At 39.4% G+C, this 72,089-nt stretch overlaps 1 long non-coding RNA gene across 1 annotated transcript; it reads right to left on the bottom strand.

Moving 5' to 3' along the window:
- Positions 1 to 40,540: 40,540 nt before the first annotated feature.
- Positions 40,541 to 54,263, bottom strand: LOC131721004 (uncharacterized). Its single transcript, XR_009319808.1, has 7 exons — positions 54,173 to 54,263; positions 49,185 to 49,524; positions 48,671 to 48,794; positions 48,123 to 48,224; positions 46,194 to 46,399; positions 44,396 to 44,518; positions 40,541 to 41,286 (listed from the first exon to the last, which is right to left on the bottom strand). It is a non-coding gene; the product is annotated as an uncharacterized LOC131721004 (long non-coding RNA).
- Between the last annotated feature and the right edge of the window lie 17,826 nt (positions 54,264 to 72,089).

Genomic DNA, 72,089 nt, shown 5'->3' with positions numbered 1-72,089 from the left:
GTTAAAGGGCTACATTTGTGTAAAAGAAACACATTCAATTGAAAAATATCAGCTTTTTGGATTGCATTTGTGTATAATAAACTATTGCAACAACTGAGTGTTTTTTGGGGAGCTGATGCAGTGGATCCTCCCTAGTTAATCAAGCTCTATCAATTAACCTCCCTTTTTAAGCCCTGGTCCGAACAATCATTCTCTATCTAGTTTTGGCACTTGTGTATTGTCACGCAGTGCTGCAGACCCCACTTGTCGTTTTAATTTCTGTCGTCTGTGCTTCTCTGTGAGTCGCCAGGCTTTTGCTCACATTATTACATTTTTCTGTGCTTTGGTTGTGAGGACATTTTATAGGAGCGGTTTGCCCTAGCTTGTTTTAATTTGTATGCATTTTGTTTGGTGGCCACTGTGCCCCTTATGCTCCATCGTACTTTGCGTTTTGTTGTGCTCTTACTTGTTTGTACAATCCCGAGGCTGCTGCCTCGGCCCCACTGACCCGTCCTGGCTCCAGAATTAATAGCAACACATTCATTCATACAAAAATATTTCATTACAGCAGTGCCCCTTACGCTCACGACTGTATAAATTAATTATGGAGTGGCAATTCTTTGTTACTCATGTCTCTGAGTAGGCTCCAATAATGGTGCCCATAGTGATATGAGCATTGAATCAATATTCTTTCTCTCTTTCAGCAGTAGTTTTGTTATTATCTTATAATGCTCCCAGGCAATTCATTCAGCAATATTCTTTCAACTCCCAACTGAAGCCATAAGCTACAAGCTCACTGTCACAAATCAAGCTCACTGTCACAAATCCAGCAGTTGCCAGTTTCTGCCGCTAGAGGTCTCCCTTGTCCTAAGAGTGAAATTCTCCAGTCATTACACATTTATTTTAACCCTTTGCAGTCCATTTATTAAGTGCGTGTCAGGCACGTCAGGTCCAATTTATTTTCACACGCGCATTTAATTTTAGATGCGCTGTTTAAAAGTATTTTTTCCACAGTCAAACAGGTTTAAAAGGCCCTGCATAACAACAAAGCACTCACTAGGCATCTCCAGCCCCGCCCCACCCTTTCGTTCGCTATAGCTTTCACCTATGTAAGAAATAAATAATAATAATAATAATAATAATAGTCGTACATACCGATCAATCATCTCCTAATAATTCGTTTTATCACCAAACTCCTCAATAATGCCATCCAAGTCGTTATTTTATTACTATAGCATCTCAAAAAAACTCTGCAAATGTCCGTGTTCTCTGTGCGCTGACTCACTATCAGCCAGCTTGTTTACTTATGACTGCCCCGTTATCTGATACCAGGGCCATGTATGACTATTCATGAGATACGCCTTTTTTTTTTTTTTTTTTTTGACTTGTCTCGGCTCCTCTCGCTCCCACTCGGCCATTGAATGGTTTTCTCGGCTTTTTCCGGAGAAATAACGACTAGAAACCCGTTTTTTGCGTTTCTATAATGATGTCGGACAGGGTCCGACAATGGACCTGATAGGAATAATTGCAATGTCGGACAAGGTCCGACAATGGACCGCAAAGGGTTAAATATATGTATGTATCTGTTCTTATTCAGTAATATCTGATATGTCCCCCATGGGGGGGGGAACATAAAGTAAATAATTTGTTCTTCACTTTCTGATATTTATTCACCCAACAGAATATTGCTAGTATGCCCAGAGTGGGGGCCATCTCTAGACTGGGACCACCAGAGGTTTTCTCCCAATCAAGGGTGGGTTTTCCTCTTCGCTGAGCAGGTGAGATTAGTCATTTTAATATTAAAAAAAGAAAAAATCCTATAGTATTGATTGTCACTAATTGACTAACCTACGTTTCTTTACTAACCTCTATTTTATTTATTTTTTGCATTGGTGGCACAGATGCAGGGAGCCGGGGGTCCTTTTTTGGGGGCAAGTGACGTTCACTTCCCAACCTTAGACCCAGCCGAGCTGGCCTTGACCTCCTAGAGGAAGGTTCTCTGAGAGCCAGAGTGGACCCCCAGCCAAATCAGTCCTAATAATCTCTCTATCATTTCAGGTTCCCCCTGGAGGCAGCATACATGCTCTCCAGCCTTGGAGCCCGATCGGTTCGGTCTCACCTCTGGGAGGGTGGTTCCCTGAGCCGGGGGAAACCCTGTATTCTTTACTAACAACTTGCTTTCATCATGCCAGTGTTACTCTCTGGCCCTTTTTTATTCCTCTCTCTTTCAGAATTCCTGTCGCTTGGCTCTGTCTCAGAGGTCCAGTTATGCCGATCTGCCAAAGCATAGGCGTTCCTTGTTAGTCGGGACACCTTCTAGTCTTCTCAAATGTATCCTCTATCCTTCTCTTCTTTTTCCCTTGGGGGGAAATAATGCTTGCTTCCCAGCCTTGGAGGCCGATCGGTTTGGTCTCACATCCGCGAGGGCGGCTCTCCGCGAGCCAAGGGGAAAACAATGTCATCTTCCAAAGCATATTATCTTCCTAAAGTCACAAGCACATAATTCCTATTTCAAGTCCCAGGGTTTACTCCTCACAGCCCTTGCTCTTGTTCTGTGAATTGATTTTATACATAGTTTACAAATATTTACTCAGTTGTGAGTGCCCATCATTTGTGTGTCAGTGGTTTAAATATACTGCAGAGCCCAAGTACTCCATAATTCTGTACTCAAAAATAAGCCTGTAGTCCTATCTTCACTGACCTAAAGTGGCTCCAAAAAGGGACACCCTTGTTAGTTTGTGGTGTTATTGTTGGGTTACCTGTTACCTAAGACTATTTACCTACTAAATATCTTGCCATCCCTGAATACATATATTGCCCCCTCAAAAATCTACAAATCTAATGATTTTAGTCAGCAATACGTCCCACAAATGCTGTGTCACCTCAAATGCTTTTGCTATGAATACAAAATGACTGGGTGGGGTACAGTATTAATTCTTCATTTTACCCCCCAAAGTGGGTTTCTGCAATAGTATTGTTACGCCAGTTATGTATAGGATACGTGTACTCCATGGGTAAGGTCCTATTAGGCCACATATTGTTGGTCCCTTGACTGGCATTAATAGTAAGGTTTTACAGAATGATGAAATATATAATGCTACTTCATTTGTTTTCAGCCTTTCTTAATTGAGTGCAGTGGTCATTCTCTCTGGCAGTATTGTATTTGGTATAACGTTTTGTTCTGGTATTATATTGTGCAACACTTCTCTTTGTTTTGGCCTCCAGCTCAGTCTGTACCTGATTCTATTTCTATCTTATGATCTCTCCCACAGTGCTAATAATAGAACACCAGTTCCATTGAACTTAACAGTTTTAAGTGAAGATCACCTTAATACATTTGCCTTATGAAAGGTGACATTTCCATATAAAAGCACAGCATGCTTTTGTCAGCCATTGGGTTTGTGAGTATGCCAGGAGCCTTATTGATGAATGTTATCATACCTGGCCAGTTAGCCTACCTCAGTCTTGTTTTCAAAGGTTATCAGATACAAGCAGCAGAAATCTATTTTATATACATTACAATGGGAGGCTTTGCTTAATGGGAATTGCTTGCTTTTTCCCATTAGAATAAATAAGACATTTGCAGTTATATTGAATTCATAAAAGCCAATGGCTATAGATTTTCTTACATTGAAAAAAAGAAAATAAAAATGTTCATACACATTCAATGAACTGTATCAGCAGGTTATTATGTGTTCTATAGTTAGAAAAAGTCCTTGTAATTTTTTTCTTAAATATTTAATAAAACTGTTTATTTTGTTGCCTTTTATCTTGTAATTTGATAATTATTATATTACATTTTGTGCTTTCCAACTCTCAAGCAGTTACACTACATCCCTGGATGAAGCTTGCATCATAATTGAATTAGACCCAATTTGAATATTATATTTAGTTCAAACACAGCACATCTTGGTTTTGTTATTAAACTTCCATACATGCAGTAGCACAGCATTCATCAATATGTGTTAATAGAAAAATCTTTCGTAAATACATTTGAATTAACATCTTCTGTAACACCGTCTGCTAAGAAGAAAAAGGCTCAATGATCGATTTATAAAGCTTCAAAGTGGTTTCACAATCGAAGCGTGTTCTACACGTAACAACAAGCTGCATAATTGACTCTGCCCGGCAGATGAACTGCACGCAGAGAGGCTAAACGCGGTTGAGCCCAGAGCAACAGCCGCGTTACCATCTGGTGAAGACTGGGGGGCCGCAATCCGCCCTGGCGATTGATATACGCCACTACTGTGGTGTTGTCAGACCGCACTAACACGTGCTTGTCTAGAAGCACTGGCAAGAAGTGCTGGAGGGCGAGGTCCACCGCTCTGAGCTCCAGAGCGTTGATGTGGGCTGACCTCCAGGGTCCTGACCACACTCCACGGGTCCCTGTCCCGTTCCAGACTGCTCCCCAACTGTGGTTGGAAGCGTCGGTCGTGATGACCTGCCTTCTGAAAATGGGACCCAAGCGTACGCCTTGGCGGAGGTTTGACGGAACTCTCCACCAGCGTAGCGCTTCCCAGCAGGCTTGGGATACCCTTAGCCTGCGGTGTTTGTCTCTCCGCGGATGCAACGCGAAGGCATTGAACCAGGCCTGCAGAGGTCTCTGGTGTAGTAAGCCCAAAGGAAGGGCTTGTGAGGCGGCAGCCATCAACCCCAGCATGCGCTGACACAGCTCCATGCTGACTGTTTGTCTCAACCTGAATAGGGAAAGACACCGCTCTATTGAGGCAACTCTTTGTGTTGACAGGGTCGCTTCCATGGACACTGAGTCCAGATGCAGACCCAAGAATTCGGTCTGTTGGCTCGGCACTAGGCGGCTCTTTTCTGAGTTGATCTTCAGACCTAGCCGCCGAAGATGGTCTGTAACCATCACCGTGTGCTGTGCCACCTGCTCCTTCGACTGCGCGCAGACGAGCCAGTCGTCCAGATAATTCAGCAGTCGGACACCTTGAGCCCGCAAGGGAGCTAGAATGGCATCCATACATTTCGAAAAGGTTCGAGGAGCTAGTGACAGGCCGAATTGAAGGACACAAAACTCGTATACCCTGCTCTGGAATGCGAAACGCAGATACTTCCTGTGACCCGGGCAGATGGGAACGTGAAAGTACGCATCTGTCAGGTCCACGGTGGTGAACCAGTCGCCGTGTCGGACTGACTGGATGATGTGCCTGTGCGTAAGCATCCTGAACGATAACACCCGCAGGTATTTGTTCAGTACTCGCAGATCTAAAATAGGACGGAGCCCGCCGTCCTTCTTGGGCACCAGGAAGTATTTGGAATAGAACCCCTGGTCGATCAGAGCAGGGTCTACTTGTTGAATGGCACGCTTGCTGAGCGCTGCGGTCTTGAAAAAGGAGGTTGACCGCGCGCTGCTGTGCCTGAGGGAGAGGTCTTAGTACCCCCTGGCCATGGCTGGTGCTGTGGTGGTGTTCTGCGCCACTGATGTTCCTGAGGCCGCTTCGGCTGGAACGACGGTTTTGGCCACATTTTCGCCATTTGCTGCGACGCCTCCCGCGCCAGCGTTGCACCGCTGGACCAAATGTGTGTCCCGGTGTAATTGGGGCATCCAGCAACGGGGCCTTATCAGGTTCCTGCACTCTCGCCTGTGAGAGCCAGAGCTGCCTTCTGGCCACCACCAGAGACGCGATGCTCCTGCCCTGAGCCCGCGCGTTGAGCTGGGCCAGCTTCACCAGCAGTTGACTGACGGTCCCCAACTCGCTTCTGAGGGCCGCCGAAGGGCACTCAGGCAGGTCTTTGATCAGTGCCGCTTGGTAGACCGTCAGCAAGCTGGCCACATTAGAGAGCTTGACCGCCTCTGTGGCCGCAGCGTACCCCTTCTTGAGGTGTACCTCAGTGGTCCTGCACTGCTTATTGGGGCATGCAGGATCTTTCGTCAGCCCCGATAATGTTGGCGTCTTCACCAACGCGGCGAACGCAGCGTCCACAGGTGGAAAGGACGCCAACCCAGCCTCACTTGCCCCTTGCATGTTAAAGGCCGAGGCCTTGCGAGAAGTCGCAGGGGCAGAGGCCGGAGCCCCCCAGGTGGACTGTACCTCCTTAATAAAGTCTGGGAATGCCGGAAGCATCCTGGACTGACTGGACTGGGCTGAAGGCGACTCAAACAAGGAGCGCCGAGGTGGTTCCGCCATCGGCCACTCGACGCCCAAGTGGCGGGTTGCCCTGTCCACCACAGACCACGTAGGGTCATTGGTGTCTAGCACGTGGAGCTCGTCCTCAGAGTGCTGGGAGGCTACCTCAGCCTCTGTACTGTCCCCCTCTAGGACGTCAGATGCGTCTCTAGACAGTGCATCGATATCCCACTCCCCTTGAGACTGCACTGGAAGAGCGACGACTGGTGCAGGTTGTGGAGGGGCCACTGGCTGACTAGCAATGGGCCCAGTCGGTTGTCCTGGGACTGGAGGCACCACATTTGCTAGGGACATGAGGATGGACTGCTGCCCCATCATAACCTCCATGAATTGAGACATTTTGGAGGTTAGCTCTGCCACCCCCGACCTGTCTCTGTATCGCCTGTCCCGACGAGGGGAACGAGAGCGTGCTCTCCGTCGAGGCGATCTGGAGTGCGACCTAGACTCCCGACGGGGGCGTACCCTACGAGGGGAGGGGCTGCGCTCCCGAGCGCGTCTGGTGGGGGACCTCTGACCAGCCGTTAGCTGGGAGGATGGGCTCCTGGAGAGCTGCAGCCGCCCTGGCGGCGTCGCCGTAGATGACGGCGGGGCAGAAATGGTGTGGGACGATCCCGAGGAAGGAGAGCGCCCACCCACTGCTTTCTTCGCCCTTTGGCGGAGGGTGCGTGTCTGGAAACCAGCACAAAGCTGGCAAAAAGCCCTATCCGCCAACGCGGATGCGGCGTGCTCTGGCCCCAGACACGCCACACAGTCCTCATGGGGATCGCTCGCTGGCAATTTTGCCTGGCAGGTGACGCAACGGTGGAACCCGGACATGGTTGCCGAAGCGTGGATGTGCACTGTCGTAAAGGCGTCGATGCGCCGAGCGTCGTGCACCGAGCGTCGAGCGTCGAGGTGCGTGCACCGAGCGTCGACGCGTCGAAGCACCGAGCATCGAGGTGCGTGCACCGAGCGTCAAGGCGTCGATGCGCCGAGCGTTGAAGCGTCGAGCGTCGAGGTGCGTGCACCGAGCGTCGAGCGTCGAGGTGCGTGCACCGAGCGTCGAGGCGTCGACGCGCCGAGCGTCGAGGCGTCGACGCGCCGAGCGTCGAGCGTCGAGGCGTCGACGCGCCGAGCGTCGAGCGCCGAAGCGTCGAGCGTCGAGGTGCGTGCACCAAGCGTCGATGCGCCGAAGTCCCCAAGCGCAGACGCGCTAGCACCAAGCGCTGATGCGCTGCACAAAGCGCCGAAGCGCTGCACCAAGTGGCAAAGTGCCGACACTAAGCGCCTAAGCGCAGCACGCCGGAGCGTGAGTACCGAGCGTAGAACGCTAGCACAGACGCCTAAGCGTCAGCTGACCCGCAGAGCGGAGACGCTATGTGCTGGTACAGTGTCTGATGCTGTGCACTACTTACCTGTTGGTGCTGGGGATTGAGGTTTAGTGGTCGTCTTCCTCTGTGTAGTGAATGGGATTTTTTTTTTTTTTTTTTTTTTTTTTTGCTGTAGCAGTACTGCTGGTGGTGATTATGTGACTGGGACACAGTATATGTGGGCACAGTACAACTACCACGCGGTTTTTTTTTTTTTTTTTTTTTTCACCGCAGGCAGTACGTGGGAGACAGCAGAGCAGGCTCCACACACACGCGGTCTAGCCAAGGCAAGACCGGGGCTGCAGACACGCGCGCGGCCAAGGCCAACGCAACGTGCGTCACAAATATATACAAATACACACAGAAAAATATATATTTTAATACAACCCAAAACACAACACAATAATCAAAATTAATTAATAAAGGAAAGACGGGAGACCACGAGACAACGCGATGCAAGCAAAGCGTGAAGGAAATATATAAAATATATAAAAATATACACAATATATAAAATCCTTAATAATAATAATAACGACTCCGAAGAGTGTAACTGAAATAAACTCCGAGAAGGGGCAAAAACCAGCTTCTCAAGCTTTAAGCTTATTGAGTACAGTCAGCTACGGGCTCTAATACCTACCGCCACCAATGCTGAAGACAAAAGAGGAAGTGAGTCTCTGCGCGCTGCGTATAGTAAGCTCCCAAGGGGGCGGGCTTACGTGGCAGCTCGCGCAGAGGACTATCGGCAGCTTTGCTATAAAAGCTCAGCCAATCGCTACTGCCTGACGGCAATATCCCATACCTTGATGGTTATTTTCGACTTGAAAGGGAACATTTTAAACACACCCCAAAATAATAAATTCTTCAGCAAGGCTCTTCTGCCCTGCCACACTAGGCTACTAAGCAGGACAAGTTAAAAATAATAATTAAAAAAACAAAACCAAGCCTATCTAATTTTTGTGCACGACACATGGCGAAACAAAAATAATAATTCAACTAAAAAGATTAAAACTACATCAGACTTCATGCACCAGGCCAATAGAGATACCTTTAATTATGATGTGCAGCATTTCAGTATCTTAGGTTTCAGTTTCATTGATTCATTACAGTGATTTTAAAGTGCATGCATTACCAGAGAGCACACTAAATAGCTTTACATAATCAAGAACGCTTACCGACTCAATAAATATATATATATTTATTGAGATCGAGAGCCAAGTTCAAATCAGCATGAAGTTTTAACATCTACTCTCGTGTAATGGAAATAATAATTATATATATATATATATATATATATATATATATATAGATAGATAGATAGATAGATAGATAGATAGATAGATAGATAGATATAGATATATATATAAATACACACACACACATATATATAGAGAGAGAGTGAAAACAAAGTATTACGGCAAGACTTCCTGTCCCTCACACAAATCCTGTTGTCCTGGGGGTCGGGCGATATGAATTGCACGGCCCTGTTATGTATTTTACAGATTCTTTCTAAGTAATAATTAATACGTTTGAGCTTTACTCTCTGTGGAAACGATTACTAGACTCAACAGCTCGCTGCTCGACATTGGGCAGTGTAAACGTAGCTCAAGGGTCCTGGTACAAATCGATTGGTTAGATGGGTTGGCTGAAAGGTTAGAGAGTGAATGACACCAGAACCAAAAGACTCATTTGGATGAATGTAATGGTGTCACACACCTGAACCGATTCCATTGACAAAATACATTTTGATGAATACTTCAATTTAGCCTGGTGACCAAAGAAATTCCGTTGACCATCTTAAGTCAGTCTGTCAATAAAATTAATTCCTATAATCTATTTTCTGGATAGACTCCAAGTAAAAGGATTGTCAACAAAATTGATTTTTTTTGTTGTTGTTACTGACCTAAATGCTGACCGAGCTTTAAAAACCTCAAAATAATGACATAAAATATATTTTAGACACAATCAATTATATTAAATGCAATAGAATTAGTAGAATGGTACCATGTTTTCATATTTATATACCAATGGTATCAAAATCAGTACCACCGTATTGCTATATCTGAAACACTTCACATGTGTTACAGATTCATTGTGTTGCCATTGCAGTTAAGGGTGTGGTTTGATAATGACTCTGCTAGGGTGTCTTTGTGGACATACAGTGGTTATGCAATGCTATCCTAATATAGTAGGACTCAAATTATGTGCAGTCATTGAGGGGTAGGCGCCTGCTAAGAAATAAAAAGAAAAGAAAAAAAATGCATGGTATTTGTTCTGCTGTTGGCTATCAAATCATATACTTCAAACTAAGATAGTCACTGCTCTGGACTAATGAATTATGCCCTGAGATATTCCTTGGAAGTTGAGTGCAGATGGTATTGTTAATGTGGTTTTGACCGTGTAATTCTAACCACGGCAATCATCTGAGATTGCACGCATTTCTGGTTGCTCAATCAGGTCTTTTATAATGAAAATGTTTCTCAGATAGCATATTGATTTACAAAATTGGGAATGTGTGGTTAATGCACTATTATGTACAAAAGGGATGTGGAAAACCTTACTGTAGTAACAATTCTTGAAACATTTCTGTAAGGGTGACCACTTTAAAATAGGTGCCTTTTATAATGAATTACTGTTGAAACGTGTATTTGAATAAGTGTATTGTGATATGTGCATTTGCTCAATCAATTGAAAATCAGCCATCAGTGCAATTATATGTCATTTCAGGTCTTGTAAGCAAGTGGCCTAAAAGGTAGCCCTGGAAACATCAAATCCCTCTCTGTAGTATGTATAGTACCTCTTTAGTTAGCAACTGATTGCAATGGTATTACAATCGCAGCCCCCCTGAAACTTTGAATGCATTTCTTCATACAAGTGGGTCTTATCAAGTACTGAGGGCTTCAATTCATACATTATTATACAGTATGTATTTTACTCACCGATACGTGCTACCAATAAGGCCGGCAGTGTGGAGTAGTGGTTAGGGCTCTGGACTCTTGACCGGAGGGTCGTGGATTCAATCCCAGGTGGAGGACACTACTGCTGTACCCTTGAGCAAGGTACTAGATTGCTCCAGTAAAAAAAAAAAAAAAAAAACCAACTGTATAAAGGGTTAATTGTATGTAAACAATAATGTGATATCTTGTAACAATTGTAAGTCGCCCTGGATAAGGGTGTCTGCTAAGAAATAGATAATAATAATAATAATAATAATAATAATAATAATAATAATACAGATTCAAAGATCAAGGCACATAACTGAAAGATGCAATATGGAATAGTTAAACATTTTTGGCCCAGAATCTCGCCTTCTGGACCAGCAATTTTCTATCTGGGGAACTTGATCTTTCCATAAGTTTTTTTTTTTATTTTGATTGTGGGAACCACGCCAAACTATGATGCTGTATAAAAGATGAGCATAAAACACAAATCTTCCAGCAACCCCCGTTTTCTGTTGGATAGATACTGTAGCTTTGTTACAATTGTTTCTATTGGTCACAACGGTCTTAAAAACAAAACATAAACTATGTTAAACCGTAGAATTAATTTTAATTAATGTGAAGAACATCTATTTTCCTCAATACTTTTCCAGAACAGAAATACAAATAGAGTACCGTAAAATTTCAAATAATTGTCAGGTCTCAAACAATCGCCTGTCTCCAATATGTGCCGGGTCTGCTGGCAAATATTGTAAATAAACACTGAGTCTCTGTCATTGCCATTGAAGCTGAGGAAGATGAGGAAGAGCTTGAACGTAATGAACTGCTAATAAGTGATAGCGATGAAAGTGACTCTCAGGATTAATAAATAATAATAATAATAATAATAATAATAATAATAATAATAATAATAATAATAGAAAATGTAATTTAAGATATGACTACATGTAATGCATATTTGTTTAATGCATTTATTACAGTATTAAAAGTTTTGATCATTTTAATTGTGCTGAAAGTAGGCCAGATACAAACCTCTTTTAACATGTTTTGTTGTATTAACAATGTACAAGTTTGAGATTAAACAATAAATTATTTTTGATAAATGACACTTATTGCTTTTATTGTTCATTTTTAAATATTATTATTATTATTATTATTATTATTATTATTATTATTATTATTATTATTATTATTAACAATGGTGTTTTTAATTATGTTTTTAAATACAAATTCATACTTCTGTTTGTTCGTTTTGCATACCGTATCCTTGTTAACCAGTGCATATAAAAAGACTTTCACTTTATACTTGAGGGTGTACAATACAATGTAATTTTTGTTATAAAACAAAACTGTTACTTAGTTCCCACTGACACACAACCTTTTAAGAAAGTTGCTGGAATGTTTAAATTGAGTTATGATGTTTCTATAAGGTTGTGTGTTAGCGGCTTCTCAATGACTGCATGAAGCATGTGAAGCTAGAGATCTAATATAAACGCCGGGTCTCAAATAATCGCCGGTCTCCAATACGCGCCGGGTCTGCTGGCAAATTTTGTAAATAAACGCCAATGGCATTTAATTGAAGTTTTACTGTATACTAATACCATTCTTATTGCCCATAGATTTTTCATAAAGATTTCATTTAGGTGGTGTCTCTAAATATCTTTCTTTTCAAGAATTTAATGGACTGTCTTTCTTTAGCCTTTATCGTATATCCCTTTACTTTTAAAAGCTCTTTCTCATCTTACTTTGAAATACATAAACCACTTTTTTCCATAGATTTAATCCCATTCCCAAAAGTGTAAAATAATCTCCTTTGCTTTAAATTGCTACTACATTACACTTACAGTTGAGAAATGCATGTTTTCCCAATACAAAAAATCACTACTAAGAGAAGTGCTCACTTGAAAGAGTCCTTACCAGTGCTTTATAATCAATGTATTACTTGTCATCCATAGTATTGACCCTTTATTATATCTGGATATCCCAAATCAAAGTATATAAAAAAGCTAAATTACAATAAAGAAACAAGATTTAGAACCATTCTTATAACTTATTTAAAGAGGAAATAAGCAAGGCTTACAAAACAGTTCCCTGACAATTTATCTGCTGAAGGCATTTTTCCTGATTCAACCCCTATGTGACAGGCTATAGGACACTGATGATTCCATTTGTGTCCTACCTTTGCTACACATGGAAAACAGTGTGTGGCGACAGGTACAGGGTTATTAACTGTAGCAAAGAATGTGAATGAGGAGAAGTAAAGAACTTGGTTTTGAAAAGCTGCTGTTTTAGTCATCACATCCTCTAAAAACACTTAGTGTGAAGCTCCGCAATGTCCCCGAAAGCGATTTCTAGCATGTCCTATCTTGGGACAGAGTGTTGTAGGGGGGCAGATTGATGGTTACACTCTGGTGTACCAGCTGTAAAAGACAGAATACATATTTAATAGCCCTTTTGAGGCCACAGGGCTGATAAACGTCCGAGTTTTAAAAAATCAAAAGGCTGTGATGACTGAAACAGAAAAAATATTTTTATTTTATTCTAAACAATCACTTGCTTTAACAACAGCATGTTAGTAAAGATAACTGTGATAATTCTTACCCATACCAAGTTAAATGCATATGACTAAGCATGTTAGCAAGTAATTTGAGCTGCATAAGAAGTTGGAAGAAATATGAAAGGTCTTCAGAAGATTCAAGGACATTGATATGAAAGAGAAGTAACTGGACAACTGAAGACCAGCTTTGAAACGTTTCATAGATTTCTCAAGGTGCTGACCCTGAAGATGCTTTTCCAAGGGTTAAGAAAATACACATTGAGGCTATTCAGCCTTGACAGCAAGGCTGTATGTTTTGTGGCATGTTGTACAAGAGATCACAGCTAATGTTTGCTTTGAAGGAGCTGCCATGTTTTCCTGAAATACAATGGACACACATGGAATGAATGTCTATTTTTCTGTTTGAAGTGAGAGTACTCTGGAGAAAAAAAATGTTGCACAGGCCAAGTCTTCCTTCATCATGGCCAATGTCACTTTTCTCTTACTTTTTTACTGTTATTGTGTGCCGGGAACATCTTTTCCTTATAGAATGTGTGACGGGGTACACCCCGCCCCTGTATTATTTGTATGTGTTGTATTATTATTATTATTATTATTATTATTATTATTATTATTATTATTATTATTTTTATTATTATTATATTTGTATTGAGGACGGTGGGAAAGACGTGTTTTTATTGTTTGTTTTTAATTTAAAAACCTGTGAGAATGTGGCTGGAGCCTCAACAAGGTAATTGTTTTATTGATAATTAATTAAGGCTCCAGCCACAGCTTAAAAGAACCAGCTCCAGGCTAATCGGGGCATTTTCCTTTGAGCCAGAGACGGGAGTACTATAGAGCGAGAGAATACACCCGAAGCAACTGCTACCGCTATACCACACGGTATTTGTTTGTTAGTTTATTTTGGCCATTGAGCCCTTTTGTTTTGTGTAAGTGTTTTGTTTATTATTTGATTTAAAAGCTGAGTGCAAACACGTCTTGTTCCCGTACCCACCTTTGCTGCCTTTGTTTTTGTGTTGCTCCTTCCTGGTCCATGACGTTACTGCAACCACTCTGCCACAAATGCTAGACACATTTATGTATTTGGTGTATTTTATTTATCAAATATGGTCAACCCTCCCATTAAACAATATATTTTGGAGAGGGTGGACTACGTCAAGAAACAATTGGATGCTTTCGCTAATATTCGCGGGAGGGATTATTGAATGATTCCTCTCCATCTTTCTAGGATTATTGAATAATTGCTCATTAGATCATTCCTATATAAATCTCAGGTAAACTCACCTGGGCATTGCCGTCGCAATCCTAGTTGTAATCTACAACTGCGCTGCCAATTCAAAATACAGACAGCACTTTTTTTTTTTTTTTCCTGCAGTCTGCGCTTCCCAGTGCGGCAGGCTTTTGTTTACAGCAGGATTGTTACTGCATTGTTATACTTTCTGTGCTTGGCCGTGAGCGTTTTGCCTTGGTTTGTGGTCTATGTGTGTTTGTTTGGGGCGTGTTGTTTGGGGGGCTCGTTTTGCCGCTTTCAGCTTCCAGTGCCCGCCTGTCCTCCGCCGTGCTCCGTGTTTTGTTATGCTTTTGCTTATTTGTACAGTCCTGTGCCTGTCGCCTCGCCTGCTGACCAACATTGAAAATACTGTTTATTTTTTACCAGTGAACCATTCATTCTACTAAGGTTCCATGCCACCACCATTACACTCACGTCTGAGTTTGTTTCTGTCTGCATTAATTAGGGCTGTGCTGTTTGTTCTATGCTTGAATACACATTAGGACTTCACTACCTAAACCCTTGATAAATACACATTAAAACACTGTGGTCACTTTCCAAATAATAATAAAAAAAAAATCTGTACCACAAATGAATTGGGCTTTCTAATAATACATCTGAGTGAGTTAATAATACATAGTTTAATACACTACTTCAAAGTGCCATTTCAGAAGACCATTATTAGCTAAAACGGATCACTCTGGTGCTAGTTTCACATTGAGTTATTACCACAACCATCCGTAGTCTTACTGCCAATGTGTGGGAGCAACGCCTTTCCTGGTTACTTGATGATCAAATGTGCGTTTAACCTCTAAATTAGGTTTAGATGATTTATTGAATGTGTTTAGATGCAGGAATTTAGAAAAAAAAGGGCTCCATCAATCATCACCGTCGCAAGTCGTACAGTTGCTGGCTTCTGCCGCTAGGGATCTCCCTCTTCCCAAGAGTGAGATTCTTCAATCATGTACAGGTTCTTGCAGTTTGGTGGTCTATATATATATATATATGTGTGTATATTTTAGTTAGTTGCTCTATTGGGGTAATTTGTTTTGATGCTCTGCTAAACATTGTTTCTTATGCTGCCATTTATAATAATTTATAATCAGTGATACCCTCAGCAGCGGTCATTACCTGAGTTTGGTCAGTGATAACCTCAACAGCGGTCATTACCTGAGTTTGGTCAGTGATACCCTCAGCAGCGGTCATTACCTGAGTTTGGTCAGTGATACCCTCAGCAGCAGTCATTACCTGAGTTTGGTCAGTGATACCCTCAGCAGCGGTCAATACCTGAGTTTGGTCAGTGATACCCTCAGCAGCAGTCATTACCTGAGTTTGGTCAGTGATACCCTCAGCAGCGGTCATTACCTGAGTTTGGTCAGTGATAACCTCAGCAGCGGTCATTACCTGAGTTTGGTCAGTGATACCCTCAGTAGCAGTCATCACCTGAGTTTGGTCAGCGATACCCTCAGCAGCGGTCATTACCTGAGTTTGGTCAGTGATACCCTCAGCAGCTGTCATTACCTGAGTTTGGTCAGTGATAACCTCAACAGCGGTCATTACCTGAGTTTGGTCAGTGATACCCTCAGCAGCGGTCATTACCTGAGTTTGGTCAGTGATACCCTCAGCAGCGGTCATTACCTGAGTTTGGTCAGTGATACCCTCAGCAGCGGTCATTACCTGAGTTTGGTCAGTGATACCCTCAGCAGCGGTCATTACCTGAGTTTGGTCAGCGATACCCTCAGCAGCGGTCATTACCTGAGTTTGGTCAGTGATACCCTCAGCAGCGGTCATTACCTGAGTTTGGTCAGTGATACCCTCAGCAGCGGTCATTACCTGAGTTTGGTCAGTGATACCCTCAGCAGCAGTCATTACCTGAGTTTGGTCAGTGATACCCTCAGCAGCGGTCATTACCTGAGTTTGGTCAGTGATAACCTCAACAACGGTCATTACCTGAGTTTGGTCAGTGATACCCTCAGCAGCGGTCATTACCTGAGTTTGGTCAGTGATACCCTCAGCAGCAGTCATTACCTGAGTTTGGTCAGTGATACCCTCAGTAGCAGTCATCACCTGAGTTTGGTCAGCGATACCCTCAGCAGCGGTCATTACCTGAGTTTGGTCAGTGATACCCTCAGCAGCTGTCATTACCTGAGTTTGGTCAGTGATAACCTCAACAGCGGTCATTACCTGAGTTTGGTCAGTGATACCCTCAGCAGCGGTCATTACCTGAGTTTGGTCAGTGATACCCTCAGCAGCAGTCATTACCTGAGTTTGGTCAGTGATACCCTCAGCAGCGGTCATTACCTGAGTTTGGTCAGTGATACCCTCAGCAGCGGTCATTACCTGAGTTTGGTTTAATAACAAAAGTAATGAGTTGGTTAGTAATACCCTCAGCAGCGGTCATTACCTGATTTTGGTCAGTGATACCCTCAGCAGCGGTCATTACCTGAGTTTGGTCAGTAATACCCTCAGCAGCGGTCATTACCTGAGTTTGGTTTAATAACAAAAGTAATGAGTTGGTTAGTAATACCCTCAGCAGCGGTCATTACCTGATTTTGGTCAGTGATACCCTCAGCAGCGGTCATTACCTGATTTTAGTCAGTGATACCCTCAGCAGCAGTCATTACCTGAGTTTGGTTTAATAACAGAAGTAATGAATTGGTTAGTAATACCCTCAGCAGCAGTCATTACCTGAGTTTGGTCAGTGATACCCTCAGCAGCGGTCATTACCTGAGTTTGGTCAGTGATACCCTCAGTAGCAGTCATTACCTGAGTTTGGTCAGTGATACCCTCAGCAGCAGTCATTACCTGAGTTTGGTCAGTGATACCCTCAGCAGCGGTCATTACCTGAGTTTGGTCAGTGATACCCTCAGTAGCAGTCATCACCTGAGTTTGGTCAGCGATACCCTCAGCAACGGTCATTACCTGAGTTTGGTCAGTGATACCCTCAGCAGCTGTCATTACCTGAGTTTGGTCAGTGTTGCCCTCAGCAGCAGTCATTACCTGAGTTTGGTCAGTGATACCCTCAGCAGCAGTCATTACCTGAGTTTGGTCAGTGATACCCTCAGTAGCAGTCATCACCTGAGTTTGGTCAGTGATCCCCTCAGCAGCGGTCATTACCTGAGTTTGGTCAGTGATAACCTCAGCAGCGGTCATTGCCTGAGTTTGGTCAGTGATACCCTCAGTAGCAGTCATCACCTGAGTTTGGTCAGCGATACCCTCAGCAACGGTCATTACCTGAGTTTGGTCAGTGATACCCTCAGCAGCTGTCATTACCTGAGTTTGGTCAGTGATAACCTCAACAGCGGTCATTACCTGAGTTTGGTCAGTGATACCCTCAGCAGCGGTCATTACCTGAGTTTGGTCAGTATTATTATTATTATTATTATTTATTTCTTAGCGGACGCCCTTATCCAGGGCGACTTACAATTATTACAAGATATCACATTATTTTTTACATACAATTACCCATTTATACAGTTGGGTTTTTACTGGAGCAATCTAGGTAAAGTACCTTGCTCAAGGGTACAGCAGCAGTGTCCCCTACCAGGAATTGAACCCACAACCCTCCGGTCAAGAGTCCAGAGACCTAACCACTACTCCACACTGCTGCCCTTGTATTACCCTCAGTAGCAGTCATTACCTGAGTTTGGTCAGTGATACCCTCAGCAGCGGTCATTACCTGAGTTTGGTTTAATAACAAAAGTAATGAGTTGGTTAGTAATACCCTCAGCAGCGGTCATTACCTGATTTTGGTCAGTGATACCCTCAGCAGCGGTCATTACCTGAGTTTGGTCAGTAATACCCTCAGCAGCGGTCATTACCTGAGTTTGGTTTAGTAACAAAAGTAATGAGTTGGTTAGTAATACCCTCAGCAGCGGTCATTACCTGATTTTGGTCAGTGATACCCTCAGCAGCGGTCATTACCTGATTTTAGTCAGTGATACCCTCAGCAGCAGTCATTACCTGAGTTTGGTCAGTAATACCCTCAGTAGCAGTCATTACCTGAGTTTGGTCAGTGATACCCTCAGCAGCAGTCATTACCTGAGTTTGGTCAGTGATACCCTCAGCAGCGGTCATTGCCTGAGTTTGGTCAGTGATACCCTCAGCAGCGGTCATTACCTGAGTTTGGTCAGTAATACCCTCAGTAGCAGTCATTACCTGAGTTTGGTCAGTGATACCCTCAGCAGCAGTCATTACCTGAGTTTGGTCAGTGATACCCTCAGCAGCAGTCATTACCTGAGTTTGGTCAGTGATACCCTCAGCAGCGGTCATTACCTGAGTTTGGTCAGTAATACCCTCAGTAGCAGTCATTACCTGAGTTTGGTCAGTGATACCCTCAGCAGCAGTCATTACCTGAGTTTGGTTTAATAACAGAAGTAATGAATTGGTTAGTAATACCCTCAGCAGCAGTCATTACCTGAGTTTGGTCAGTGATACCCTCAGCAGCGGTCATTACCTGAGTTTGGTCAGTGATACCCTCAGTAGCAGTCATTACCTGAGTTTGGTCAGTGATACCCTCAGCAGCAGTCATTACCTGAGTTTGGTCAGTGATACCCTCAGCAGCGGTCATTACCTGAGTTTGGTCAGTGATACCCTCAGTAGCAGTCATCACCTGAGTTTGGTCAGCGATACCCTCAGCAACGGTCATTACCTGAGTTTGGTCAGTGATACCCTCAGCAGCTGTCATTACCTGAGTTTGGTCAGTGTTGCCCTCAGCAGCAGTCATTACCTGAGTTTGGTCAGTGATACCCTCAGCAGCAGTCATTACCTGAGTTTGGTCAGTGATACCCTCAGTAGCAGTCATCACCTGAGTTTGGTCAGTGATCCCCTCAGCAGCGGTCATTACCTGAGTTTGGTCAGTGATAACCTCAGCAGCGGTCATTGCCTGAGTTTGGTCAGTGATACCCTCAGTAGCAGTCATCACCTGAGTTTGGTCAGCGATACCCTCAGCAACGGTCATTACCTGAGTTTGGTCAGTGATACCCTCAGCAGCTGTCATTACCTGAGTTTGGTCAGTGATAACCTCAACAGCGGTCATTACCTGAGTTTGGTCAGTGATACCCTCAGCAGCGGTCATTACCTGAGTTTGGTCAGTATTATTATTATTATTATTATTTATTTCTTAGCGGACGCCCTTATCCAGGGCGACTTACAATTATTACAAGATATCACATTATTTTTTACATACAATTACCCATTTATACAGTTGGGTTTTTACTGGAGCAATCTAGGTAAAGTACCTTGCTCAAGGGTACAGCAGCAGTGTCCCCTACCAGGAATTGAACCCACAACCCTCCGGTCAAGAGTCCAGAGACCTAACCACTACTCCACACTGCTGCCCTTGTATTACCCTCAGTAGCAGTCATTACCTGAGTTTGGTCAGTGATACCCTCAGCAGCGGTCATTACCTGAGTTTGGTTTAATAACAAAAGTAATGAGTTGGTTAGTAATACCCTCAGCAGCGGTCATTACCTGATTTTGGTCAGTGATACCCTCAGCAGCGGTCATTACCTGAGTTTGGTCAGTAATACCCTCAGCAGCGGTCATTACCTGAGTTTGGTTTAGTAACAAAAGTAATGAGTTGGTTAGTAATACCCTCAGCAGCGGTCATTACCTGATTTTGGTCAGTGATACCCTCAGCAGCGGTCATTACCTGATTTTAGTCAGTGATACCCTCAGCAGCAGTCATTACCTGAGTTTGGTCAGTGATACCCTCAGCAGCGGTCATTACCTGAGTTTGGTCAGTAATACCCTCAGTAGCAGTCATTACCTGAGTTTGGTCAGTGATACCCTCAGCAGCAGTCATTACCTGAGTTTGGTCAGTGATACCCTCAGCAGCAGTCATTACCTGAGTTTGGTCAGTGATACCCTCAGCAGCGGTCATTACCTGAGTTTGGTCAGTAATACCCTCAGTAGCAGTCATTACCTGATTTTGGTCAGTGATACCCTCAGCATCGGTCATTACCTGAGTTTGGTCAGTGATACCCTCAGCAGCTGTCATTACCTGAGTTTGGTTTAATAACAGAAGTAATGAATTGGTTAGTAATACCCTCAGCAGCGGTCATTACCTGAGTTTGGTCAGTGATACCCTCAGCAGCAGTCATTACCTGAGTTTGGTCAGTGATACCCTCAGCAGCGGTCATTACCTGAGTTTGGTCAGTAATACCCTCAGTAGCAGTCATTACCTGAGTTTGGTCAGTGATACCCTCAGCAGCAGTCATTACCTGAGTTTGGTCAGTGATACCCTCAGCAGCAGTCATTACCTGAGTTTGGTCAGTGATACCCTCAGCATCGGTCATTACCTGAGTTTGGTCAGTAATACCCTCAGCAGCTGTCATTACCTGAGTTTGGTTTAATAACAGAAGTAATGAATTGGTTAGTAATACCCTCAGCAGCGGTCATTACCTGAGTTTGGTCAGTGATACCCTCAGCAGTGGTCATTACCTGAGTTTGGTCAGTGATACCCTCAGCAGCGGTCATTACCTGAGTTTGGTCAGTGATACCCTCAGTAGCAGTCATTACCTGAGTTTGGTCAGTGATACCCTCAGCAGCAGTCATTACCTGAGTTTGGTCAGTGATACCCTCAGCAGCGGTCATTACCTGAGTTTGGTCAGTGATACCCTCAGTAGCAGTCATCACCTGAGTTTGGTCAGCGATACCCTCAGCAACGGTCATTACCTGAGTTTGGTCAGTGATACCCTCAGCAGCTGTCATTACCTGAGTTTGGTCAGTGTTGCCCTCAGCAGCAGTCATTACCTGAGTTTGGTCAGTGATACCCTCAGCAGCAGTCATTACCTGAGTTTGGTCAGTGATACCCTCAGTAGCAGTCATCACCTGAGTTTGGTCAGTGATACCCTCAGCAGCGGTCATTACCTGAGTTTGGTCAGTGATAACCTCAGCAGCGGTCATTACCTGAGTTTGGTCAGTGATACCCTCAGTAGCAGTCATCACCTGAGTTTGGTCAGCGATCCCCTCAGCAACGGTCATTACCTGAGTTTGGTCAGTGATACCCTCAGCAGCTGTCATTACCTGAGTTTGGTCAGTGATAACCTCAACAGCGGTCATTACCTGAGTTTGGTCAGTGATACCCTCAGCAGCGGTCATTACCTGAGTTTGGTCAGTATTACCCTCAGTAGCAGTCATTACCTGATTTTGGTCAGTGATACCCTCAGCAGCGGTCATTACCTGATTTTAGTCAGTGATACCCTCAGCAGCAGTCATTACCTGAGTTTGGTCAGTGATACCCTCAGCAGCGGTCATTACCTGAGTTTGGTCAGTAATACCCTCAGCAGCAGTCATTACCTGAGTTTGGTCAGTGATACCCTCAGCAGCAGTCATTACCTGAGTTTGGTCAGTGATACCCTCAGCAGCAGTCATTACCTGAGTTTGGTCAGTGATACCCTCAGCAGCGGTCATTACCTGAGTTTGGTCAGTGATACCCTCAGCAGCGGTCATTACCTGAGTTTGGTTTAATAACAAAAGTAATGAGTTGGTTAGTAATACCCGCAGCAGCGGTCATTACCTGAGTTTGGTCAGTGATACCCTCAGCAGCGGTCATTACCTGAGTTTGGTCAGTATTACCCTCAGTAGCAGTCATTACCTGATTTTGGTCAGTGATACCCTCAGTAGCAGTCATTACCTGATTTTGGTCAGTGATACCCTCAGCAGCGGTCATTACCTGAGTTTGGTCAGTGATACCCTCAGCAGCGGTCATTACCTGAGTTTGGTCAGTGATACCCTCAGCAGCGGTCATTACCTGAGTTCCTCCATGTAAAAGTTAACTTCAAATTTTTTGTTATTGCCTCTGCCACCAAGTGCCCTTGCCTTCCAGCCTCATCCCCAGAATCTGGCCATAAGACTACTCAACTTACAGGTCACAAACAGGGCTGGCGCAAACGAAGTTTTGATGCCCTCCCTTTTCACTCTTTTTTAAAATTGTATACATTAACATATAAACAAATTATTGTATACCAGATTATCTTTTTTTTTTTTAATCATCTAAAAACTATATACAACTATATACAATCATCACTCTGGTTACAAGCGGTAGTGACATCTACTGTCAGCTCTACAATGACAAGATTTATGATCAATGGATTCTACCACCATGCATGAGCTTAGTTATACATAACAATTGATACAGGTTACTTCAAACACATTATATTTTCATTGTACCTTATTTGTGTATTGCATTTCTTAACTACTATAAAACTGGTATCTAACTTGTAGGTTAGTGATCATATAATCGTGCACAGCAAATCCTCCAGTGTTAAATCAACTCGGAGAGTAAAAGTAGCACTGATCAATGTTATTTTGACACTGATCATTGTTATTTTAACTCTCTCAGAGTTTAACACTGTAGGATTTGCTGTGTGACTCTCTTGGTAAGCACTATTTGGCGTTGTGTTGCGTTTTAGAATAGGTGCTAATACTGGAAGCTCATCATAAAGTTCCATTGCGTCGATATCCATCTCATTTAAGTTTCCATCTGTCAGAACGTCTTTCAGATTTTATTCTGTGCCTTCAAGCAGTGTGGCCAATTTAGCGAATTTCTCGTCAAATCTAGTGACTTTAAGGGCTGACTTGGTGATTATTTGTTGTCAAAAGCAACTAGCAACAAATCTAGCAATTTCCAGGACAGTCATTGGAGAATTTCAGAGATATAAAATTAGTAAAATGATCGATTATCCTGTATTGGTAACGCTCTTTTAGAAGAATCTTTTTCAGGGTAATTAAATGAAATACAATAATGCCCTGGAATGCCCTGAATATGCAAGGAACTTCAATGCATCCTTTGCTTAGCAACAAGCTTAACAACCATAAGCCTGTTCCCAGGGGAGACCAGATTTTGCGCGACACCGCACCGGCATGATCACCCCGCACCCCCCCCAGCGTTTCCGTACTTCCAGATTTAGGACTACACCACTGCTCATGATATGGTTCTGTAACATCAGCAATAAGTTTTGCAGAACAAGAAACAGTGATCTAAGAAGTTGAACATTTTATGATTAAAGAAATGTGAAGTAGAAAATGTAATTATGTACCGTTTTTGCCACCCCCTTCAATTTGCCACCCTAGACGGCCGCCTGTTCTGCCTATATGGTTACGCCGGCCCTGATCAGAGAGAACAGAACCAAGGGCCACATGTGGAAGCCAAAGAAGGGCTTTTCATGGAAAGGGTGGTGAACCATTGGAACAAGCTGCCGGACAGAGTTGTTTAAACAGGCTATCGGCTCCTTCAAGAATAGACTGGATGCTCCCTGTGACCATAATAAGACCTTTAGCTAGCCGCCTGGAGGAAGGGCGGACCGTTTAGCTATTGCTTCCCAGAGGTTTCATTTCCCCTACTAACTTGGTTAGGGTGTTTTGGTTTTTCCTCTCCTGAGTGCTAACGAACCACACTTGCAAGCATAGCTGGGCCGAATGGCCTTTTCTCGTTCTAGAATTTCTCATGTTTCTTTGAGAAGCAACATTCTCCAAGATCCAACTCTCCAAGAAACTGGCCCCAATCGCCGATCCAGTCAGCCTACCAGTTCCAGATTTCCAGAGGTTAATCCTATAAATGACCTTCCAGCCATCTACTCTCTTCGCCCGTAAACTCATGATGAATTCCATAGCCCTTGTGCTTAGAATATGAATTCAATCCTTGTGCTTAGAATGCAAGGAATTCTTGTTATAATTGTCTCTGTTGGAGTGAGATATCTAATATATATCTAAATACCTGAGTTCTCGAAAGATTCTGATATATGGACTACATTTGGGGGGTTCCCGTGGGCATCGTTATGAGGGTATTTGCTACCTGCCCATTTTATTCTTTGATTATTGCTCTGGTTTGTGCAAAACAATGCTAAAAACATAACGTTCCTTGATTTTTAAAGGCAACCCTCGCTTACCTTGAAATTTTTAACTTATCATATTAAAGAATCCCATTTCATAAGAAATGCAGATGTGCATTCAAGGACACCGGTAGGCTTGTCAATAGTTAATTGAATATACTTTTCTATACATTTCTATAATTGCTTGCTTTAGTGTTTGTGAAAGTCTCAGGTTGACAGAACTGGATACTGAAATCCTCTATTTATGGAGAATGGAAAGGTATGGACAGTCACAGTGTGAGCTTTCTCACACAAAGCTCCCTCTTTCTTTTCATCCCTGACTTTGACTGACCTGTATATAAGAGGTTTCCCACCCCCCTACTTTCTCCAGATACCTCCATTGTACTTTGTGCCTTACAGCTGCCTTTAAGAGCTTGCTCTGTGGATCGTGATCGAGTGCTCCAATCCAGGCCTTGTTCTGCTAATGGTTTCTTTCATCCTAAGTGAGTCCACAACATCTAATCAGTGCTTTCAGTTTCTACAGCCTTTAAAAGCTATGTCAAAAGGGGCAGCGGAAAAAAACAGTTTTCTTTGGCAATTCATTGATTCAATTGAAACATTTCCCATTGTTGGCTTAAATATATGCTAGATGTATAAAAGGGACTGCAAATTCTACATTTTTTGTAAGGTGGTACATTATTGTCATGTGGACAGACTTAATAAGAAGCAGTATTTGGGCTTTAAACTTATTAACCAAGCACCCCCAATATGAACAATACCAAAACATGGAAAAATGCCAAACTATGCAATGAAAAAGATTACCTAGATACACTTCAAAATACTGATGTAAATGGATGGCTGTGTGGACAGACAGGCAGCCCCCATCCCCAGATTCTGATATGCTCAACAACTAAGTTAAGTACAGTACTGTATATGCAAAATAAGCACCTGCCTAGGGCCCAAAGTCATGGGGGGCCCAAAATGAAAAGTTTTTTTTTTTTTTAAACAGATACGGAATTGTACGCAAACTGGAAGAACTTCACTCACTGACATTTCAACCAAGGCAGTATATCTCACTTGTGTTCACACAAAATCAAACTGGCTGACCCGGAACTTACTGTCTTGCTCATTTTCGCGTAGTGACACAAGTAAATTCCAGGTCAGTCAGTTTGATTTTGTTTGAATACATCAAACAATGTCTCTTTCATCGGCAGCAAAGCATAAACACAAGAAACAGGAAGAAGAAGAATGCAAGTGGAAAAGGGGGGCATTAGAAATATTCAGTTACAGTTCGGCGCTGAAAGCCCCGAACTGCAGAAAACATTATCCCCCAACCCGACCCTGGAGGAAGAGCATTTTCTTTAATGAAGCGTGTGTGGCAATGTGCCCTGCCCTTGTGTGCGTTTCTGTGTTGTATGGTGCGTGTGTTAAATGTTGGTGTATTGTAGTTGGTACACGGGATATAAATGGGTGTGTGCAGCACGAGTATTTAAATTGTATAATTGTATTTAGGCACGAGGATGGCACAAATCACGTCACGTGCATTTAAAGTATGTAATATGTGAGCACGGGGTTGCACGTAATTAATTCACGTGCTGGGATTCAAGTGAATAATTAATTAGTAATTGAATCCCAGCACAACAGTATATATAGATGCACATTTGTTTCACTCAGGGTTGTGTGTTCAGGGCGAAAGAACGGGAGAGAGTGAGGAGATAAAGAACGAGAATGAGAAAGAGAAAGTGAGCAATTGCTACGTGGTGCTGGAGGACCAGCACAGTACATGTTTGTTTAGTGTTCGTCCCTGTGTGTCAGTGTCTGTTCGTTTTGTTTACCTGTTTATTTTGGCGTGAAGTGCCGTGCCCTGTGTTTTCTGTTTGTTCAACCCTTTTATTTTCTGTTCTGTGTAATTATTAAATGCTGAGCGAAAGCATTCGCTCAGCTTCACCAAACTCCACATCTCTCTCTGTTTATTTTCCTGGCTGGTCTGACGCCACCCACTCCGGCCGTCTTTGTGACAGTGTGTCAAAAAAACACCTTGGATCAACAGTAAAACAAGGAATGCTCACTGTCTTTGCTGTATTGAAGATTGAGAAAGAAGTAAGCTACGTTAAACTGCATTTGGCTTAAGGTTGCCAACTGTCCATTAAGGGAAGTCAGTAAAAAAAAGTCACATTTTAACACTAAAATGTAAATAAAAAGAATTAAAAGATGTCAGTTATTTTGAATTGAAATAAATCTAGTATATTTTGTATTGCTTGCGGCTTTCCCAATCAGGTCAAATTACATATATCTACACTGTATGTGATGGCAGTGAAAAGTATCAAAAGAAGAATACCAATTAACAATACTGTGCTGACATTAGTATACGCGTTCTTCAACCAAGTAAGTAAACAAAGCATAGCGAGCTTGGGAGACATCGTCCAACTTGCAATGCTTTTTTTGTTATTTGAAACATGCTGGATAGCCTAGATGGAATTTATGCAATAACAGGTGACTGACTGACTTGACGGATCTTAAACATGATCTGGAAGCTGATGAAAAATGGCATAAAACTGCGCTCTTGTATATACCTAGTGGAGAGCCACGTTTCCGACACTTGCCAAGGTTGCCATTAATATGTTGACTTTGCCAAACAGTACTGCAGGATTAGAACAAGTTTTTTTTTTTCTCAGATGAACCTTGTAAAACCAGACGTAAGAAATCAGTTGTCTCCAGACATTCTGAATGGAATTCTGACTATCAAGAGTGCTGTTAAAAACAGCACCAGCTTCAGACCAACAATACAGTCTGCAAATGTGGCCATGTATGACCATAAGAAGTAAATAAGACCTAAAGAAATGTTAAGTACACAAAACTAGACTATTTCATAATGTTTTTTTTTAATTTATTGTTTCTATTTTTATTCAGTAAACCGTGAAAGGTGATTATCAAGCACAGCTATGGGATTTGATGTAGGCTTCAGGTTTTTCCGAATTTATTTTGAAATGTATTTAGCACACCACCTTCAATTGAACTGTTTGTGGCAGATTCGATCAGTCGTTCAGTTCAGAGCAGTGTGTGAAATTTTCGTCATAATTAATAACCATGATTGACCATTTCTGATCAAAACCATGTATAATAGCTTAACCCTTTGCGGTCCATTTATTCAGCGTGGTCTCAGGTGCGTCAGGTCCAATTTATTTTCACACGTGCAGTTTATTTTAGACGCACTGTTTAAAAGTATTTTTTTCACAGTAAAACAGGTTTAAAAGTCACTGCATATCAACAGGACACTCAGTACTGCATCTCCAGCCCCGCCCCACCACTTGTTCACTGTATTTTTCACATACCTCTTCATAGATGTGCATACAGATAAATCATCTCCTGATCACTAGTTTTATCATCAAACTCCTCAATGCGATCTGAGTCATTATTTTATTACAATAACATCTCAAAAAGCTCTGCAAATGTCCGTGATATTCTTTGAGCACTGGATGCAGCTATCTTGTTTGTTTATGTCCGTGTTATCTCTGTGGTGCCAGGGCTATCTGTATTGCTCAGATACACCCCTTTTTTCGTCTTCTCTCGGCTCCTATTGGTCTCACTCGGCCATTGAATGGTTTTCTCGGCTTTTTCCGGAGAAAAAACGACTAGAGACCTGTTTTTTACATCTTTTTGATGATGTCAGACAGGGTCCGACATTGGACCGGAAGGGAAATTTGTACCTGGTCTGACATAGGACCACAAAGGGTTAAAAATGATACATTTTGCAAATTGGTGGAGTGTGAGTTAAGCTAATATATACATATATATAATCGTATATTTGTTGTTATTCATATAAGAAGACAGGGGCCCAGAAGTGTATGTTTGCCTAGGGCCCCGTTATGGGTTAATCTGGCCCTGGTCATAAGAACATAAGACAAGTTTGGGAGTGAGAATAAGCTGTTCAATTAATCATGGCGCGTCCCTTTCCAGCACACTGTCATTTGGTCCCTGTCATTTGTCACTACTAAGGTGATCATTGTAAATAGGACTGAATCTAACTGTGTTTTTTATTTAATGTTCCGAGTGTTTAGATCTTACTACTTCACCTGATAGGCTGTTCAATGCATTGATAACTCTCTGTGTGATAACTCTCTCCTGTACTAAACATACTTTTACTCAGCTTCTATTTATGACCTCCCGTCCTGCTCTCTGTGTTAAATCTGGAGTAGTGATTGGGTTCAATTTCCCATTTAGGATTTTAAAAACTTGAATTAAATCCCCTATTTCCTATTGTATCTAGGCTGAAGAGGCTTATTTTAACCTGTCCTCATACTGTAGCTCATGCCATGGAGCCAGCCCAGTTGCCTTTGTCTGTACCTTCCCAAGTGCAGTAATATAAAGTGACTAAAACTGGTCACAGTATTTGTGGTGTCTAACTAAAGCATATCATAGGTCTGGAATACGAACAAGTGACTGCCTTGTGATAATCCTGTTATGTTCATTTGAGGGTAAAAAATGTTTTTAAAGCCTTGGCTGTAACAACTGTAAGACAGAAATAATCATATGGAAAATCCACATGAGGAAGAAACTAATCCCAGCTTCTTAGAGGAAATTCTTTCAAATAGACTTTTGCATCTGGAACAATAAACCAAATATAAAATGTTCTGGATTAAATGGCTTTTCCACAACCGATAGGCATAAACATAGATTAACTTTATTAAAAATGTCATGGGGGGGGGGGGGTCTTCTTTGTTTCCAATATTCCATACCAATACACTTTTCATGCAAAGAGCAGTACCTGTTTTCCTCAGTTGGTGCTCCACGCAGGGTACAGTTACTATATTAAAACTAAAACAGAGCAACAGCAGCATTAGGGAGCTTAGGATAATCTCCTTCATGAAGTCATTTGAATCTGGCATACTCTTATCTAAGCGTGGCTTTCACATCAGACCCTGGCAAGAAACACATTTCAATGAAGACTATTAAAATGCAGAGCCTTTAGGTTTTGACTGTTCTCAGAAGTAGGGTATTATGCCTTCAGAGGCAATTTAGACTAAATTAAGGATGTAGGTGGATGAAAGGGGGACTGGTGGCTCTGGTACAGTGTGCTGTTACAGGTGTAGTAGTTAACAAGGACATTTCTGTTCTGTTCAAGACAATATCGTTTGTGGTACTGCATAGGTTTTCTACGTACACCAGACCACTGACTTTTGTAATTTAAATGAATATTGGGTAATTGTTTACATGTTTATGAGTACAGTGCCTCGAAACTGTAATTAACACTAGAACGCCCGCGTCTATAGGCATACCTAGGGCAACCATGACCAGTCAATTTGACCGGCGTATTAAAAACAACATAAATATTATAATGAAAGGACAAACAATTTAATGTGTCTTTTTTTTTATTCAGGAACGTCATATAAAGCATCTACACAACCAAAACATTGTAAATAAACGGACATTTGAACAGAAATGTGTTTATATACAGACATATTACATAAAGTGCAACCTGTAAAAAAATTAAATAAGCAAATATTTGAAAATAAATTTGTGTATATACAGGTATATCCTATACATACAAAACTGTACAACTGAAAATATGTAAATAAGTATAATTTTTTGTTTTAACCCTTTGAGTAGTAGGAAGGTACCGGTACGTTCTCTGCTCTCTGGTCCCCAGGGAGTACGAATGTACCGGTACGTTCTGCAACTTTAAACTTGAATTACTGAACCTACAAACCCCCTGATCACATAATAGTCTAACATAATAGTCTAACATAATAGTCTAACATAATAGTCTAACACTAGGTTTCTGTAACACCTATTGGTCTTTTGCGCCCTCTGCCAGATATTGACTGAATTACATATAATAAACCCATTCACAAAATGTCAACAGTGTTTGTAAACCGGCAAAAATCCTTCACTGAGAAAGTATTAGTAATAATACTGAATTCAGATTCCGAAAGTAAATTCAAATACATACAATTCTTCCACTTAATCGGATGTCAGTGAGTGCGTCCGTGAAGACATAAGCGAAGAATATTTATCATTAACATGAAGTGACAGCGAAGAGGCGGCACCAAGCTCTGTGCGTTACTGAAGCATTAGACAATCCCACTCCCTCCGCCCCCACAACCTTGTTTACCCGGATATGATTTATTCATGTCTTGCGCTCTCTCTCTCTCTCTCTCTCTCTCTCCCTCTCTCCCTTTTTTTTGTTAGGACGTTTTGTTGTGGTTGTTCCATCGCGTTGTTTATTGTTTATTGCCTACATATTATTTTTTTGTCAAAACCTTCCCGTATGACTAAATAAAAAATATATATATATATTTGTTTTATTTATTTACTGTAAAAATGATTTGTCTGTATTTCGTCAGTATTCATTACATACATACATAGCCTTCAGCTTGTTTGTATGCTGTACTCGTAATAATCAGGCGCATGCAAAAAAACCAAAGAAAACCTCACTCCCGTAGGACCGGCAATGTATTTTAGAACACACTACTCAAAGGGTTAAATAAATGGGTTTATATTGCCTATATAACAAAGTGTATATATGCAACTGAAGCAATACGTTTATATACAGACATACTATAATCAAAATTACATGAATTAATAAACATTTGAACAGAATGGACTTCATTTACAATTGTTTACAAAGTCTAAGTGCTGGCACAAATCACACAGATCCTGTGCTTTTCAAAATATGCAGTGCCCTTACTGCAGACTCTTTGGGCATTTGGCACAGCTATCAACAGTAACCCGGGCTTCTGGCACCAAATACTCCACAGGCATATACTAATACAATGAAAGCTTCTAATTCCTCTAAGCGTATTGACCAGGGATCATCTTGGTGTCACTTACCAGATTTGTCATTGTCTGTCTTTGCTGCATCAGAATCTTGTTTGGTAAAATTTGCAGTAATTCGAAACACTGCTTTGCTGTCCTGCATCTTCAGTGATTCTTTGCAATGTGTATTGGGGTAACAATGAATTTCTTAGAAAAACAAGTGACTTACAAGTAACCAGTGCAGACAGACAGCCTGGTGCCGTGAGCTGTCAAGGCTGATTGATGGGCTATCAGGAGGCTCATTGAAACAATAGAAATGTCACAGACCGTTCACTTGAGGAATGCAGACTGATATAATCAAACTTCAATACATGGCTGCAAGTCCCAACTGATAAATACAAATAATACCGCAACATTTAATTGTTATAATATGTTTTACATGTATCGGTCAATTTGATCGCTCCTGGTCAGAATAGGTATGACAGTATTTTATCTCACTAATTTTTGTAGTTACGCGATTCTTTCTTTGTCAGGTAATTAGTACATACATTTAGGAAAAGTCAGGAAAGCATAGCTCCTTATCTTAAACAGACGCACAGCAATTTCAATTTAAATTCCAAAAAACGGTCAATATTACCGCCTTGGTTGTTCTAGTGTTAAACTGTAGTAACAAAGAGATTATACATAGGGTTGTGCAATCAAATGCAGAAATTAAAAATGTCGGCAGTTGCTAGCGTCTTATGTAGTTATACATGTGGCTTCACATGCAATTACAGTGTAGTCAGAGAGACATGTAAATAATCTTTGTAGTTACCATATCAAAACCCAATTTTTTCCCTCACAGTACAAATGCTACACTCCCTGTGGAATCTCTTGTGAAGATCCGCAACTTCACACAGCCAGGATATGAACCTGCACTCCTCTGACTGTATGAGACACTTGGGCACCCACATGGATAACATTTTGTTGGAATATTTTACCCCAAATGAAGTACACAACATTTTTGGCCAACTTTTGCTTCCTTGACTTCTGTCTGAGTTGACTTGGAGAAGATCTAGCCAGTACTCCCTCATGAATATATTATTTTAAATTGGAATAGCAAAATATCTGTTCTGTTTCTTTTCTGTATTTTTTAGTTCCTTATAAAGCCTGTGTTTCTGTTTGTGATATTTTTCCAGTTCTTCCTGGTCTCACTCTACAAATCAATAACACATGAATAAGGGAGTAGCTTGAAATCCATCCACAGCTCTCAGGACCAGAACATCCTAAATGATAAATACAATCACAGTCACTCATGATAACCTTGTAATGAGACTTAGTTTACTTTTACAGACAAAATGCAAAGTAAGGGCAGGACTGTATAATCATTGCTTTGCTCTTTTTGTTCACATAGCAGGAATGGAAACAACATATCTGGTCATATAGCTGGAAAGTCTCAAAATGTTCAAAGATATTTTTTGTAATGTATTATGTGGATGAATATGGCAAACATATTGATCTTCCAGACATATATGACAAGGTGCATCCACCTCAGCTCATAATATGAGCTGAGGTGGATCAGTGCTTACTTCAAACACTTGACATGATATAATCGGCAAAGGCCATGACAATGTTAGCTGTTTTAAAAGACAAAATGTTATGCCACTGCTAGTAACAGGTTATGGGAAGAGCCTAAATACAAGTTTTTTCCTTGTTTAAAAGACACTTTCAGACATATCTACCTGTACAGCTGGGATCCAAAGCCCTGTGTTTAAACGTTGCATTAAATAATTAACTGATTAAGATCTGGAAGGACTTTAAATGGGTCAGAATAATTAAGGATGCAGGTTGAACAAAAACACAGAGAACTCCGGACCTCAGACTTCAAAGACTGGAATTGTGCACCCCTGCTGTACAGTGCTAGTAAGTCCTGGGAGTAGTACCGTATCTAAAGTCTTCTAATAGTGGTAAGTGCAAACTTGGCACTAGCGTAAGGCTTTGTCAGTATGTCCCTAATAAGCCAGGATTTATACTGCCTGGCCCCTTTATTTGCACCTGTTTGTATGTGGCATTGCTCTGGTGCGGGTCATGTTCTCCTGGTATACCCTGGGTTCCTTGATTACTCTGGAAGACTGAAGGAATGCCATAGTGTACTTAAGCATTGGATCAAGTCCATCCAACAATGCTGCAGTGGTACACTGATATGACAATTGTTTGGTTTGAGGAGCATACTTTTTTTTTTCTGTGGTCTCCACAATGCCCAGCTTGTCATTAGTTACAGGTCCTAATAAAGTGGTCAGGCAGCGTATAGTACTGTACATCCTTTTTTTTTTTCAAATTAAGCCAACAGTAAGCATTTTACAACATGGAATAAGTGAATGGAATCACGTTGCTTTAAATTGCAAAGACTACCTTTTGGGCAGATTGTTACAGAAATGCACACTTCAATAATTGCATTTACAACGCCACAAACCTAATTCAGTCCATTGTTACAGGCCGAAACACACGGTCCACAACCCCAGTACAGTACAGCATGATTACAAACAGTTTCTTCGAAGGACTGAAGTCAGTGGGGCAGAAAGACCACATATTGTAAAGCCTATTTAGTATTTAATATGCAATACAGGAAATGTGGTATATGTCAACTGTGGTCTCAGGAGACATCCCTGTCGTATTCGTTGACCTGCTTGACAGATTCTTTTATGTAAACCTCTCAGAACAGCATGGTAACATAATTAGAATTTCTGCATCACCAAGCCGCAACCTATTAGCTATATACTGAGTCTGTCTGATTGTATAATATTCATCAGGTCTGCAAGGTTATAAAAAAAAAAATAAAAATAAAAAAAACTTAAGGACCTTTAACTTGCATACACTGTCTGAAAACTATTTTTCCCTCTAAAGCATAGTGTCCTCATCTGATTAATACGTTCATTTACAACATGTACACCAGTAACATACATCCACCGCTCAAATATAGAGCTATCGCTATGATGAAAAGTTGATAACCATGGTTTATATCAACAGTATGGACAGAATACTGTACAGATCAAGAAATGGAATTTAATAGTTTAATGAAAATGGGAATAATGTTATTAGGCAGGCAAACAATGTGTTAATATCAAGGTAAGCTATATTAAATAAAGTGATTTACAATATGTGGAATAACATATATTGTTCTCAAGATGCACATACACATATTAATGTGCATTATAAATTGACAAATGCATGGACAGACAGCACCCCATATATCCCCAGAATATAAGACTATACAAGGCCGTAGCCAGCTATGAGACTGGCTTTGAAACAACCAAGGCTTATTACTGGCTTTTTTTTTTATAAGGTGAGGAAAAGTAATAATGTTGGTTAGAAAGAAGTACATATGCTTCAGATAAGTTCTTCACTGTGCGACGCAACTCTTGGCCACTGAATCCGACGTCTCTGAGAAACCGGGTTGTAGAGTGTGCCACAAATCCTCAACAACCCACCTCCACTGGGTAAACCTGGACTATATATATATATATATATATATATATATATATATATATATATACAGTACTGTGCAAAAGTTTTAGGCAGGTGTGAAAAAATGCTGTAAAGTAAGAATGCTTTCAAAAATAGACATGTTAATAGTTTATATTTATCAATTAACTAAATGCAAAGTGAGTGAACAGAAGAAAAATCTACATCAAATCAATATTTGGTGTGACCACCCTTTGCCTTCAAAACAGCATCAATTCTTCTAGGTACACTTGCACACAGTTTTTGAAGGAACTCGGCAGGTAGGTTGGCCCAAACATCTTGGAGAACTAACCACAGTTCTTCTGTGGATTTAGGCAGCCTCAGTTGCTTCTCTCTCTTCATGTAATCCCAGACAAACTCGATGATGTTGAGATCAGGGCTCTGTGGGGGTCATACCATCACTTCCAGGACTCCTTGTTCTTCTTTACACTGAAGATAGTTCTTAATGACTTTCGCTGTATGTGTGGGGTTGTTGTCATGCTGCAGAATAAATTTGGGGCCAATCAGATGCCTCCCTGATGGTATTGCATGATGGATAAGTATCTGCCTGTACTTCTCAGCATTGAGGAGACCATTAATTCTGACCAAATCCCCAACTCCATTTGCAGAAATGCAGCCCCAAACTTGCAAGGAACCTCCACCATGCTTCACTGTTGCCTGCAGACACTCATTCGTGTACCCCTCTCCAGCCCTTCGGCAAACAAACTGCCTTCTGCTACAGCCAAATATTTCAAATTTTGACTCATCAGTTCCTGTGTTTTCTTGCATAGTTGAGTCGCTTGGCCTTGTTTCCACGTCGGAGGTATGGCTTTTTGGCCGCAAGTCTTCCATGAAGGCCACTTCTGACCAGACTTCTCCGGACAGTAGATGGGTGTACCAGGGTCCCACTGTTTTCTGCCAATTCTGAGCTGATGGCACTGCTGGACATCTTCCGATTGCGAAGGGAAGTAAGCATGATGTGTCTTTCATCTGCTGCAGTAAGTTTCCTTGGCTGACCACTGCGTCTATGGTCCTCAATGTTGCCCGTTTCTTTGTGCTTCTTCAAAAGAGCTTGGACAGCACATCAGGAAGCCCCTGTCTGCCTTTAAATTTCTGCCTGGGAGAGACCTTGCTGATGCAGTATAAATACCTTGTGTCTTGTTGCTGTGCTCAGTCTTGCCATGGTGTATGACTTTTGACAGTAAACTGTCTTCAGCAACCTCACCTTGTTAGCTGAGTTTGGCTGTTCCTCACCCAGTTTTATTACTCCTACACAGCTGTTTCTGTTTCAGTTAATGATTGTTAATCATAATTGATGCTGTTTTGAAGGCAAAGGGTGGTCACACCAAATATGGATTTGATTTAGATTTTTCTTCTGTTCACTCACTTTGCATTTAGTTAATTGATAAATATAATCTATTAACATGTCTATTTTTGTAAGCATTCTTACTTTACAGCATTTTCTCACACCTGCCTAAAACTTTTGCACAGTACTATATATATATATATATATTATATATATATATATATATATATATATATATATATATATATATATATATATATATATATATATATATATATATATTACATTTAAAGCTACTAACTCTTTAACCTGTGTTTAAATGTAAGATTAAACATCTCAGATACATTTTTCACACTGGCACTTCAAAATGACAGTAATTTAGCCTTGCTCTTAAAGACGCTTTGCCACCTTGAAATTAATGAATGCAAAAGTCAAATGCATTCAAAACAATCCTCACTGTTTTAAATCAAATGTTTGATTTATTACAGAAACATTCAAAACATGTCAGATAAATGTGACAACTGACAAAGACACATTTAAACAAATGAATGAACTCTGATTTCCATATTCCAGATTCTGCTATATAAAAGAGAAAGCATTCAGGAGTCTGCTATATAAAAGAGAAAGCATTTAAAGCACAGATAGACACCCTCACAATTAAGGACAGTGTTTTACATTTCCTGTTTGCTTCCATTGAAGGCAATGTAAAGAATGAGAGGTCGTTCAATTCAAAATCACAGCTTTCTGAATATGATGTATACTGAAATGAATATGAGGTATAATTAAATGAATATGAGGTATAATTAAATGAATATGAGGTATAGTGAAATGAATATGACGTATAGTGAAATGAATGTACAGTCAAAACTGCTTAATGTCACATTGAAGGGACTGAGCAAAAACGGTGACAATAAGTGGGGTTGACATTATCAGAAGTTAGCTAATAACTCATGAAAATGCTGTTAATATATAAATGCGTCGGCATATCGATATAAACGATAACATGTTTGAACAGGAAAGCATGCGTAAAAGTTGTAGTTATTTTATCACTGCACTGTTCAATGCATTTAATACATTTAAATAACAAACAAAAAAACATTGAAGTGCCAGTAGGCCTACTTACAAACGGCATGCACAATCCAAAACACTCAACCTTGATATCGCCGTACAGTATTTAAATTAAACAAGCAAAAAACACACTTTTAACAGTATGTGTCCTTGAAGTTACAGAAACAAACTGGTTCTGGTGGCGAAAGCTCAGAATTGAAACAGTTATTTGAACAGTTGTCATACAGAAGCCAGCAAATCCACTGAAAGAACGCTTACTGAGGCCTTAACTGTTACAATAACAGTTACAGAATGACAGAATGTGCCAAAATTGGTTGGTCATAGATTGGCAGTTGAAAGTGATATTAAGTAGGAGTGAAATTAATTGTGTGTCTGTTGAATCTGATTGACATTAACCGGAGTGTGACTATAACAGAAGTGATGTAATCAGGAGATTGTTTCCATTGATTTACATTATATTCAGGCCGGGACATTTCAATTTAATGATAATAAGCGGAGTGTGACATTAACCGAATTGACATTAAGCGGATTTGACTGTAACATATAATGAAATGAATATGACATATAATGAAATGAGTATATCACATACTGAAATGCATATTGTGTATACAAATAATCACATGACATTAATGGCCTATTGCAGATTAGGTATGCAAATTGATTTGGAACTGCATTTCTATGGGTTTATACTGCCAATAAACAGTGGAATAAACCACCTGTACACACTGAACTTACTGCTGGTCTTTTTTTTTTGCCATGGCTTTGAGTTACATGTCCTGCATTTTCCTTTGCTTATTTTTTCATTAAACCAAGGCAGTAGAAGACATCCATGAATATTTTCTTTCACTAAAGTCATGCTGTACTTTGGTAGAAAGAGCTGCATTTTCTGTTGATCTTATTTTTATGGAACATCTACACAGAAAGGCCAATTAGAGATTTTAATTGCAATGCTTATTGCATGTTACAGTTTTCAAAGAACAGACCCCTCTTTGCTATCCATGCTAGAAGAAATATGTAGGAATACAGTTTCATTTCCAGGTCAGGATCAATACACCCAGATTTTCTGCACCCCTTTTAAATCATGGGGTAGGCAGGCCAAGACCAAGTTTTTTTTTTTCTCTCTATTTAATCATTGTATAATGAAAATCTAAATGAAAATTTAAAGTAAGCGCATAATAGACAAAAACAAACAATACAGGCTTAGTATTCTTAGTATTTTTTTCTTTAACTGAATTTTTTGTAAGATTGCTTTCTATTTATTTTTTAACAAAACCTGCAGTGTTCCCTGATAGCTCGAACCACATATGTGTACAAAATCTACGGTAGCCCAATATATTAGAACTATGAAAAATAACAGGTTATATATTAATTGTAGTTAGAACATAAAACAACATTGTATAAGAAACAGTTTTATTTAAATTTCCATTTCTCATTAAAAAAAAAAAAAAAAAAAGATCTTTTACACTAATGGCCTTTTCAGCCTATGCTTTTGTTAAGTTTCATTGTTTCTAGAGAACATATACAGCATTTGTGGGAGCTTGGGTTTTCCTGGATCCGAATAGCAACTTGCCTCAACATCATTGTCTCAACTCTAATAGAAGAAGAAGAGAACTAGACTTACCTACATGTTCACGGAGAAGATTCACTGACATGCGTGATGAAGATCTTGATCATTACGTCTTAGGGGTTTTAAGTTCTACACCTAATGCTGGGGAGAGTTATATTCAAGGAAGCCTAAGAGGTTGGGCATTGAGAATACAGAGGTGGAGAATTAGAAGGAGGTTGCAACTATTGGATCCTGTTGGTAGAGCAGTTCGTCAACGAAGTATATTCGACACAGAGTATATTGTGTACCGGGCCCAAATCACTTGTGGTAAGAGCACATACGTATTTTCCTTTTACATACTGCTTTTGTTTTACTAGGCACTGAGCTAGTAGACAATGAGGATTTTAGTATGGTGACATTTATGGATTGTCTGATTGTTTTAATTAAATGTTTAACATGTAGAAAGTCACATATAATAATTACAATGTTCATAAAAGTATAGATTCGACTTTTATAACAAAATTCAAATTGTTTATAAAACTGTATAGGTTGGCTAGGATGGGGCAAAATTGTAACCTTAAGCACCATACCTTTTGTATAGTAAATCCATTACAAAACGGGACTATAATAAGAATATTGGTATAACATTGCTCTATTTTAATACTTCATATAAAGGTAACTATGCATTACCTGAATGACAAAAATATACACTTGTTTTGTGGTGTTTTACCCCACAGTGTGTATTTGTGTACTGCTTGCTTATGCTAATGGTTGCATGTGTGTGTTGGCTTTTTTGGGCATAGGTGTTTTAACCCTACTGGGCATTTTGTCCCACCCAACCCTACACTGAAATCTATAGCTGTTTAGGCTGAAAACATTTAAACATGTTTAATTAAGCACATTATGGGGAGAGATGTTAGATTTAAAACAAAAGAAAATGGGATCACAAGGACTGGGACTGGGAAGTCTTATTGTGGGGTGTCCACGCAAAAGGTAACCAGGGTGAGCTGGGGATTCAGTGCGAAACATGTAAAGAACAAAGTACAAGCATTGCCATTTTAGGTACCCGGTCATATTACAATTCTAAAAATGTAAGTTTATTTTCAAAACATGAGAGAGTGGACAATTCTTAGTGCTGCTTGAAGTTCATGTACTTCTTTCAAGTACTACTGTCATCTACAATATTCTTGAGTAATAATGTTATTGACAGAATTTTAAATATAACCTGTTGCTTATAGCTTAATAACCATCATCAATTGTTCTTCTTTCAGGCATATTGACAGTAACCACAAGCTCTTATCTTGAAGATTTGTGTTTCATGGCTGTATAGATGGCTTCAGCAGAAATGTGATTTATGTCAAGACTGCTACAAACAATCTCGCAGCAACAGCACTGCAAATATTTCAAGAAGGGGTATCAAGGTTTAGTCTCCCATTACAAGTGGAGATATGGGTGTTGAAAATGTCAACATAGCACTTTACATGATTAGTACAAGGGGACCTAACATGGGCAGCTTCATAACTGGTTGAAGCGTTCATAACCAAATTCATAACCAACCGTATTGAACGTTTATGGGCAGAGTTAAACCAAGTGGTTGTTTATTACTTAAAGATTGTTTTCATGGCTGGAACAAAGAGGAATAATTGATCCACACAATGAATGCCATCTCTTTGCATTATATTATGTATATTTAGGAAGAATTAACAATGCAGTAACTAGGAAGTTTGTGGAACAATGGAATCATCACCCTATAAGTACTGAAGGAAATCATTCTCCTATGTAATTAGGGACAATTGGAATGTTTTGTAACCCAATGTTTGACACACAAGTCAACACTGATCAGTATGGCATTGATAACTGGATATGCAACCACAATATAAACCAATAATAATGTAGTCGTACCAGGCAATGACTTTTTTTAGATAATGAAGAAATGGTGCAACTTTGTCAACAAATTGATCCCACAACAAATGATTTTAACCATGGAGTTGATGGTTTTCTGAATACCTGCAATTTTATAGAAAGGCTAAATGACATGGGGGGGAAAGTAGACATTTTGACCGAGACCAATATATTGAGTGGGGGTTTGAGGGCTGCCTCATTATTCTAGGACTACTTTTGAAATCAATTGCTTTTTTTTTTTTTTTACCAACCTCCTAATCAGTCATGGAAGTAATTAAAAACCTTTTACATTTATGCCCTATAAAAATATTGCAATAAAAATTGCATAAAAAAATGACTGAATTCCGTATTTATTACATGATCCCCATCCTTGTAAATTGACAATGGTTGAAGATTTACACAAATAAAAATAAGAACACTGTTGGCAATAAAAGGCAAAATGTGTTTATTTCAGTGGCCACATATTTTAAATCATACTTTACAGTTTTAATAACATCATTAAAACCATCATAGCACGTGCCCAATTTGTTATATCACTGACAAACTATGTAAAATGAAGACAAACCTAAGGTACCAGCATTTGAAAGGGTTAATAAAAATGTAATACACTTTGGCGATTCCTATACAAAAGTCAAAAGTTAACATACCCCAATTGTTAAAACAAATAATGCAAAAAAAAAAAAAAAAATCAGGCTGTCAAATATTTGAACACTTAAAGAAAAAAATGCAGGAAATGCTCTGACATTACAAATAAATAAATCATCATGCTGGGGCTGTAAGAATAGAACAGAGGAAGCAGAAATTAGAGGTTACTAAGACAGTATTGAGTGGAGGATGCTTGGCCAAGGATAGGGGAATGAGCCCGTAGCTCGGAATAAGGTGCGGGCTTAGAGCGGCCCGGGCTTGAAATTAGGATAGAAAAGAAATCACGACCAACGAGCTCTCCTATTGCCGAGGACAGAGGTTGGTCGAAGGTCACGTTCCCGAGGATCTGAAAACATATAAAAGGGCTCTGCTTGGCAGAAGTGCCTCTCTGGGCGATAGGAATAGTCCAACAGCTTAGGACAGAAAGGCGAGATTGTAAAGGGTTCCCTGACTGGTCTGGTGCAGCCCTCGCAAGAGGTGAGGCACAGACCTCCGGAGCTGGGAGCGGGAAGGCATCCCGTAGGGAACCTGCAACAGAGAGATGGGTTAGTCTGGGACTTGGGCACTGAGAGCATAAAGCGGGCCATGTCCCGTGTGAATGAAGGACACCGCCTCACGTGGTGAGGTAGAATATGTGCATGAGCTGCGTAAGGATAGAGTGGCCGAGGGGCCCCTCTGACTCACTCGGTGACAACCCCCCTACTGCGAGGACGAGGTAGCGTGGTATGGTTGTGATTACCTGAAAAAAAACCTTCCCAGAAGGGGAAAACCTCTGGTGGCCCCGGCGGTCAGGTAGCACCCACTCCAGGCATGCTAGCTATATGAATTGACTGCTGCATAGGACCACCACCCCATGTATGAATTGACTGCTGCAAAGGACCAGTGCCCCATGTTTTTTTGATTAGACAGAGATTGATGTTGGCTTTGGCTGCGGAAGTAGCTGCTTCGTTCCGAAATCATTGGAGAGAAAGCTGGTTCTGGTGGTGAGACCATCCTATGTGTTACTTAATACTGTATCGATCAGCGGCTTGCTACTATCATGTCTGCTTGGAATGGAAAAGGCAAACTCACATTCAGAGATTTGGGTTTCATAACTCCAGTCATTCTCCTAATAGAGGAATGCCTTAACTCATAATCAAGACAGCGAGCAGATTTGAAGAGGGAGCCGAGATCTGCTGTAGTGAGGAGTTATTAAGAATAGAGAGTGGGATCTGCTGAACAGTGCAGAGATCTGAGGAAGTAAATGATGGAGTGCTGTCAGCAGCGTGCAGTGGCCTGCTGTGGAGTGCAGATATTTGCTGAATGTGGATATTGGTTTTTGAGTGTTAAGAGATGAAGAATGCAAAGATCTGAGGCAACTGCAGAACCTGAGAGGATGAAGAATGTGTTGCTCTGAGGCTGCTGCAAAAGCTATTGATTTGATCAGGAGCAGTCTATGAGTATATTGTTCATTGCAGGGTAGGAGGGCATTTTCTGCAATACAGGATTATTTATTTTCGTTGTGTGTTTAAATAAAATCCTGCCCAGATACCATTGCTGGTACTGGGCTCCAGGACTGAATGTCACTTCCGGCTCCTTGTGCTGTCATTTCCAGTCCTTCCCTAAGCTCTACCACTACCCTCCCACACAAAAATTGTAAATATTGTAAAATATTAAACTTTATAAGATCTACAACTTTTCCAGCGATACAATTTTTAGATTATAAAAATAAAAAATATTAAATGGTTTATTATAATAATTGTTAACTTTTAATGTAAAGATTTGAAAATCTTAAAATAAACATAATAAAAACATGGAAATTGACCTTGCTTTCCGAAGAATCGATTTGTCTGACCACAAGGTTCCAAAATTATAATTACAAATACGGTTAAATAGAATGTAAAATATCTATACAATAAACTATAAATCAATAGCACTATATACAACGAAGCAAGCAAACGCGATCACTAAAATAAAGGAAATAAAAACAAAGGCAGACTCAAGATTGAAACGGCTTGAAAAATGGGTCACTGCCACAGAGACAGTGTTCAACTAGTGAAGGCTGTAGACTAAGTGAGTAGTTTGCTAACTGACCATGAGGGTGCTACAATTTGTGTCGCTACTGTCATCAACATCTAATGAGACAAAAAAATTCTGATGGCCGCACTACCATCGCTCAGCTGTTACTTCAACATGGAATGGAGTCTCTAAAGGAGGGCCTACAAAATATGATGGCCTAAGGCTATAGCCTTATTAGCCTATGGGTTAGTCTGTATTAGAAGTAGACGGTACTGAGTTTCCATCTGAGAAATAAATGAGATATTGTTGAGGAGAATCCAGCAGGGATGTTTCCTAATCAGAATTGGAGTTGGTTCATGTTGAAAATTAAGTTTTAAATTTTGCGCAGAGAACAGGTCACAGCGTATGCAAGAAAGCAAAACACTAGAGTGAGTGATTGGGGTTTAAATAGGAGATTGATGATAGATGTTAATTAATAAAGCAACCCAGCTACCACCCCCTGAGGCCAACATTAAATTACTTCAGTAAAAAAACAATTAAGATACCCATATTTACAAATAAATGTATGGTGAATGTAAATGCTATAAGTGCCTAAAACCTATCCTTTTGATATAACAAGTCTTCTGTTTAGAGGGATGGAGACAAACCCTCTCTATGGGAGTGGTGATTTTTATTTTATTTTAAATGCACTCAAATGTGAAATAGTACCAAACATTCCAGGATCTTCATACAAATAAGGAAATAAAGAAAATGAGTCAGAAGTTGCAATAGTAACATTTTCATAAGTCAAACTGGCCCCACAAAATCAATTTAAAGAACAATTCACTGTTCATCTTGTGAATATAATTCCTTAAATCTGAACCCTTTTGTAAACACAATTTTAATTCTTAGTCTTCCACCTAACATCATCTTTGGTTTTAGATTATTCAAAAAAAAAAAATTAAATACAAACATAAAATAGGCCTAGTACTTTTCATTAAGTGTGCTGCTTTTCACATTATTAAACAAATAAGATAGCATTCAATGAGAATAATAAAAGTACAGCACACGGATATATGCTCCAACAGGTTAATTGCTCTGTATCAACTGATTGCAATGCATGAAAATGCATCATTAATTCTATATTGTTTTATTTCTGCATTTGTTATTTGCCAAGTTTACAAAGTGCATCTCCAGACAATGTGTTTTATGAAATAAGCAATTATTTCTTTCAAAATACTTTTTTTGCATTGCTTTAGTGACCAATATTTAACTATAAATAAATAATAAAAAAAGCCTTGATTTAACCAAGAAACATGGACTAATAATGCTAAGTAGAGCTTTAAATGGAGTAAGTGAGGACTGAAATAAATGTCTAGTGGCTAGTTTCACAGAACCTTATTAGCACAAGTCTTGGACTACTCAATATTACATTCATTTAGGTAAGGTAGTCCAAGATTAGAGCTAATCTGGGTCTGTGAAACCAGCTGTAAAAATACCAAGTCTACATAAAACCAACACCAAAATTAAGCACGACCAAATCCTGGCGAGTTCTGAATACCAAAATTCATGTTAGTTTAATATTGTTCATAGCTTTTCAAAAAAGGTAGTCTTAGCACATTGGCACATGTATTTGCCACTGGGTACTTGGAAAGCTTACCATTCCCATCCTTACTTTGGATAAACTCAATTGAAGGTTGAGGACCGAAACCAAGTGGTGGAATTAGGTTTGCTGTAGTCACAAAAGACAGAACATCTGGTAGCTGGGTGCTGCATTCCTCCTCTGAAACGATAAGAACATAAGAAAGTTTACAAACGAGAGGAGGCCATTCAGCCCATCTTGCTCATTGGGTTGTTAGTAGCTTATTGATCCCAGAATCTCATCAAGCAGCTTCTTGAAGGATCCCATGGTGTCAGCTATAATAAAATAAACAACAAATAAATGTTATAGTATGCACATTAAGCAATATTTTCTGGTTATTTTTTCCAATTTTAAATGTATAACTCACTTATATGAAAGATATTCGGTCTGGAATGTGTAAATATTGTGTAAATGCTTCACTTTCATTTGCACAGCCATTATTTCTTTTAACCAATCAGACATTCCACATGCTAGTTCATGATTTGCCAGAGGTGCTAGCTAGCATCAATTACAATGCAGCTAGTGCTAGTCCAATTGTTTTACAAGCTATTGTCAGGCCTATATTTTTCTAGTTTGACAGATTATTTTTAAGACAAAAGCCCCAAAACACAAGCATAGCTCTATCGGTCATCAGTTTATTGGAATAGAGCTCCCAACTTGAAACATGCCGTTTGTGCTATGGTAGGCTGCAATCATGTGAAGACGTCACAGACTGTCATGTCAACTTCCAATTATCCATGCAAATGCGCTATTTAATTACACACACATTAATTATATATATATATATATATATATATATATATATAGTAAAAGAATCGCCCTCACCACGGTTCGTTGCCCCTTTAAAAAACACTGACCCAACACACAGAAATTGAATTTTTGAAGCGTGGTTGCGCTATTTTTAATGAAACACAAAAACAAAAATAAACAAAACAAACACCTAGCTCTTCTTTAAGCAATAACTAAAACAAAACAGGAACCTAAACTGAAAACAGGACAGCTAAGCTGTTTACCTGTAACAAAAACAAACAAACAAAACAGCACACACACAAAAAGGCTTCACTCTACCTTTTTTCTTTTTCAACTTACGGCTGTACCCACACACCAGCACAGCCGGGCCTCCGCCATCTTCAGCAGCCACCCAGAGCAGACTAACTGCTCTCCTTATAAACCCTGCACCTGGCTCTAATTTTCAATAATAGCCAGGTGCAGGTAATGATTAAACAATAAGACAATTAGCAAAAACAATTAAACAATACAAAAATGTGCCTTGCGCACATGTTTTTCTGCAAGGAGGTTTTAACCCCCTCCCTGCTGTCTCACAATATATATTATAAATATATATATATATATATATATATATAGATATATATAGATATATATAGATATTATATATATATATATATATATATATATATATATATATATATATATATATATATATATATATATATATATATATATATATATATATATATATATATTTATTTATTTATTTATTTAATGAATGACCAAATATGTTTTCATTTGGTATGTATCGATTATGTATGTCATAATTAGTGTTCCGCATTATCTGCAGCGCTATGCATCCTCTGCCTCATCTGACCCACTTCTGCTATCTTTGCTTTTTGTATACTTCGAGACATTTGTTTTCTTTTGAATATTCATTAACTGATTTACGTTTTCTCCCCATTCCTCATTCACTAAAAATATTATATTTTTTTGTAAGTATTTCAGTTTAGTTTATGATCAAGCTAGTAGTTACTACGCACAGTCCAAATTTACAAACTTTACCCCCTCCAAAACCTGTACCAACCTTCACAATCCTGTAGAAATTCTCGTCAGTAGCCAATAAGTTTCTCTTGAAGTATTCTCCTATTGCTTCCCACTGGACTGTAGGTGATTTGGAAGAGACTGTCCATAATTTCTGAAGTCATCACTACCTTCTCCCAGATGAATGCATTCTTGAACAGCTCAGGATGCGCAGTCATTGCATCAAGCACACCTAGTCCCCCTTTAAACCTTCAAAAAATGTTGTATACAAATATAATAATTAATACATTTTAGTCTTGTAAATATTTCATAATACATATTCAATTTTACTTTTACCAAAATGTACTTAAAATATGTAGAAATTTGGCTAAAACCTTTATCAAAAGTGACTTACAGGGATCACAAAATGCAATTATATCCAGAAAAAAAAATGTCATGCTAGATTACATAAAACAATAACTGTGTAGTAGTCTACATAGGTGCAGGACACAAATTTAGAAGAAATACAGTAAATGATATGGAAAATAAAGCATACATGTGAAGTATAACAGCAATGCAGTAGTCAGTACTTCAATATGACTTCAAAGGGTGATTTTTTAAGAGATGCTAGAAGGTAGTGGAAGTCGGTGCAGTCCAGCTCAAAAGCTAAAACTGTGATCAATAAGATTTATCCAGTTTTTAACCATTATTTGCATAGAAACACATGCATGTATATACAGTTTGAATACTTCTGAGCATAATGTAGATGGAAAGAACAGAGAACATTGCTGCTGCAGCTAATTATAGTCCATATTGCACATACTAAACTAACGTGAACCACAAGATTCAACTGGGTAAATTTTCAAAGGTTACTAAATTTTAGTCAGAAGTCTAAGTTTGCACTTTTTCTTAGGTGGGCTTGTTGGAGTTGCGATTTTCCAAAGTGACTTTTATAAGTTTCTAGACGTCTAGGGGTGCTACTTGAGCAGACAGACCCTCCATAAGGTTACATTGGATTTAAACTAGCAATTGATGTGATTTACAGAGTTTTAGAGGTTAGTCTGTCCTCCGTCTAGGCAGATTATTATAATGTATGGAAATGGACAGGAAGTGATGTGATGTGTCTAAATATATAGATGGCTGCACTCACATTTGAAAACACGGGTACAGGAATGATTCATAATCTAAATTCAGAAATATGCGAGACAATGCAGGGAAAAAACAGGCACTGTGCGAACCAATGTAGCAAAAAAAGGAAATCTAATGAAAAGGGTGAAACAAACACATCACAAAAAGTAGACGCACCCTATTATTATTATTATTATTATTATTTATTTCTTAGCTGACGCCCTTATCCAGGGCGACTTACAATTGTTACAAGATATCACATTATTTTTACATACAATTACCCATTTATACAGTTGGGTTATTACTGGAGCAATCTAGGTAAAGTACCTTGCTCAAGGGTACAGCAGCAGTGTCCCCACTGGGGATTGAACCCACAACCCTCTGGTCAAGAGTCCAGAGCCCTAACCACTACTCCACACTGTATAATATTAAGAAATAAATGTATGGGCTCCCAAGTGGCGCATCCAGTAAAGGCGCTCCGCGCGGAGTGCAGGATGTGCCCTATAGCCTGGAGATTGCAGGTTCGAATCCAGGTTATGTCACAGCCAACCGTGACCGGGAGTTCCTCTATACAATTTTATTCTGCCAGGCCACTGTATGTCCCAGAAATCTATTTATATAAACAGGGGGTGAAATGCATTTTAAAATATGACCTTGCAAATACTTGTCACTTGAAAATTCTTCATTGGTGTATTCTTGCCTTATTCCAGTGGATTGTTTTAAAACAGTCTTTAGCAAAGGAACAAGGCAAAAACCTGTTTTAAAACCATGTTCATGACCAGTAAACAGTGTGTGGCTGTCTAACACCCCATGTGAATGAACAACTTTTCATCAAACTACTTTACAGTATATATACTTATCTTACCTGTTCCACTCATTGCTTTGCAAGGGGTCTAGGCAATCTTCAATGTACTGTTCATCCTTGTCCAAATTGGGTGGCCCATTCATGAGAAGTTCTGTGTAATGTCTGAAAGATTAAAAGACTAAATTTGACAATCTTTCAAATGTAAAAAAAAATAATTACTTCAAGACCGAGAGACTAGTGGCTAGCTTCACAGACCCCGATTAGTGCTAATCTTGGACACCTCAATGTTAACTTACGTAAGGAAGTACAAGATTAGTGCTAATCAGGGTCTGTGAAACCAGCTGTAAGAGTCAATTGACAGAATGCTGGCACTGCAAATAATTTTAATTACACTACACGCATTATTGTACACATGTGCAAGCTCTTCTTTACCTCCGTACACACCACCTCAGCTGAATATTTACACAGTCTTGTCAGATAATGAAGTAAAATGATGAATGAGTATATACATAATAAATAGTTAACAAAAAAAAAGGTCCCCACTCAACATATTGTCAGAGAAAATAAATTATAGAGTATTTTTTGAAAAAGGGTTTGAGTGGACTTACCTTCTAATTACCTACAGCAGCAGTATGGAGTAGTGGTTAGGGCTCAGGACTCTTGATCAGAGGGTTGTGGGTTCAATCCCAGGTGGGGGACACTGCTGCGGTACTCTTGAGCAAGGTACTTTACCTAGATTGCGCCAGTAAAAACCCAACTGTATAAATGGATAATTGTATGTAAAAATAATGGGTAAAAAATAATGTAATTGTATATAAAAATAATGTGATATCTCGTAACAATTGTAAGTCGCCCTGGATAAGGGCGTCTGCTAAGAAATTAATAATAATAATAATAATAATAATAATAATTATTGAGTGCAGAACTTTTTTGAACTGTTTATTCTTTGTTTTGTGGGCTGACGCTCCAACACACTTGAAAACACTAAAACTGAGCGTGAAGGTAAATACTATATAAACTGTATGCACAATTTTAATGTTAAATTATATTACATTTTAAAATGTAATAAGTTGCCACTACTGTGTGAGTAAACTTTACAGAAATATCTAAATGCATGCTTACTTGTAATTCTCTTCAAATTGTGATGCTGTTGAATAGATTGGTTTTGATTGCTTGGTTTTCTGTGGTTTGGTAGACAGAATTTGTTTTACTAGTAGCTGTGGGCAGAGCAGTTGCAGTGTCAGGGTTGTTCACAATGCAGTTACCAGTAGATGCATTATGAAGAGAGTGCTTGTGATGGACTGAATTCTTCCACAACAGGGAAAATCAGATGTTCTTCACTAGTCGTAGCTTGGTCAATACATTGCAGGAAGGACTCCTCATTAATCACTATTGTTTCAGTTGGATTGTGCACAGTAGCCTCAGGCAGTGGCTGTTCCTCGTTTTCATTTCTGCTGGTATCCTAAAATAAAAATAAACAATAATAAAATGATAAACAAGCCTGGAATCTACCACGCTCTCTCCCTCTTCCTCAGCTAAGAACCTTGGAGTCACCCTGGACCCCTGCCTCTCTTATTCCCAGCACATCTCCACTCTGGCACGCACTTGCAGATTCTTCCTGAGCAACATCCGAAGAATCCGACCCTTCCTCACCAACTATGCTACCCAGCTCCTGGTCCAGGCCCTGGTACTCTCCCGCCTAGACTACTGCAACTCCCTCCTGGCTGGCCTCCCTGCGTCCGCCACCCGTCCGCTCCAGCTCATCCAGAACTCTGCTGCTCGCCTGGTGTTCTCTCTACCTCGCTTCGCCCACGCTACTCCACTACTCCGCTCGCTCCACTGGCTCCCGATCACCGCTCGCATCCAGTTCAAGACTCTTGTACTAGCCTACAGATGCCTTGATCAGACTGCACCCAGCTACCTCCAGACCCTCATCTCTCCCTACACCCCCACTCGACCTCTCTGCTCCGCCTGCACTAGAAGACTGGCTCTACCTCCGCTACGCTCCCCTGCCTCCCGAGCCCGCTCCTTCTCCACCCTTGCTCCGCAGTGGTGGAACGACCTTCCTACAGATGTCAGGACTGCCCAGTTCCTGACCACATTCCGGCGCCTCCTTAAGACTCACCTCTTCAAACAGCACCTGTAGAACTCCTCTGTTGTATCCTGGGACACTATCACCCTTCATTTAAATATGCTTTATTTTGCTCTTATCTGCCCCCTATTTTACTGCATTTAATCCTGTACCTCAGAATATTGTAATCTGCCAAGTGTTTAATCTGTAGTATTTTGTACTTAATCATATCCTGATGTAACTATCACTATTTAATCATATCCTGATGTAACTTTCACTATTATCTGCTGTATTATTGAATTGTGGTTTGTCACACTTGAGAATTATTGTATTTCTTGTTCTTATTGTATGACTTGTATTGTAACACTTGAATGTATTTGTATTTGCTTGCGATTGTAAGTCGCCCTGGATAAGGGCGTCTGCTAAGAAATAAATAATAATAATAATAATAATAATAATAATAATAATAATAATAATAATAATAAATAATAATAAACAAGCCTGAAGAATTTATATTTTAATTGTAAATACTTACAATGTCACTATCAGAGCTCTCCATCTGCAGAAGTACTTTTGAAGGCTGCATATAAACAGATTTCTGCTTAAAAATGTGTGAAATCATCAGACCTGACAAACACTGGCTCTCCATCAACAGCGGTTTAACTAGCTTGTTGTGGCATAGCATGAGTATCTGTATGCTAAAAAAGAATATCGAAAAAGGAAATGCTAAATAGGTCTAAATAAAAAGTTCCACACTAACAGTAAAGGTCTTATGAGTACCAAAAAATAATTAACACAGTTTCCTCCTATCTATGAAAATCATGACATATCAAGCTCCAAAATGTGAAAAAATAAATGCACAAGATCTTCATACATACAAGAAAACTACAACTTTAGATTAATTGATGCATTTTTCTAATCAGTACTCATAAGACCTTAAATTCATAATGGACATTAATAGCAGTCCATCAAACCATTGACTTTCTCTAATGTCCTTAAAAAAAATAAAAAATAAGAACACAATATAGTTCACCATATAATGCAGTAGAAAATAAAGTAATACATGTTTTTTTTTTTTAAGGGAATGAACTTTTAATGAACTATATTTCAAAATGATTTATGAATGAAGCAAGCAATTTAAAATAAACAAACACTATCGTTGGCAAGTTGACTGCTAAATGCCTTCCACACATTCTCATAGACCTCCTCTTCACTCCAATACCTGTTGAATTCAAAAGCATTTATGATGTGCCCTAGTTCATGCAGTTCTTATTTTGGTCCTTGCTTGACTACTATATGAGCTTTTGGACCAGAAAGCAGAATAAGCTCTTTGCTGAAAGTAGGAGGACCCCTGATATTACTGGGAAAAAAGCACATCATAGTTTAGTAGTTACCCATACAACAACTTCATCCAAATTTGAAAAATTAAAATATACTGTGTATATAATCTAACCTTCGCATTGCTTTTGGAGAAATAGCAGTTCTGCTTTTCCGCACAGAACCCCTTGTATAGTGAAACTGTGGAGTGCTTCCTTCGGAAAATAGGCTTCTCACTTCACTTTTCCTAGTGGCCCTAACTGAAATGGGACCTAAATCATTCACAGTGACAGGGATCTGAGATTGCTGTTCCTGGTTTTCTCCCTCATCCTGCCTTCCAAAATCCAACATTTACCCTAGTTTGTTTTGTGTATCTGGCTTTGACAGCAAAGTATGTATTAAGTCACACACTGCTTTTGATTGGGGGTTCATTTATTTTTCCTATAAATAAAACATTGAATCATAAAACATTTTTAATGGTAAGCTTAAAAATCAATAAGATAATCTTATTTCAAATAGGCCATACTGTAGTGAGCAGTTAAACACTTTAACCCTATAATGCCCATTTCTGTAGCAAATATGCTACAGGGGCCGTATTCACAAAGCTGATTTAAGTCTAAGACTGGTCATAATTCGGCAATTTGGACTTAAGCCTTATTCACGAATGAGTCCTAATGGACTTAAGCACGGTCTTAACTTTAAGACTACCCTGGAGTAGGCTTATGTCCTAATTTGCTATTAACCACAGCTATTTTAACTAACATGGCTCGATAGATGATACTGTAAGATTTATTTGAAGATCACCCAGTAAGGAAAATTGCTGTATGGATGATTTTGTAGACAGGGTAAACCCTTTGGAAGTTTTTACCTAGACTGAACTGAGAAGTTGATACCGTTTTGGGAGACAGTCAGTTGAAATGATAATAAATCTTATAAATACAGATCTTTCTCCCTCAACCAACTGAATCAATACAATTCCAAGCAGTGTGCCTTGACATTGATGCTACAGTAAACAAATGGCAAATAATACCAAATAAACAGTGGCTGCACACATCTGGAAGTGAAGAATTCTGGGCAGAGGTTTCAGAAGATTGCGACCCAGGTGGTAATAAAAAATGTGAGCACATTAGCACTCTGGCACATGCCCTTCTTACTCTGCCTGTGTCCAATGCAACAGTGGAATGAGCATTCTCAAACCACAACTGCACTAAAACAAAACTTAGAAACAAAACGCACGCTGAAACTGCAGAAGCCATAATGAGAATCAGATACAGCTTGAGACGAATGAACCTAAATTGTGCACTGTTCAAGCCCTCCAGTGAAATGCCAAGGTGTTTTACATCACAGATCTACATAAGCAGCAGCACCCAGAATGAAGATGAAGAACAGTTTAGTGTCATTGCTGATGCACTGACATGCTGATTTCAAGGTAAGCTTTAAAGCTTAAGTTGTACTGTCGCTTTAAAAACTGCCTGCATACATAAGTACTACTTCACATTTAATTTCACAATGGGGTGGGGGTATAGACCACTGGCAAGTATACATTCCTGTAACAGTATAAAATCAGGTTTCAGTACAAAAAAGCTTGGCTTTTTATGTGCTTTATTCATTTTTTAATTTTGGGAGGAAATTCTGTGATTTGGGAGATTTTTAGGATCGATTTGGGGGGAAATTCAGGAGAGGACCTGGCAACCTTGCTGAATCCTCCATGTTGGTCCAAATTCTGTCTAATTTAGAGCACGAGGCAGACTCGGTGCAATATGGCATCCGTTTCTGTACACTACTGAGGGTGTATTCAAGTTCCCCATTGATGTTTGTCATTTTCTTAGTTATTGAATGTCATGAAAATCGGCTATTAATATGTTAATTATTATAATATTATTATTATATTAAATTATTACCCACCCGGTCCCGCTGAACAGTTTCCAAATGTTGGCAAGTACCTGCTGTGCTGGACTAGTTTATATCACCACGTCACTACACACGACTCAGGAGATTTTGCCTCACTACCCGCTTCAAATTGTAACCTTTCGAGCATGATATACAATGCTGTATTTACTCTTTTTCCAACCACAGGCTATAACTAGGGCTTCTGTTTTTGGGGTTATATTAATTGTATTTTTCGGTGCTTATTTTTAACTATTTTTTAGTTTCATGTAAATCGTTTTTTTTCGGGGCTTTGGTTTTTTTTCTGTCAAAATATGTATAGTAGTAACTCGACAGTACTTGCACACTTAAATTGTACCTTCTTTCCTTTGCTGTCTTCCACAATGAAATCCTTATGGTCACAGGCACATTCTTCTGGGGTTTTTGTGTGTAGGCATTTTTGTACATTTCGCCACAATTCTGTTTTAAATCCTCCGTATTTTAACTGTAATACAGCTTTAAATCCCGCTAACAAGCCTTCATCCTGGTTGTAATCTCGTTTTAAATCTTGCAAGCGGAGTCTCCAATAGAAATGTAGGACTATCTCCTTTTACAAATACAATACACAATACAAGTACAGCGATGCCTTCCGAAAAATGTCAATTTGTTAAAAAAAAAAAAAAAAGTACAACAAGAAATGCAATTTAGCAAGACAACAAACAAAGGAAAACGTCTGCTACCCAAATAACGTGTAGTTTAATTATTGCACATAGGCTCATGAGTACATTGTATGTATTAACTTGAGGTATAAAGTCATATAATAAAACATTATTTTTTAAAATAAATAATCTCCTACCTGTCCTGTGAACATTAACCTCTTCTCACTTCTGTCTGTTTGTGTAGTTCGTTCTCTCACTTTCAACGATTGAGAAGGTAAACACCATGGTTAAATAGGCGAGCTGTGATTGGCCGATAATGTCATGTGCTTCTTGGTATATGTTATACTCACAGAAAAAGCTGATATACTAATTTCATTATATGTCATATTCATTTCAGTATGTGTTATATTCATTTAATTATACGTCATATTCATTTCATTATACGTCATTATGTCAGTTTAGCCGTCTGGAGATAATGAACATGCCCATTTATTTTATTGCCTGCTTTGATTTTAACGTGTGTTTTTAAAATGTAATTTGTGTAGAAAATGTATGAAATACTGACAGGTAAATATATTATTAAATGTCTGGTAAATGTTTATTCACTTGGGAAGAGGTCAGAGGTCAAGTGGGTAAATAAAAGGAAGATGGTCGCTGGACGTAAGGGGACGTGGACCTTGAGTGTAGAAGCTGTAGCACGTTTGCGCTTTTGTTGTTTTTAAATATTGCAATCTACTATAACCTCAAACTGTGTTAGTTTTTAGCACGTTTGCACACTTTCTGTGTCTGGATACTGCACTACACACTTTGTTTTGGATTTGTTTACAATATCACCGCACTTGAATATCCGGAGGTATGAATTGTTTTTAAAAGAAAGCCTTGCTGTCTATGTGCTGCTGTTTTTATGCAGCATTTTTAAAGTAAAGATTCTGAACAGAATTACTGCTTGTGGCTGAATTACTACTGCTCTGCACACAACACTGCCATAGGAAGTGACTTGAACCCTGATTCTCTACGTTTTGTGATAGTCTGCGGGACAACGCCGCTCGGTGCCGCGACAGTTATATTCATTTCATTATACATTATATTGGTCATATTCAGAAAGCTGTAATTTTGAATTGGATGGCCTCTCATAGTAAAGTCCATTACAATACTAAGGTCACCCCTGTATTCAGTATTAACCACTTCAACACAATGAAAAAATGAAAACCCACTTACACTACCATACCGTACGTGCGTACGTCAAGTTTCCCATTCTATTCTATGAGCGGTTTGTCAGTCTAGCGTTTCAGGTTACATTCTCTCAGGCTGTGGAATGTGCAATGAAAGTCGGGGGAGGGTCAGGTGACATTTGTATCTAATTGCGTGTCATGTAGTGATTCTAATCTATCTGTGGGCGTTTAGAAGACTGAGCTATATTGAAGGAAGCCATTACACTTTTACAAGTATATATATATATATATATATATATATATATCTATATATATATTGTGTTTTAAATTATTATTTTTTTTGTTTTATTATTAGTTTTACTTGTTTAGTTGTAGTTTATATAGTTTTTAGCAAACGCTAAACATGGCAACATACGTGGAGAGCGACAAAGGGAGTGATGAAGATTTCAAAGTTGGTTCGGAGGATTTTGATACCAGCGACAGTGATGTTGACTTATCACTCAGCAATGATGATGAAGAGGATGTGGAGCTAAGAACAGCAGGGCACTGGGTGTTTATTACTGATCCCTACGATGATGCCAGTCCTCCATCATTTGATTTTGCACCTGTTTACACAGATGTGCATCCCGCCATGGAACTTGAGAGTTTGTGTTCTCCATTGGAGTGCTTTTTGGCTTTTGTTCCCGAAAAGCTAATCAATTGTGTTGTATTTAACATTTCAATAAATGGCACAGAGCAAGTTGATAATGGCACATGTTTTGATGTTGTTTGATTTGATAATTACTGTTTACTGATTATTATTGTTATTAGCAGTGTTTTTGTTTTCATTGTTCAAACAAAAAAAACAAAAAAACATGTTTTTATCTCTATATTGAACATGGGTATGTAGTACACAGGAGCATAAAGGGTTAATGAAAAACACAGTTTAGGTCATTTATTTGTGTTTTATTCATCATATGTTAACATTTTATAGCAATTACAGGTTTGAAAACATTATTATTATTATTTTCAAAATCTGGTACCTGGGAAGGGATTTCATTTTTACATCTGAAGTTGGAAGTGGTTAAGGCCACCGCTAAGCCTCTGTTCAATTACCCCTCTAATGAGAGCAGCACGATGTGAACTACCAGCCTTTTTAAACTAAAAATTGTAAGCACCATGATGCAACTGCTTTAGAGAAAAGAAGATAAAAAGTGTACAAATAGAGCAGTCAAATAATTATAATTGCTTAAACTGTTCAAGAAAATTGTTAACCAGTTAAATAAATTGGCAAAATAACAATACATCCTGAATCCCAAATAAAAATCCTATGGTAAAAATGCCATGTCTCTGCAGTGGTAAGGCCATCCCCTATTAAGGCAACTTTGTCGGTCCCTTGACTGGCTTTAATAAGGTGTGCAACAGGAGATGCTTTGCTAAGGAACTAATTGAGCTGATCGGGAGGTTCAGATTGGCTGGGGGGCGTTCCCGGAGCTCAGAAAGCATCTGTGCCACAGCTTGAGGCTACTGCACGGTCATAGCCATACAGACGGGCTCTGAGAGACATCAAGGAGGAAAGCGTCCTCCCCATGGAGAAAATTACTAAACAAAAGCCTTCCACTCCAAAACTGTGCTCGTGAAGGCACTGCCCAGCCGAGGCTGTGTGAAAAGGCTGTTTGAAGAGGCCAGAACTTTGGGAGCCCAGAAGTAGGTCAGTTTAGGGGATGTTGATCCCAAACAGAGTAGAGAGCATTTGCATAGCGCTCACCACTTGTGTGGCAAACTTTTATATTTAGGTTTGTTTTCTGTGCAGTGTTTCAATGTTCTGTGCCTGCCTCATTATTATGCAGTGACAACCCACACACGTAACAACCCCCCCCCCCCCTCCCCCCCCCCGTAAACTCAGTCAGCTGCAGAACCAGAGTTCATTATAAGATAAAACACTGACTAAATGTAACCTGATTTGGCAAATGTATTCAACTATCTCCAATTACCCAGCCCTAAGATGGTGACAGAACATATAGTGATGCCGACTTTGGAACTATCCTGTAAAATTCACAAACCCCAGAAGGCTACTTAATTCTGACACCCTCCCACCACCATACATAGCAACTGAGGGTTCTTTTAGTTGATTAACTGGTGCGCAGATGGTCAGAATGCTCATGAAAGACAAAAAGCCAGTTGGTTATTTAGCATCCTGTCTGTTGCTGCATGATGCTGTCCAAATGTCTCAAGTATATTTTAACAGAGCACCAGGAGATGTACAGATCTGTCTGTTAAAGTGTAGTAACAGAAACACACAAAGTTGTTCAGCCTGGGAGACTGTCATGCTGCAATGCTTTATTAGGATGAAAAAGGTTGATCTTGTCAGTGAAATAAAACTTGACTCTTTACAGTATTATTATTATTATTATTATTATTATTATTATTATTATTATTGTTACAAGATATTACATTATTTTTACATACAATTACATTATTTTTTACACATTATTTTTACATACAATTACCCATTTATACAGTTGGGTTTTTACTGGAGCAATCTAGATAAAGTACCTTGCTCGAGGATAAAGCAGCAGTGTCCCTCACCTGGGATTGAACTATTATATTTGTTTGTTTATAATTGTCTGTAGTTGTACACCTCAGAACTTGTATCCACCAGTCAGGGAGTTCTCAGAACTTGTATCCACCAGTCAGGGAATTCCATTAGCATTTTGATAGATCTTAATTCTTTTACTGAAGTTAAAATAACAGACGATGCACCCCAGTGCATTTTAATAATAAAAAACAAGAAAGAAGCAACCCCGACAGCCACTACTAATTTTTATTGCTGTTTTTTCTTTCCTTGCAAAAATGCACTAGCTTCAAAATAAGGCACAAGAAGTTCACTTCAAACTTTTCAGCAATGATCCCCAGGCAATAAACCAACTCAGTTAAAACCATAATAACAATAAAAAACGGAAACCACCAAAAAAAAAAACCATCCCCAATCATTAAGGCCATCAGGCTTATACTTGATTTGTCAGAGTAAACAAAGTGTTGTTCTAAGCAGGGCTGGTGCTAGGCAGCTTACCACCCTAGGCAAAACTTAGCATGGCACACTTAAATCAGTCATGTAATGATTATTTTATTTATTTTTAAAATCACTAGTCAATAACCTGGTTTCTATTTTGATTGTATGGACCATGCACAGGTTTTAAATTGGGTTTCCCACGGTATATGGGAGTTTTAAATTACTGTTTCATAACTTCAATAATGCCATCATTTTAAACTGTAATATGAAATGAAATGTACGGTGTTGATATAATCGTCGAAAATTGTTTTCAAATGAGCTTTTTCATGTTTAACTATTCAATGTCGGGATCATGACTGCTTGTTTGGGTATGGTGAAAGTGTTGATTATGAACTATTTGGCCGCTGGTCCCGCCTGTTAAGGGGAGAAGAAGAAACCAACGCCCTCTGGAGAGGAATTGATCTGGCAATGCCAGGTCAGCAAGGTGGACCGTGACAAAGCCACACCATTCCCCCAAAAGCCATGTCCGAACGGATCTGCCAACTCCATTTAAGTGCCGGGATAACAAAAAAAAAATAGATCCAAACCCCCCAAAGTTATCTTTTTTATTTATTTTGATTTTGATTGGTTCATGGGTAGTTGAGCATCAGCTATGTCTTCTGGAGCAGTTCTAATATACCGCTCTACAGCACTGGAGGCCCATCTGCCAAGGTGCTTGATCATGTGATGAGAAAAAAATGGCCTGAAAAATGTGTGGAAGAAAAACCTGCACAAAGTAATAGCATAGATAGGTGGATTCAGAACCATGATCGAGTTACTGGTTTATTTGTTTCTGTAACGCAGAAAGGGATCTTGGGGAGCATTATTGAAAGTTCTGGCTAAGGTGTACTTGTCAATGGAATTGTAGGGGCAAACGGTCAAAGGAATCTTATGGTTGTGAATATGGACTCCTTGTTGAAGACTGTCTGCTTTGGAATGACAGAGATGGAGAAGATAGTAAGTCTTTGTCATGTAGAAGTCATTGACGCAAAGATTTGTTGCTGGATTAAAAAGCAATCATGCATAAAGTTTCCATGAGGAGGTCAATGTAAGGGGAAAAATAACAATTTCTCAGCTTAGACATTAGTGTAGATAACATAATGAAAGTTATTGGCAGACAAACTGAATTCCATTGCTTACGGTAGTCCGGTGATAGAAGAACAGTTGATTCAATTTAGTCTTAGGCTGAATTAGATGCCTGATAGGTATGTTTTAATTGTGGATAACTGGAGGTGGAGTTTTGACTGGAGGTGGAGGTGGGCTGACTAATGCTCCGTAGAACCACTGGCCAGCCAAGTATCCTCCGAATACGTCAGTAAAAGGCTGGATAGCATTAGGATCAATGAGACGATCTTCATAGAAGATATACCATTCCAATTCTCTAGGAGGTGGGACCAGAAGGCAAGATTGGATCGACAACTGGCTGTTATGGTGATGTGATGAAGTAGATCTTTAGCAGATGAGGCTAGATCGAGAAGAAATGAAATGAAGGATTGGCCTTATGGTGTGAACCTCATAGCATAATTGAAATACCAGAGTATGCTGAGTAGCTGAAGTTTTGTACATGAATTTAAGCTGATGTATTCACGTATCTTAGTTTAGTTTCTCTTCTGGAAGCCGTGCTTCGAAGGATATGGTGTCCAAGATGATGCCCAGTAAATCTATGGAAGTAGGGTCCTAGAGTTTTTTTCTTCTGATAGGGGAATGACGAGTTTTTTAAAAAAAGATATTTGTTGGTCCATAGGTGAAGATGGAAAATTAATCAGAAGGAAATCGTCCAATAGATGTACTAAAAAAGGGAATCTTCTAATTGTTTAATAAAAAGGGCTTCAGGAAGTGTATTGAACAGGAAGGGGCTACTTTTACATCCGAAAGTAAGCTGAACAGAAAAATAAAAATTGGATTTCTATGACACTCTGAACAAGTGCTATTGAATGGGGTCGATTGGCATCACTTTAAAAGCATATCGGCCTTTGAAAGCCAGGCTCCCCTGCCAGCTTTTCTAATGACCTTAATTGCATGACCGATAGTTGCGTACTGCAAAGAATATTGTTTCGGAAGGGATAAGGCTGTTTATACTTGACTGTGCAGAATGTCTGTGATGAGCAGAGAGATTGATGATTAGTCTCTTTTTTCCACAGTATTTACACTTGGCCACACCGATGGGGCTTCAATGGTACACTGGAAAAGGAGGAGTTTTAAAGGGACCAATCATGAAGCCCTTGGATATTTCTTTCACCAGCAGTATGCAAACTATTTCTGGTTCCTGAAGAGCTGAGTGTAAGTTAGGGCAGATGTGGGAAACTGAAGGAAGGAAAGCTAGACCTGTGTTGAAGCCTTCAGTCAAGCCATTAAGAAGGAAAGAAACAAATGCTTGATTGTGTTATTTGACCAGTTCTTTTTTAACATAGCAGGTACATTGACATTGACATTTCTACAGGTGCTGTCATTTAAGTTATTGCATAGTTGTTTGCCTCCTAAGTACAGGATAGAACAACTCCTAACATCTTACAAAAGAACACAACACTATAGGGAAATATCCAACCATTTTAAAGCGGTAGGTTGTGGGGCAGATACTAATGTTAGAATAAGCTAAGCAGACCCAAAGCTTTTTAACTTACATCAAATGGTCTAATGCGTTGGGAAACAAAACTGTATCTAAACAGAACTACTTACATTATGACAATACTGTCAAAAAAACACACTCCCAATGTACCATACATTTTGAAAATACAAACTTGTACAAAAGCAGAAAGGGTTGCTGGGCAACACATATGTTGTCATGCCAACTATTACCTTCCCCAATACTGTTAGTGTAATGACACACACTGTAATAAAACTAACTTCATGCTTTTAGAATATATGCACATATCCCAATGCATGCCTTTTTTCTTTTTTCTGAAGGGTAAGCACGTAGGCTATTATTAAACAGGAAAGCAGCAAATGGCGTCTGTAGTAGCAGCAAATACACAAACACGAAATACAGTACTTCACAATTTTATCATTATTATTAATACATTTCTCGGTTGTAATTGAGATACACAAATGGCTTATCACGGATCAATTGAATAACCCGACACGCTGTCTTTCAATGCATTGGTGATGATGGGAGTCTGTAAACTTGAACTGTCTCAGCCTGTCTCGGTGTTATGCCAAATAGTGTCTTCAGAAGAAAAGTGTCTCAGTGGTCACACAGAGCCGTCTGCTCACCCTGTAATAAAGACATAATGGTAAGTAGGAAGATTTGAATCTGATGACAGTAGCTTAGCTAGTCAGTTTCATTTTTTTAAGCATTTTTACCTTTAAATTCAACTCATGTCTGGGACGGGTTCCATTTAAATAGTAGTCTATTAAATAGATGTCTTTACAGGTTAGTGATATTGGATTCAGGACTTCAGAGATCGAAATTGAACACATTTGTATTTACTGTAAAAATACCATAAATTCACATACATTTAAATGATTAACTTACCAAATTCTTCTTTTGACAGCAAAAATCAATGCCTCTGTAGTGGCTTACTTCTTGAAACTTTGCATCTCCATTACTGTTGATGTTAAGTCAGCTGCATAAAGGGAACAGAATACCCTGCACTAAATGGCACGACAGTTTATTCCCAGGGTTAGGTGGAAGTGGGCCATCTAGTAAGGGGGCAAAGCTACGGTATACAAACTCAATGACCCAGACGGGAAACGTTGTGGCATCCGCGGATTGGAGGAGTAGATGCGCTCGTTGACCAAGGGGTCATGGGTGACGTTATAAAAAGGGAACGTAGTGATGTGATCTGTTCCTTTTGTGAATGGTTAAAATAATTGACCAGAAGGAGAACCTGTGCTGTGAAATGTGAGTGTTTTGTTTGTTTTTGTTTGTCGTTAATAATACTGTGTGTAATTATTTGGATGGCTAACACGATCCGGAGCTGTCGCCAAAGGCCATCACTAAACCCTGATCAACAACACGAGAACGGTAAAGAACAGTATTCACCACGAGCACTAGAGCACGCACTGTGGACTGTTGTTTGTGTTTGTGTATGTGTTACGTGTAGGTGAACTAAAAACGGGACTGTTATTTCGGCCGAGGCCAACCCACGGATTACAAATAAGCAATACATGCCACTGTATTGCTTCATTACCATTGTTATTATTTACTGTTGTTTTGCCATCAGGCCATTGGATTTAAAAAAAAAACATTAAATAACATTGCACCTGGATTATAATTGTCTGTCTGTTCATTGATCACCTGCACCTGCACACTGTTAACCACTTTGCCACTGTCAGTCATAAAGCTTTTTTTTCTCTATAGAATGACATAATAGATAGAATGAACTCAATTTACAATCAATCACTCCATACCATGCAAAAGAGCATGTTTGGATAGGATCCTTTAGTACGATGCCAGTTACCCTAGTGCTAACCATCACAGGAACCTTGAATCGCACATAATGCAGATTCCTTGCTTTAATTTTAGTTTTATTGTGAATAAAGTGAAGAACAATTACATGCTTTTACTGTGTGTTTATTGTGCATTAGGTTGTGTGGCTAGAATATTAGATAAGGTAGTCCAAAATGAATGCTAATAAGGGTCAGTGAAACCAGCCGTTAACTGTTAAACAGCATGAAGGCAATTAAAGACCCTAAACTTTATTTACTGAGTTGTTAACCAGGGTGGGATGTACTAATATTTGTATTGTTTTTTAGCTAAACTGTAGTTACTTATTGGTTGTTGCGTACCACTCTGTTGAATTATCTGTATTGTTTTGTGTGGACATTTAACCTCTGTGTGTCCCTTTGTTGTTCATTTAGTGTCCTTGTTGTATTTTTTCTGTGTTTGTTTTCTATTTCTAATATCTTTTAAACGTGTGTTCTTAAAATAATACTAATGCTAATAACAATTGGTCATGTTGTAAGTATGGAAGCCTCACTGGCTCATTCCAGGTATTTTTAAAGATTTCTGCTTTTGGTGTGTCTGTGATTGGCCATTAACTGTCAGGGGGGAAGGCTTTTTAAAGGTAATTACTTTGTATGTGCATCAATGTGGGTCCGGAGAGTAACTATTATCATTAAAACATAAATAAAAATTAAAAAAATAAAAACATTTTTACATTGAATAGTTTTGAGAAAACACAGTGGAGTAGATGCGTTGTTGTGAATTTTATATGACAAGGCATCAGACTTAACTGTGAAGGCCAGTATTGTGGTACCTTGATGAAATATTAAAACGATTTCTGTGAATACCCTCTGTAAAGAAGCAAGTTCAAGATAAAGCATAAAAGGACCCTTTGAAGGATTTGCAAAAGCCAGGACCGCATTAGTGCCTGCCGATCAGATTCACAGGATCTGAAATTTATCTTATTCATAAAGCCAGAATCATGAAGGCATTTTTAAATTGCGCTGTCTCTTCAAGGCTACATTTGCAATTACTGTCTGTCAAAATCAATAAGAATGCTTAGATACATCTGGAAATAAACTACTTATTTAAAGAAAATATTAATGCACTGTTTCTGGTAAAAAAAAGGTTTTGTAACAGTCTATTTTTATTAGTCCATCACTGTATTTATTGTGTTTTGAAGTCCAGTATTGAATTTAAATTCACTAAACTTTACATTGAATGTTTTTTGAGGTTTCTTGATTCTTCTTTGTGCCGGATGAATTATAGAGTAGGTTCTTGTCCTGGCTGTGCAGGGTGAGTCATAGAGTCAGGGAGAGCAGGTTCATGTCCTGGCTGTGCAAAGTCGCTGTCTCATGCTGGCTCTGGTGCTCCTGTGGGTTAGGGAAGCAAATTGGCAGGGACTCACCGCACTACAGCAGCCGTTCTGGCCAAGCGCCCAGGGAGCTCAAGAGGACCCCTGAAGGTCGGCTCTTTCTCCTCAAGGTGCTCGCCGACCTCCTCTGTCGAACTCCTGGGTGAAAAGAGGCGATTGGCTTGGTCGTGGGATCTGAGAACACTCACTGACCTTCTGGCTGCTGTGGGGAGGGGCTGCAGAAATATTTGAGAAATTCTAAATCTGGGGGAAGAATAGGGTAAAATAATTGGGCACTCTAAATGTAAAAAAGAAAGAAAAATAATTATTGCGGTAAATTAAGTGTTCTTTCTCAAACTGATTTTCCTCCCAAACCTGTGGGAGTGCAAAGATCAATGCAGAGCTCCCTCACTAGGAATTAATGATTAAAGTTTGGAGAAAATTCATGAAAGTTCAAAGCATGTGTTTACCATGTGGACGGTGACACAGATATGATCAATGCATAAGAGTTCACATTTCGAACAAGGACCCGAGTAAAATGAATAAATAATCAAAGGTAATGCTTATACAATGCACAGAAATAATTTCTAGAAAAATCAGTACTAGAAATATGTACGATTTATGCTACACAGCAAACTGCTGCAAATTATGTGAAGCATAGAGTTTTTGTGTGTGTAATATATAATTTAGCTCAAATAAAAAGTGTTTTAAAGCAATTGATCATTTATATATACACTGTACAAATGTGTATGTGAATCTTCCAATACCCTCTATAACAAAAAAAAAAAAAAAACATTGAGCAAAGCTGGTGCACTAGACACTATATTAGATCCTCTACAATTGATGGTTTTATGATGTTCTGCAATGACTCTAGCAAAATCCCAATTGCAAATCTGCAGTTATGCTATTGTAACACAATGGTTCACTGGCACCCTATCTGATAAGCTGAACAATTTTCTGTGGGAAAGAAAAAAATATATAATATTGTGATACATCATGGTTTATTTATAGAGTGACAGTGAAATAAAGTATAAGAGTTTTGAAAGGATTGTGCAACAGAATGTATCACCATGGGTCCATTTATTTAAAGATTGCTAGAAGATCTATAGCACTGTAGTTATTTAACTATTTTGTATCCAAAAATCTATTAAAAAAAAAAAAAAACACTTCCACAGTAAATTCAACTTCAGTAAACAGTAGCCTTGCAAAACATTAGCTACAAATGTACAAGATTAGTAATAATCCAGGCCTGTGAAACCATCCTTTTAACCAGCCTTTGAATTCTTATTGGAAGTAATAACATATTGTGAGTTTTCTTTTCATTCTCTGTTAAGGGGCTTTGACTATGAGTTCATCAGCTGCTTTTCAGTCTATGTTCCCTGCCATAGATATTAATTGGCTAGAACAGCCAAGGTGTTAATATATTAATTAGCACTAGCACCATCTAGGGCAGATGTCTCCAACCTTTTTACTATGAAGAACTACTTCTGATTTGCAAAAACATTTGCGAGTCACTCCTCAAAGAACTCAAGCTAAAAATAGACAAATGTTATTACCTAGATTTCAATGTGAGACGTGACACTGCATGCTGTCTACCAGCCCAATAAAATAGGCTTGTAATTAGAAAGTGCAACCCAGATGGATTCAGATGCTCATCACTCAGGCGGGTTTGAAATCTTGATTTGATAAACCATGTCTGAAAAGGCAGATTCACATAGATAAGTAGAACCAAATAAGGACGTCACTTTCATTGCTGCTGTGCAGAGATTTCTGTGCTTGTCCACTAAAGTCTAGAAGTCAGACACTGGGTATCTTGCTTTCAACTGAATACACTATGTAACACAATTTTTGTTCCTGGGTAGTAAGTGTTATTTCCTAATTGCTTATGCCTCAAAAGTATAGAAAATGGCTATTAATTCCCACAAACTTTGCTTTTGTGACCAGGACAGTGATATTTTGAAATTTACCTATTTCCAATGAGAAAACGGGCAAATTTGTGTCTTTTTGTTCACATAGTCAGAAAAAAACAACATATGAATCCAAATTAACATGTATTTATACTAAAGTAATACAAAAATGACTACAAAAGATTTAGAAGTGAGTAGTTTTTCGAGATTTATGATTATATTGTAAATCATTTTCACGAATCAGCCCCCAAATGTAGTCTCCCATCATGTTCTCGTTATACTGTCCTTGGTAGCGGCATTCAAAGTCCAGTATATCCTGGTGGAAGCGCTCGCCTTGCTAGTGAGCTTCTTGGGGAATTCATTGCACTCCAGGATCTTCTTTATCTGTGGTCCGACGAAGACACCGGCTTTGACCTTTGCCTCAGACAGCTTAGGGAAGAAGTCTTGAAGGTACTTGAAGGCTGCCGACTCCTTATCTAGAGCTCTGACAAATTGTTTCATAAGGCCCAATTTGATGTGCAGTGGTGGCATCAGCACCTTCCGGGGGTCCACCAGTGGCTCCCACTTGACGTTGTTCCTCCCCACAGAGAACTCGGTCCGCTGTGGCCAGTCCCGCCTGTGGTAGTGCGCCTTGGTGTCCCTGCTGTCCCAAAGGCAAAGATAGCAGGGAAACTTGGTAAAACCGCCTTGGAGACCCATCAGGAATGCCACCATTTTGAAGTCTCCTATGACCTTGATGCCATCTCAGAAAAATGCAGATATGTATCCACTTAGGCAGCTGGAACTAAACTGAACTGGTGGGCTTAAGGCCCCTGTATTTATACTACTATTTATATTACTGGAAAGTTCTAGAAAGTTCTAGAAGTTACTCCAAGTTTACTCAGCACTGAATCTATCTGGAATGTTCTGGAAAATAGGTAAATTTCAAAATATCACTGTCCTGGTCACAAAAGCAAAGTTTGTGGGGAATAATAGCCATTTTCTATACTTTTGAGGCATAAGCAATTAGGAAATAACACTTACTACCCAGGAACCAAAAAAAATAAAATAATAATTGTTACACGGTGATATCATTTTGAAGATTAAGAATCTCCATTTCCAGTTCAACTCAATCAAGATTTACTTAGTCTGGTCAAGAGATCGCAGTATTTACTGGGGTCCAAAAGTTCTGCAGCGGTTTCATTTCCCTGCAACGTTTCTTGCCCAACCGGAAAATTTCCAACTTTGATTTGAAAGCCTTTGCAGCACTAATCATCATGTCTACAATAGTTTTTTTTTCATTGCAATTCACAGTTCCGACTGTTTCATTTATCTGTGACATGAGTTAAAAATGCCAAGTCAAGCAGCAAGCACAGTGTCAGTCAACTGTGCACAACTTTTGTTTCTTGACACCAAGAAAGTTGTCATTTCTGACACAAGAAAAAGAAATCGGCGCAGTACTCTCCCTCTGCTAAGCCACCTTATTTCAGAGTGAAGCAAAAGATCGCCATACTCAGCAGAAACTTCATTGAGTAGTGTTTGAAACTGACCGTGTTCTAGGGCTTAGCATGAATTGATCTAACTATTTTTTACAACAGAAGTCATAACGTGGTCAAATCCCATTACTTTGCCGTAAAGTGCCTGTTGATGGAAAATACAGTGGTAGCTAAGGGAAACGGGGGAAACTGGGTTCTGTCTTGCAACATGCTATGAAGCCCATGCGACATCCAGTCAATGCAGGGGCTCCATCTGTTGTTACTGACACAAGCTTTTCGAGCTGTATGTTCTTTCTAGCAAAATAATTTGTACCCTCATTATAGATACCTACCCCTCTTGGTTTTAGCTTTTAATTGCAATAATGTCAAAAACTATTCATTCACGCTAAAGTCCTCAAACACATTTCAAACAAATACAGCCAGTTAAGCAGTGTTGCTCGAGTCAACAGATCATCACACTATATTGAAAACCACTGACAACAACATAAATCCCGGTCTAACTGTTCACAGACATCTTCGTATAATGCCGATACTCTCCTTGCTACAGTGTTAGCTCCGGGTTGCACGTCAGTTATTTCTGACTTTTTTAATTATTTGAATAACAATTCAGCCATGACAGTCATTGCGCCCTTTACCAATGCACCGTCTGTAAATGCAGTCTTGTTTTTTGCTAGAAAGTAAGCAACTTGGAAGGAGGCTTCTGTTAGAGCATTTGCTTTTTTCACTGGTTTGGTAAAAAAAAATGACTGCTGTTTCTTTAAAGTTGTCTTTAGTTCACATACTTTTTTGACTCAGTTTGCTTCCTGTAGGAAATGTTTTTTCAAAATCTTTATGTACTGTTGCGTAGTGCCTCTCAACATTGCTATTTTTTCCAACTGCAACTCCTGCACCACAATTTGTAAACACATTTTGTTTACAATTTTACTCTTGTAAACAAAAACTAATTTTCCCACTCTTTGTGGAAATAGTACATTTTTTGTAACTTTTTGGACGACCCTGCTTCTGCATCTATGATTCACGCTGAACTGTTGAGGTGTAGTGACTTTTTTTTTAAATACATAAAATAATAACTGCACGTGCGTTCCAACTCGGTAACTAATCATAAGATTCCAAAACTGCTATGACAGGCCTGTATTGTTTACTATGAAGTAACACACACACCCACACACACACATGCACATTATATATATATATATATATATATATATATATATATATATATATATATATATATATATATACACACACACAGTGGCTCTCAAAAGTATTCACCCCCCTTGGACTTTTCCACATTTTATTGTGTTACAACATAGAATCAAAATGGATTTAATTAGGAGTTTTTGCCACTGATCAACACAAAAAAGTCCATAATGTCAAAGTGAAAAATAAAATCTACAAATTGTTCTAAATTAATTACAAATATAAAACAGAAAATAATTGATTGCATAAGTATTCACCCCCTTTGCTATGACACACCTAAATAAGCTCTGGTGCAACCAATTGTCTTTAGAAGTCACATAATTAGTTGAATGGAGTCCACCTGTGTGCAATTAAGGTGTTTCACATGATTTCAGGTTAAATAAACCTGTATCTGGGAGGTCCCACAGTTGGTTAGTACATTTCCTAACAAAAACTATATCATGAAGACGAAGGAACATTCAAAGCAAATCTGGAATAAGGTTCTTCAAAAGCACCAATCAGAACATATAAGAACATTTCCAAGGCATTGAATATCCCCCGGAGCACAGTGAAGTCCATTATTACGAAATGGAGAGAATATGGCACAACTGTGAATCTGTCTAGAACAGCCCGTCCTCAAAAACTGAGTATCCGGGCGAGAAGGGCACTAGTCAGGGAGGCCACCAAGAGGCCTATGGCAACTCTAAAGGAGTTACAGTCTTCCACGGCTGAGCTGGGAGACACTGTGCATACGGCAACAATAGCCCGGGTGCTTCACAAAACTGGCCTTTATGGGAGAGTGGCAAAAAGAAAGCCATTGTTGAAAAAAACTCACATCAAATCTCGGCTAGAGTTTGCCAGAAGGCATGTGGAAGACTCTGAGACCAAGTGGAAGAAGATTCTATGGTCTGATGAGACCAAAATAGAGCTTTTTGGCCTCAACGCTAAGCGCTATGTTTGGCGCACATCATCCTGAGAACACCATCCCTACCGTGAAGCATGGTGATGGCAGCATCATGCTATGAGAATGCTTCTCTGCGTCAGGGCCTGGAAAGCTCGTGAAGATAGAGGGCAAAATGGATGCAGCAAAGTACAGAGAAATCCTGGAAGAAAACCTGCTGAAGTCTGCAAGAGACCTGGGACTTGGGAGAAGATTCATCTTACAGCAGGACAATGACCCCAAACATACAGCCAAAGCCACACTGGAGTGGCTTAAAAACAAAAAGGTCAATGTCCTGGAGTGGTCCAGTCAAATCCCGGACCTCAATACAATTGAGAATATGTGGAAAGAGCTGAAAATTGCTGTTCACCAAAGGTCCCCATCCAACTTGACGGAGCTTGAGCAATTTTGCAAAGAATAATGGGCAAAAATTGCAGTGCCCAGATGTGCAAAGCTGGTAGAGACTTATCCAAATAGACTCATGGCTGTAATTGCTGCCAAAGGTGCCTCTACCAAATATTGACTCAAGGTGGTGAATACTTATGCAATCAATTATTTTCTGGTTTGTATTTGTAATTAATTTAGAACAATAATTTTTCACTTTGACATTATGGACTTTTTTTGTGTTGATCAGTGGCAAAAACTCCTAATTAAATCCATTTTGATTCCTTGTTGTAACACAATAAAATGTGGAAAAGTCCAAGGGGGGTGAATGCTTTTGAGAGCCACTGTGTGTGTGTATGTGTGTGTGTGTGTGTATATATATATATATTGTGATGATGTGTATGTACCAGACAGTAATTTGGAGGCTTTAGGACCATGGGGGGTAGCCACACACTGTGTTGAAACAAATGTAACAAGTGTTTAATTGTATAATTAATCGGCAAATGCTGATCAGATGGAAGTGATCAGGTCGGGGTTAAAAAGGGTTTCAGTTTGTGTGTTCGGGGGAGAGGGTTGAAGTGGTGAAACAAGCGTGTTGGACAAAAGGTTTTCTTGTAACAAAATAAAGGTACGGCGATCCTTGACAACGAAGTTCTGGACGGTGATTTGGCTGAGGTGATTCTGGGAATTAGTTTAAACAGGGGAACAGGCTTACCCTGCCCTGCATTAGTTAGCCTTTCTGTTTCTCAGTTTAGTTAGCACCTGAAGAAAGGCTAGGTTTTGTTTTGTGTGTTTTTGTTTGAACAGTTTGCTAAATAAACGTACGCCACAGCGTTTAAAGATCACTACCCTTGTTTCGTGTATAATTAAAGTGACAAACACCTGTTGGAAAGAACAAAATACTTCACATTATATATATATATATATATATATATATATATATATATATATATATATATATATATATATATATATATATATATATATATATAATGTTTGTGTGTGTACTTTTCAAGAGCTACTTTTGAACTACCGAAGAGCTACCAGTAGCTCGCGATCGACATGTTGGCGACCCCTGCTATAGAGCACTGGGGGTGGCAAAACTAAAGGAAACTTGATCCAAGGAGTCAGATCAATAGATGACACTGGTTACTTTAAGGACACATTGTACTCTGATCAACACATGTTAAAACAGACTTATTATAATAATAATAATAATAGTAATAATAATAATAATAATATTAATAATAATAATAATAATAATAAACTATTTCAGTAATTGTAACAAGAACCACGCCTCACAATACAAAAAAACACACACATGGAAATGAACTGTGAAGCTGCTTTCTCTTTAAAATTAATTAATAATAATAAAAATGTGGGATTCTTCATTGTCTCATGCTTTATTGTACTGGATGAGTGAAGACTAGACTGACAGCAGGGGAGACAATGGTGGTAATACAGTAAGTAGTGAATTACATGAATCCAGCTCAATGAAAAGACTGCCGATTTACTCATCAGTACTAACTGCTGGGGTTTATTGTGTTGCAGTGCACTTTGAATATAATTGATGTGTGCGTATCTTATGATGCATTTGCAACATTTCCCTCAGCTTGTGGTATAGTCACAGAGGTCTTGGTTGTTAATCAGTTGCAAAAAAAAAAACTAATTTAGAAGTAAAAAAAGAGCCAAAGTACTAAATTATGATTTACTTTTTTTGTCAAAGGAATACATAATGAAGAGACAGCATTTACATTGTATGCAATTTCTTTGTTGATATTTAAATATAAATGAATAATAAAGGGTATTTCTTATTAGCATGGTGTGTGTTTCGAGTGGATGAATTGAGTATGTTTATCTTAAAAAATTAGAAGTGACAAAGAGAGAAAAGGTACAGGAGGATACCAAGCTGTACTGGAGAACAGTTACAAAAAGAAATAATTATTGAAGAATGATGTCACCACAGGTTAGGTACAAAAAGGTGTATTTAGGGCTATTTTGTTAGACCAGAGGAAGAAAAGAAGACTGCTATGCTCTGTTGTCTCCACAATTGGTAATAATGCCTTTTACATATTGCAGGCTACATGCTGTACAGTAACTCTAATAAAGTATTAGTAAACTGACTAAGTGTAGCATTGACAAATCACTGTAAGTGAATCTACAAACTAATACTCACACTAGTGAGCCAGTTACAGGGGTGGAAAGTAACGAAGTACAAATGCACTGCTTAAGTATTTGTTTTCACGATCTGTACTTTACTTAAGTACTTTATTTTTGGGATACTTGTA

This window comes from Acipenser ruthenus, chromosome 46 (genome assembly GCF_902713425.1).
Source record: "Acipenser ruthenus chromosome 46, fAciRut3.2 maternal haplotype, whole genome shotgun sequence".
Lineage (NCBI taxonomy): Eukaryota > Metazoa > Chordata > Actinopteri > Acipenseriformes > Acipenseridae > Acipenser > Acipenser ruthenus.
Note: the sequence above shows the minus strand (reverse complement) of the source record. Positions and strands in the feature narration are given on the sequence as shown.